The following is a 71,700-nucleotide window of genomic DNA, read 5'->3' on the forward strand; positions in this document are numbered from 1 at the left end:
TATAATTTCACATAGGAGGCAGGGCGATCTAGAGGACATCTACTGAGAATATGGATTTAAAAACATGTAATAAGCTTTCTGTTTTGCTCTGTTAGAAATATGATTTGAAAATAGTATTTTTATGCAGAAGTATAGGATTGAAGGTGAAACAAAATGCCCACTACTCTCCTCTTCCAAATGAGGATATTTGTCAGTTTAAAACTTACATTTGTGGGCCTCCCTGGTGGCTCAAGGGATTAAGTCGCAGCACTATGAAGCTATCCACAGCCTCTGCAGCACAAGTTCGATCCCTGGCCAGGGAGCTACCCACATGGTGCAGCAGACCTCTCCTGCCTCGCCCGCTGCTCCCTTCAGCAGTGTATTTCAGTCAGTCTGCCTGTCCTGTTCCCCACTCTGTCTCTGGTGAATCCTCCCACCCCCCTGCACCTCTGGCCTGTACCCCAGTTCTTGTATACTTAAATAAATAAATCTTTAAAAAATAAATAAAATCATTTGCCTTTTCAGTTGTCACTGGAAACATAGACTCACTTGTAAGTGGAAAGGCTCAGCTAGAACACAGCTGAGAAAAGAGGACTGACATTTCTTAATCAATGGTCAATTTCTTCTACAAGAAGACCAAGACACTTCCCTAGAAATGAGTGTCTCCCAGGCATCTCCCCATTCCACACACATCCTCTTACCCCTCAGGGCGGGATGAACACTGCCCTAGGACATCTGCCCTGTTTGTTAGGCTTTAACCAGGTATAAAAGTTCTTTGCAGTCAAATCCTATGAGGAAGTTTAATGGTTTAAGACTTAAAAAAAATACTGTTTTTACTCAAAGACCCCTTAGAGATGTTAGCTTAGAAACAAAGGCATCAGCCAAGTGGGAAATTGAACAATCTACCAACTCCACCCTTGGGTCATTAAATGGTGCCCAAAATGCTTTAAATTAGAACTGCCCTGCTCTTTAAGAAATATGCAAGTAACTCCACCCACCAAGGGTGATGGTCTTTGGCTCCCAGGGTGTTCCGCTCTCCTGCATCTTCTCCAGTTGATTAGTCCCTGTCAGTAAACAATATAAACCTCTCTCCCGGTGAAGGTCAAATTGCAAAAAGAAATGGACTTTTAGGGCTGTATAGAAAACCACATGGGGATTAATCTCTACCCACATGAAACAATAAACAAATTCCCCCAGGAACACAAAATGGTACCAATTTTTACATGAAAACAGGTGGCTAACTATGTGATTTCCAAGGAGGCACTTGGTTATCTTGGGACCTGGGAGAGGTTTCAGAGAAGGACACAGGACAGAGGTTTCAGAGAAGGAACCACACAGAGTGAGGTTCATGTTTTTGAGCCCCCAGAAAGGTGGTGATTGGGGGAAATGGTGGGGCAGGAAGGAACAGGAAGGGAGTTGAAAGAGCCCTTGTTTTCCCCAGCTGTTTGCAAAAGTCAGAACATATGACACCAGAGATTTTCAAAGATGACAAAGAATGGAAAGTAAATTTATTTTTTCCCCAAGGCAAGCCATCCCTCCAATAAAGATCTTCAGGTTGGAGACTTTTTCTCTTTCCAAAGGGAATGAGAAGGCCACTTTGAACCAATTCTCATCATTTAGTAAAAATAACACAGTGACTAGGGAAGTATCAGGGGGAGTCAAGGTGTTTGGGCTAAAAATAAAACAAAAACTACAAGATGGGGCCTGGACTGGAGTGGTAGTATTCAAACAGGTTCTTCATATTTCAGGTTTTTTATATAGATTTTTTCCCCCTAAAGGATATGCTTTCATGAGGTCATAAATGCACCAACAGCTGAGAGAGGGAAGAAGGGGTGTGTGTGTGTGTGTGTGTGTGTGTGTGTGTGTGTGTGTGTGTGCGCGTGCCAAGAAAGAACAGGGGGTTCGGCTCTGGGGTTTGTGATGGGAGTTGGAGTCCAGGGATGGAGATGGCTGCCACCACCCCCATGGGCAGAAGCCAGCGACAGAGATTTAAGGCCAGCTTTGGTGAGGCGACCTAAGGCTTCTGCTTCCCTTTCTTAGTTCTTTTGACTCCAGTGGATTCTACTGATGTTCCTAATGTCCAAAGTCCAAGCATTTACTTGCCTAAAGGCCAGACTGGAGGAACAAGAGATGGGAGAAGACACTTTTTTCCAAGTGAACTCGGGGAAGTTTATCCGTTGGGGCCTCAGTGGCTGAGCCCAGGTGGAACAGAAATGGGTTATTTGGCGACTTTCACTTCGCACTGGGCCCTGACTCCGGGGCTGGTGAGGTTTTCCTTCCCCAGCGCCCAAGAGCCGAGACATGGTGCCCTGGGAGGTGAAAGCTCGCCAAGCCCTGGTGCATTTTTCCAGACAGGAGCGCAGCGACTGGGGATCGCCGGTGCCCTAGCCTGGAGGGTTTCATGCAGCGCAGTTCTCAGAGCGAGCCTCAATTTTGCACCCAGCACCAGCCATCTGCATGGATCCCCGAAGAATGGCTCAACCCACAACTGATTTTCCATTTAGAAGTCGGGAGCCGTCTTCAAATTATTGCAAAACAGCCGGATGACATATCGTCTGTCTAGGCCAGATGAGCAAGACACGCGCTCAAACTCTATGCTCAACTCACACCCCGAACGCGGCACCGAGTCTCAGTGGGGAACAGGGAAAAACTGCAGCGAGAATTATTTCCCTCTCTTTTGATTTCCTGTTTCTAAAGAAAGTATTGGCACGGGGGACGAGCTAGGCAACGTGAACTAAAAGGCAGGCAGGTCGCTGTCCCTGCAGCCCGATCAGAGCAGTTCAGAGTTCGCGGTGCAAGGAAAACTGCCTCTAATTGCCCGGTGCCTGTTCCCGCCGCGCTCCGGCTGCCCTGCCAGGGACGCCCCAAGAGTATTTATTTCTAGGGCTGGAAAACAAAACAACTAACCGGGTCTGCCGTGCAGGCGAGCGCTCCGAGACGGACGGCCGGAGAGAGGCTTTCTGACCTCTGTGGACATCAGTCATGTTGACAGACGCCGGGGAAGGTAAATTACCCCGCGCGCTGACGTTACGCAGAAGCGCTCCCGGGTGCGCCTCCGCGGAGGCGCCCCGGGGGCCAGAGCTCCCAGCTCGTCCCCCCAGATCCCGACAAATCCCCACTTTGCTTTTCTGGGCCTGAGATTTCGACGTGAAGACGACCGAGAGGGCGGTAAAAAGGCGCTGGGGAGGAGAAGGGCCGGGACACCCCAAAGTGGAGGGGCGGACGGACGCCGCGCGCCCCGCGGGCTGGAGAACCGCGGAGAAAAGGCGCAAAGTCCCCCCGGGAGGGAGGGAGGGAGGGGGGGCTGGAGGGAGCCGGCCGCGCGGCTCCGGGCGCCGGGGTCCGCCACTTGGGAGGTCCAGGCCCCAGCGCTGGCCCCGCGGGCGTCCCCCCGGGGGGCGCGCGGCCGGGCGGGGTCACCATGACACCTCGGCTCCAGGCGAGGGCTTAAAACCCAGGGGTGGGGGCTGCAGTCTGGAAGCTGGGCCCTGCGGTCGTCAGAGGGGGGCCGAGCCCCGCCACAGGAACCTTTTACAAGGCGTGTGGGTATAAGAAAAAAAAAAAATCAAAATAAACCCCTTTGATCCAGCGTGGGCCGTGGAAATGAAAGCCGCCTTCGAGAGGGCGCGCGGGAGATTTGAAAGTCGCTGCAGGCTTTGCTTTTCCTGGACGAGTTTTGAGATATTTCCTAATAACCGAAGGCAGCATTTTGTGGGAATTCACTGCTAGGGTATTTGGGGTTTTTGTTTCCCCTTTTCTTTCGGGAGAGGACAGTGAGAGGGGCGCCGTCTCCTCCCCAGTGAACTGCCGCCACCAGTCGGGCTCCTTCTACAACCGGGAGAACAGAAAAGCCACCCAGCTCCAGCTGACCTCCACTAGGGTCTAGCGGCCCCACCTTTTTTAAGAAACGCGGTCAGCGGCGCAGGAGCAGAAGGGGAAAGTGAACCGTGGGGCGTCGGGGTTCACCGGAGCCTGGACGGCGAGGCTGCCCTAAAAGGCACCCGTTTGGCTACAGACCGGCTGGACCGAAGGCGCAAAGGCCGCTCGAAAATCTTCGGGCCGCGCAGAGGGGGCACCAGCTGCGCCCCGAGCTCCCCACTCTTGCCTAAGCCCCGAAGCCAGGGCCGGCCCAGCCCGCCCCGGCCCGGCCAGGCGAGCAGGGAGCAGCCCCCTCACTGGCAGGTGGGGGTCGGAGGAGGCCCCGAGCGCCTCGGGGGCTTTGGGCCTCGAGGCTGCGGTATTTTTAGCTCCTCTGAGTTCCCTGAAGGCTCTTTTGTAAGCAGAAAGGAGGCGGCTCTCCAAGCTGCCCTCGCGCAGAGGGGGTGTGGGAGTAGGTGGGGGGAGCTGCCCGGTATTTTGAGGGGCAAAGAGGACTTCTCTTTAAATTAAAATACAACAAAATTCGCCCCCCCTAGTCTCTGGCCTTCCTTTCTGTCCTCTCTTTCTGCGTCGCCCCGGCCCGCGGGAACACGGGTTCTGCAGCTGCGACCTGGCGAGGGAAGGCAGGGCTGGCGTCTAGAATGTGGGTGCCCCGGCCTCCAGCCCGCCTTTCTTCCTCTCGCTGGGGGTACTGCTCCGTGGGCGTCGGCCTGGACACCCTGGGAGGCGGGGGTGGGGGTAGGAGGGGGGGACTCTGCTGGCAACGATGAAGCCGGGACCAGAGCCTGCATTTATTTTTTACTAAACACTTAAAGGCAGTGAAAACGTTTCTGCCCCAGAGTCTCCAACCCGCAGTGTTTCTGGGCCCCAGGACAGTCCCTCTCCAGCGGGCGAGTGTTCTACGATGTTGGAACCGGGATCTCCCCGCGCCCCCTCTCAGCTACGAGATGCCGGGGTCCAGCTTCCCGGCGCGGGGTGCAGTCTGGGGATCCCCATATTGGACCACACCAGCGCCCCGCGGGCTCCTGTGTTTCGCCTTCACGCCGCTTTCCCAGCCCAGAGGCTCCCCGCCCCGCCCCCCTTGTCTGGAGCGGCCCCTTGAAATTGCCCGAGCTAGAGGGACCGGGCTCCGCGGGGGAAGCAAGCGGGAAAAGCAGCAGCCAGACCTGGAACTTTCCGCTTTGACCTTTTAGACCGCCCCCCCAAGCCCCCCCACCTCGCGGCGTGGGGAGAATTCTCCTACCCACCCCCACCCCGGCTTCCTGGGGTGCTCTAAGTTGCCCCCAAGTCCTGGACGCCTCGCCTTACCCATCGGATCGCCTTCCAGGCCAGGCCCCTCGGTGCGGTGTAGACGGCGCGGTGTAGACGGCGCGCGAACGGGAAGCAGCTCTCGGCTCGGGGCGGCCCTGCGGGTCTAAGATGCTGCGAGGAAAAAGAAGAGGCAGGGGGGAAAAAAGTCCTAACGGACACGCGCGCACGCAAGAGCAACTTTGGGGTTGGCCTTTTCCAGCTTCACACGAAGCGACCTGAAGTATCTGGAGAAGGTTTTGAAGACGTTTAGGAGGGAGGGTGAGTTTTCTGCTGAGAAACTCAATCTGCCATACAGTAGCGGCCCCATCTGGGATCTGTCACTGCTGACAGCACCACAGGGCACAGCCGTGATCTTCTGCACAGCCTGCACTCCCTGAAATACCCTCTTTAATCAAAGGATGTCTGCGCGCCCGCGCTCAGCTGAGCGCGCCGGGAGCAGAGAGGCCGGCGAGGTCCACCCCGACCCGCCCCTCCCCGCGGAGCCGGCCCGGCCCGCTCCTCTGCCCGGCACATTAATTAAAAGCGGAAAAGACACAGAGGCTGATGTCATTGCTCTCAGAAGATCATAAACGTAAAAGAATCATCCTGCGAGAATCCCTGAAAATGACTTTAATGAATAATTTCAGAGACAGTTATGGCTCGGGGTGATTACTGAGCCAGAATATGAAAACCAGATTTGCGGAGCCAAGGCGATGGCCAGGCGGCCCAGCCCGGCAGCCACTTTCTCCCATGAAAACTGCCTCCGCTCTCCTCCATGCCGGCCTTGCAGTTTCAGACCTGGGCTGCATTTTCTGCTTGAAAAAAAATAAAAGTTGCAACCTCACATTTTTTTCTTCTCCTGCATGTCTGCCTTATCCTAAAGACAAAAATGCCACCTCAAGGCGACACCAACCGGCCTTAAAATGGAAGACAACCATTTCCTGACCTCCGTGGCCACTGGCTTCCATCTCTGCAGAGGGGAGGGCTTTTCTGCCACCTTAATTTAGAATGATAGCTGGAGGGGGGGTTGGTCTCCTCTAGGTAATGCACCTCAGAAAGGTTGAAAATCTCTGCTGTGGAGGTTGTGCACTGTTTGTTCTCAATCCTTCCAGCCAGTGCAGCAGCAAAGTAGGGGACAGTGACCCACCCCTCTTGAGTTCTGATTCCCCAATGAAGGGAAACAATGACTTGGTGCTACAACAAGAAATAATATTTTGGAGCCGCTCATCTGTTCCCGGGGAGCATCGGATTGGGTCTGGTTGCTCAGATTAGTTGTGCTTTAAATGTGCTGAGAAAGCAACAGGGTGTAATCCATGAGGGGGCTGGTGAGCACCCCATAATCTTTTCTATAAAGGGGGTAGCTGTCTGCAAGCCTGTTCCCTCTGCTTGGGAATATAAACTGGGATTCTCTGCGTTCACTTGTGCAAGAAAGCAGCGTGGGCCAAAACAGTGTGTACTGTTGTGGTTAGTCTTGTTTGTTTTCGACAGCTCAGAAAACCGCCTATTGCCTAGGTAGACGCCACCATTAAGGCAGATCACAGAGACTTATCAGCTCTGTGGGAAACTACTTTGTGCAGCCATTACCGCCCCTCCCCCACCAAGGCAGTGCTGGGCCCTTCTGCAGTCATTAAGGATTCTGTTGTCTAAAAACCTCCTTCTCTCTTTCTAGCCCCTAGATCACCTACCCCACTATTTCCTTCGTCCTCTGCTAGGAAGAGGGGTGGACAGGAGGGGGAGCCAAAATTTCCATGGGATTTAGAAGGAAATGGTCCTCTCTGCTCTGTATCACGTGAAACAGTTGCCTCAAGGACTTGAGGAGGGTGAGCAGTTGGGATATTTTCTCTACTATATTCCTGTTTACTTTTAATGCCAGCCCCCCACCCCCCGTGCCCCCCCCAAAATCTTGTCACTATACTCAAATCATCATTCTAGCTAAAGTCACTGTATCCCGTGGCAAAACATCAGTTTGTCCTTTGCAGCCAGTGTGAATATTAGTAACATCTCTGGACTTGCTTTGAGTCCTTGCCTTGCCCGATTAAATGGAGTTGTAGGATTGCTCCATGGTTGGCCATTTCTCTCTTAGCTGAGATTTTTTAAGAAAGCAGCCTTCAGGGCCTCCCTGGTGGCCCAAGGGGTTAAGCACCGCACTATGAGGCAATCTGCAGCCTCTGCAGCACGAGTTGGATCCCCGGCCAGGGAGCAACCCACATGGCGCAGCAGACCTCTCCTGACTCTCCCACTGCTCCCCTCAGCAGTGTACTTCAGTCAATCTGCCTGTTCTGTTCCCCACTCTGTCTCTGGTGAATCCTCTCACCCCCTGCATATGGCCTGTACCCCAGCTCTTGTATGCATAAATAAATAAATCTTAAAAAAACAAAACAAAAAAAAGAAAGCAGGGCCTCCCTGGTGGGGCAAGGGTTAAGGCACAACCTATGAAGCTGTCCGCAGCCTCTGCAGCACGAGCTCGATTTCTGGCCAGTCAGGGAGCAACCCACATGGCGCAGCAGATCTCTCCTGACTCACCCGCTGCTCCCCTCAGCAGTGTATTTTGGTCAGTCTGCCTGTTCTGTTTCCCACTCAGTCTCTGGTGAATCCTCTCACCCACCCCCACACCTCTGGCCTGTACCCCAGCTCCTGTATGCATAATTTTTTTTTAAAAAAGAAAGCAGACTTCACCCCACCTTCCCCATCCTTGATAAAGCCATTCCCATCCGCATTGCCCAACCTTTCATAGCAGCCATGGAGTGTCAAAGGAGAGGGGGTGTGGTCTCAGGCAAACTTCCAGAACCCTCTGGGAAGTTTTTGAACTCTGCAGACTTTGGGTCTCCTTCCTGGCCTGCCCATCAGAATTTCAGGTTTAGATGCAGCGGGGTGGGGATTTGGGGCCCCTAAGTAGGTGTGGGAAGCTGGGCCCTGAAGGGTGCTGAAATTGGAGTCTCCTAGAGACCAGGCCAGCACCCCAAGGGGTCAGGGTGGGACGTCTTACTTGTCCCCTCATCCAGGAACCATCCAGCTGTAATATATCCAGTCTCTGCTCGGCGCTTTGAGACACAGCAAGGGACAAATCTCTGCCACCCGTGCTTGTGTCAGTGTTTGCGCGACGTGCCAGTGTTTGCGCCAGGGAAGACTTCTGCAGGGACAGGGTGTGGGAAGCCGAGGGGGAGCCTTAGCTCTGCTAGGCTTTAATAGCAGGTGCAAAGACGCAGGCTTGGAGAGACCTCCCATGCTGTAATCAGTGTCTGCCCCGCATCCCCGCTAGGCAGAAACTCCCACTATTTTGGCCCGAGGTCTGCAGGGGCCAAGCGGGTGTCAGTGCATGCAGGGCCGCCCTAAAAGCAGCCTGGGCCTCAAAGAGACGCTCCCTCCTCCCCCTGGGCTTGCACGGGCGCTGCTGCGCTCCACGCAGCACCCGGGCCCTGGATCGCAGAGGTGCGCCCGGGGGTCACGACCCCCAGGGAGGTGTCTCCAGGCCGAAGGCGCCGGAGGCAGCGATTAGGAACATGCAGAAAGGGGAAGGAGACAGCAGAAACTTTAACTCGCCCCGCTGCACCTCGAACACGGAAAATAAAAACATCTTCTGGGCTAAAAATACTTGCTCCGAGAGTCCCTGCGCGCTGGCGGGCGGCGCGGCGCAGCTGCCGGCCTGGCCCGGGGAAGACTTGGCCGCGCGGCCGCCGATTACACCCAGCTCGGCCGGGATGGCTCCGAGCCGTCTGCCCTGACGTCAGCGGGGTTCGGGGCCCCGCCGCGGCGAGATAGGCAGCGCGGCCGGGCGCGGGCGCGGCGCTAATCACTCCCAGATGTCCCTAATAGCGCAGATAAAGACCGACGGGGCGGCCGGGAATAAATTTGTAATCAGGGCTCTACCATCTGATCATCAAAGCGGCCCAAATGCCGGGAGAAAATGAAGGGAATGTGGGTGTGGACGGGGGACGCTTTTAGGGGAGAGCCTGGGGCACACTGCTCCGGAGGAGCCAAGCCCCGCGAGGTGGAGGGAGGCCCGGAGAGGCGTCCGGCTCCCGGGCGCGCGCAGGCGGACACCAGGGCGCTCTCCCCGGAGCCCGGCCGGCCGAGGGCGCGGGGCTGTTGCAGGCTCGTTAGGGCCCCGCCAGCCGCCGCGTGGGAAGCCCGCCTGGCGCAGGGGCGCGCTGGGCTGTGCGGGCCCCCAGAAACCTGGGATTCGTTTCCTTTGCTGGAGTAACTCCCTCTCCCTCCTCCCTTTTCTAAACAGTAAAAAGTACTTCCTCCCGCAAGACTATCTCTATGGCAACATTTCTCTGCGAGGATGATCTTCCTGGGGAGGGAGAGGCTGGGGCCTCCAGACTGGGGTCCTGAACCCCATTCCAGGGCATCTCCAGAGTCTTTCTCTCCGAGGGATCCACAGGCTCCGACCCACCAGACTCCTTAGAGCCCCTTCCTTGTTCCCGGACCTGGACCCAAGCAGTTGGGCCTGTTGGAGGAAGGGTTCCCTCTAGTCAACACATCCAGAAAAGACTGGACGTGCCCAGGGTCCAGATGCAGCGCTCTACACGGGCATAGCCAAGGCCTCCTTTCTGAAAGATCGTCTTGCTTGGCACCTACTGCAAGTCCCTTTTGCAAGTCCAGGCTGGTGGGTGACACTTTAGGGCAGGAAGAACGCAAGGCAGCTGTGGAAGAGAAAGCCACTAGCCTCACGCACAGTTAGACACGTTTCCTCAAAACTACAGGAAAAAGCAAGAGGTTCCCCATATTTTGTAAACCCACAGTGCGCATGAAGTCCCAGCTTCGGCTGCTTCCTTTGCCCAAGTTAGTCCTTTGGGCACACACTTGGTGCTCCCACAACTGGCCTGCATTCTCTGCACAGACGAAGTCTTGGAAGGGGCTGGCAGGCCTCCTTCCACTGCCTTTGGTTTTAGTGCATTTAAGCTCAATCACACCCTGGAACCTCTTCCAGCGAAATTGCAACCCACTTTCCCTTCTACCCCTTCACAACCAGGGTCAGATACCAGCCCTGCCATCCTGGCCACCCCAGGTGTCAACAATAGGGGGCAGAGGAGGGAGGGAGCTACTTTCTAGACCCTCCCCAGCTCACCCACTCCTGCTTTCTAAGGGGCAGGGGAGGCCACTGCTGCACCATCTCACCTCTGGGGAGACCTGGCCGCCTGGTCCTGCCACACTTGAGGCAGGAGGCCCTCATCCTAAGCCCAGAGCCTGCTCCCCACTTCTTAGGTGTTTGGCCCACCCAGAAGCTGGAGCTTCCTACTGAGTCCCCCAGACGACCCTTTGGGATTCAGAGAGCAAGAAGAACACCAAATGACCTTGCTGTCATCTCTGCATTTGGATCAGAAAAAGCCTTTAAGTTGCCATCAGTGCCCAGATGAGGGGTAATGTCCTGGAAAATTGTGATGGGAGTGGGGACTATCTACACACACACACACACACACACACACACACACACACAGCAGGCAGAGGCCTTGCCCCTCCTGGGCTCCAGGGTTATCAGGCGCTCGGCCTGCGCGGCGGTCTGGGGCCGGGCCCTGACAGCCAGATCTACCATCAATTTACCTTCCGCCGCCCCAGCTTCCCATTTAGCTTTTAACGTCAAATCCTGCATTTTTGTCGGCTCCGGCCTGTCTAGAGAGCTTGCGATTTCGCTGCAGGAGTGATTGCTTTTAACAAAATGGCAGCAACCACATTATCCGAGCAATTAAAACAGAGGCCTTTTAGTCGGTCCCGCAAGGCAGCAGCCTGGGAATTTTTTTAAGCAAAGAAGAAAGGGAGTTACAAGAAAAAGAAAAGTGTAGAAGGCCGTGAAAAAGCAGGATGCACCACTCACTTGCCTCGGATTTGACACCTTGGGGCAGGGCTATTGCAGGACTAGGCCCTGCGCTGGCTGGGCTTGGGGGGATGTCTTTCCAACTGGACTGTCAGGTTAGTTGGGTCGTGCATCCGCTTGGGGGTTCGGCTGGCCCCCTGGGGTGTCAGGTCTGCCGGATGTCTGGTCAGTTGGGGTTCCTGGCTGGTTGGAAAGCCCAGGCGTTTGGGGGTGTCGGGCCTGGTGCTGCTGGCCCGGAGGACTGGGCGCTGCAGGCAGGAGACGGGCAGCCCCTGGTCCAGGCCAGACAAAAGAGGACTGTGCTTGCAGCGCGGGTTTAAAAGCATGTGCAGTTGCAAGCAGCCCTGCGATCTCGGCGAACCAGGGTCTTCTGCTTCAACTCTGCCCGCATTTAGTAAACAAACAAACAAAAATAATAATAATACTAACAAGTGTTAAGCCAACAGAAATGCGTAAGGCCCAGGCCCAGGCAGGGAGGACCAGCGGCGCACAGCAAGCGCAGACACACACGCGTGGTGAGGGTCCCTGACTCCCCCTGTTTCTGTTTTGAAAACCTCACAGCCTCACCACCATTCACTCCACCACTTCTTCTACCCCGAGGATCCGGTGTCTCCCCAACCGGGGGTTCATGCAAAGCTGCAAAAGGCGGAGAAGACCGCCAGCCACTCGGTCAAGCGGACAGGGATCCCGGGAGCAATAGAAAATCAGGGCGCGCCTACCCCCCTCCCCGCCCCGTGCTATAAACAAAGGCAAGTGTCTGTAAACACCGCCCCGCGCCCACCGCGCCGGCCCAGCGCCGGCTGACCCGAGGGGAGAAAGTTCAGATCGCTTTGGCCGAGTTGTTCTAACCCCGCGCCCTCGCGTCTCGGGCGCCCGCAGCGGCGGCCCGCGCGCCCCCGGCCTGTCCAGCCCCGGCCACTTGCGCCTCGGCCGCGGCGGGCGCCTGCCCAGAGCGAGCGCCCTCGGGGCGTGGGAACCCTGGGATCTGCAGGGAGAGCCTGTGCCCCAAGTCCAGGTGCGAACATCACCCCAAGAAGTTCCAAGATGGAAACCCTCTGGCAAGCCTCCCTCGCACTAGATTTATATACATGGCGTCTCAGGAAACAAACCGCTTTTTAATATGTTTCACCTTTCTCTCCCCCCCCCCGCCCCCCCTCCAATTCTTCTCTGCTCCCCACCCCCACACCGAATCCTTTATGGCACTTCAGTTTCTCTGCTTCTTCCATAGAAGTTCCTTTTCCAGTGGAGCCCAAGGCTAAGAGGGCCGCAGGGACTTCCTTCCGGGACAACCCGGGCTCCAGGGGACCCCACTTCCGACGGGGCGGAGGCCGGGCCACCCCGGCCCGCGGAGGGCGCAGCTTGCTGGGCTGGCCTGGCCTGCGGCCCGCAAGACTCCAGACCCGGCACAGTTAATATTAAGTTCCCTGTAGCGCCTTGTAAATCTAGCCTCCCTCTCACCCCCCACCTTAAATCCATGGACTTGTTCGCGATTTCTTACTTGACGTAAAATTCCTTGTTACCTAATCAGGGAATTTTCCCGAAGGCCCACCTCCTCCCTGACCTGCTCAGCTGAAAATCGGCTGGATCGAGATTACAAGCAAACCCTCCTCTTGTGCTCCTTCCTCGCCCGGATGAAAGCCTCTTGTTTGGAACCACAAGCTCCAGACTAGCTCCTGCAGCTGCAGTCACGTCTGGGGTGCCTGGCCCCAGCACACAACACACAACACACCTCCTCCACGGAAAACAGCCTCCCAAACAAAAGTGGAAGCCCCCACTGAAGGGCATGTAGTGGATTTCAGCAAAGCAAGGCCAGTTCCCACCTTCTTCTGAGCAAACCGCAGAGGCCTGTGCCAGGCCAGTCCTTCCAGAGACCACTCAGCATTTCCCCCTGGGACTGGGGTGAGCGGGAGGGAGACAGGACCTTGGAGCAACCGACACCCTTCTGCAGAATTTTCTTCAAGGACACTTCTCTTTAAGGGGTCCTTCTCGCCCTGCCCGGTGGGGAGCTCACATTGATGCTGGAAGGTAGCCACTGACTGTTTCAAATAAAGTTAGAGGCAATCGTGATAATTTAGTTTACTTCTGAATACTTTAAATATTATGAAAACAAGCATAACAGTTTTGTTTTCAAACTCTTTTGAGGTATCCACCATGAAAAGATTGGGGTTTTTGTAAAAAAAAAACACACAGTGGTTTATTGAATACTTACAACGTTTACACCTTCAATATTAATTAAATTCCACTTAGTTTTAGAGGACGCAAGTGCACAAAACAAGTAGCTGTTGGTAACATTTTTGAACAGGGAAGGATCACAGAGGAAACAGCACTAGATACCGATCCCCACAGAAATGTTAGCGGCCCCATTTTCTGCTTTGAAATAAAACTTTATAATCCCCAGGAATATTTATATCCAAAGGCCAAGCATTAAGGATTCACTTCACATACACACTACTGTCCGCTGTCTTTATCTGGGAGGGGTTGGGGGGTGGGTTAGGGAGGAGGCCACGCTGGTGTCTACACAGCCAGGAGGGCACATTCACACACAGAATCTACGACACGACGGGATCCCTTACCACATGGGAGTGTCCTCTTCATATTAAAATATGGAATGCTTTTCTTCAAATATCCACTTTTTTTTTGGAGGGGGAGGTGGGGAGCGGATGCCTCGGAGGGGAGCAAAGAGAGGGGAGGCAAATTGCACATAAATAAACCGGATGATTCCCACTGCGAGAAGTCCTCGGAGCGCGCGCAGAGAGCTTTCCCGAGTCCTGGGTCTGCAGGCGGCCTCCAGGGTCCCAGCTCGCTCGCGGTCACTCCGCTTCCTCACTGCTTGAGCTCCAGGGCCCAGACGTGCTGCGGCCAGCCCGTTCGGCCTTTGCTTTTCTTGTCGTTGCTGCTCACTGTGCTTTTCAAGATTTCGTTCTGAGCAGAGGAGAGGCGAGGGGGAGACAAGCGCAAAGAGAAATTCAGAGGTGAGCCCTGGGTCTCCGCCACCCCAGCGCTCCCCAGGCCCGAGGAGTCGGCGAGAGGGAGGCTCGGCGGGCGGCGGGAGGGTGGCCCGGCCCAGCCCGGCCCAGCCCGGCCCAGCCCCTGCAAGGACGCTCCCGCGCAGGCCTCCGCGCGCCCGCCGCGCTCGGCCACCTACGGCATCGGCGCGTTTGGAAACCACCGCCCGTGTTCAAGTCGCTTATGGAGGAGCTGGGGGCCTTCCTCTGGCTCCAGGACCCGGGTGTGGGTCGGGGCTGAATCTGGTTTCCGAGTTTACAAGGGCACCCCTAGACCCGTGCTCTGGGCAAGATGGGCAAGTTGTTCCCCGGGGCCTGGGCCTCTCCGCCAGCTGCTCTGGGCCTCCGGCTCAGCTCGTGTCTCTCCTCCAAGGATCTGGAACCCCTGGTTATTTGGGGGAGTCACTCTCTTATGCAGTGAACACAGGGCCACGGGCCCCAACGAAGAAAAACTCGGCCAGTGGAATTATTTTCTAGGCCCTTTAGGGCTACAGCCCTGTTTTGAACAACCCCCAGCCCCCCACACACACCCCACGCTAGGGTGGTTGGCAAGAACCTGATAAAACTTTACTTTCCAATTGCAATTTCGTGTTATTGCTGACCACAACAGCAGAAGCTAGAGCATTCTGAAGATGTACATGCTCATGCAGCAAACCCAGAAACACCTAGGAAGTGTACCGGCCTGGGAAGCTACATTTTAAGCTCTTTGCCAAAAGGAAACTGGAGTTACTTTTGGAAGTTAAAGGAGCTTACTCTACTTGACCTTTCTTTGGGGCACAGTAAGGAGAGCCATAAACCTCTCTCCAAGTTGCCTCTAGTGAGGCAAATGCCAGCAGAAGTGAAATGATTGCCATCGAGCACGTAGGCACGGCTGGCTTTGGAAATATCTTGCAAACGAGGTCGGGTTGGAGCCCAAAGGAAGGCGCTAAGGGACTCAGAATGAGGGGTTCGGCCCAGCTCCATCTGCAGATCAGTCCCAACCACCAGCCCCTAGGCCACCCTCTGTGCCTGGGGGAGCAGTGATAACCTGGAGAGGAGATGGCCGGGGAAGCATCCCTCTTGACCTCTTCCTCCTGCTGACACCCTCCCAGATCTCCTCGGCTTCGGCGGGGAACCCCCCCTCACAAGCCGGTGCAAGCACCTTCCACCCAGCACACAGCCAAAGAATGCGGGGGGTGCCACTGCTCTACCCTACCAGAATGAGGCCAGGAGCACCGGCTCCCCCCGAACCCCACATGCGCATCGCCCGCGCCCCCGCGTACTGACCAGTTCCTTCTTCCGCTTCTCTTCTTTCACGTCTGTCTTCTTGATCTCCGCCTTGAAGGCCTCTGCCTCGCCGTTCTGGTCGTCCTTGGCCAGCAGGTCCATGAGGTAGGCGATGTAGCTGGTGGCCAGGCGCAGCGTCTTGATCTTGGAGAGCTTGGTGTCGGCGGGCACGTTGGGGATGCACTCTCGGAGCTCGGCAAAGGCGCTGTTGATGCTCTGAGTCCTGCGCCGCTCCTTGCGGTTGGCGGTGCCCCGGCGCTTCACCGGCCGCGGCCCCCCCAGGCCAGGGGGCCCGGCGCCCGGCGGCACCCCCCCGTAATGGGAGTGGTCCAGGCCCGCGGCGCCGCTGGCGTACTCGGGGCTGTAGGACAGGGCCATGCTGTAATCTGGGGGCGACATCTCCGGGTGGCCGATGAGCCAGCCGTGGAAGTAGGGGTTCTCCTCGTGGCTGCAGCGGCTGGCGGCGGCCGCAGCGGCCGCGGCCGCAGCGGCGGCGAAGGGGTAGCCCTCATGGTGCACCACCGGGTGGTGGGGGAAGCCCCCCACCAGACTCATGTCGCTCTCCGCGCCCCTCCACGCGCCCCAGCGCGCGCGCAGCCCCGCCGCGCCCTCGGCCCGGGCCCCTGCGTCGGCGCTCGGCGGCCGCCCCCACCCCCCGCCCCCCAGTGCGCGGGCGCCCGGGCCGGCCCGGCAGCCGCAGAGGGGGCTGCAGCAGCCCGGGCCCCGGCCCCGCGCCTGGCCCGCCGGGCCCGCCTCAGCAGCGCCGCGGCCGCCGGCTCCCCATGGGGCGCGGCGAGCTGGTCCCGGCACCGTGCGCCCCCGGCCGCCGCCGCCCGGCGCCCGGCTCCGCTGCGCGCGCGCCTGCTGCCGCCCGGGCCGCTGCGGGGCCGCGGGACCCTCGCGTGCTCATGCACGGGCGCCGGGGCTCCTCGGAGGCGCCGGGCCGCGCGCCCCAGCCGCGCCCTCGGCACCGACGCGGGCGGCGGGTCCCGGCGAGAGTCCGAGCCGTGGCTGGAGGCGCCGGCCCGGCTCCGCAGGGAGGCGGCGGGGCGGACGGCGCGCTCGGCGGCGGCCTCGGGGCGACCCTCCCCGCCCCGCCCCGCCCCTCCCCCACCGGCTCGTCGGGGTTCTCGGGCGCTTATTGTTTTAATGAAAATGTTGGAGGTGGTGGTTGTGGTCCTTAAATGTGATTTTGGCTGCGAGGAACGTGGCCTCGCTCCCGGCGCTCCCGCGGAGGCTTTTCAGAGCGGTCTCAGCGCATCCATGTCCGCGGATCCTCTCCGTCTTGCGGGGGACGGACCTGGGGCGCAGCGGGCGCCCCGGGGCGCGCAGGCGGCGGCTGGGGCTGGCGAGGGGCCCGGCGCGGCGGCGGCGAAGGGCGCTCCCGGGCGGCGGCGGTGCTCCGGAGCTGGTCGCCGGGAGGGGAGCGAGCGGGTTTTCCCGGCAAGATCTCCATGTACAGCTACATCTTTAGGGCCGCTCGGGTTAATATATGTCGTCAGAGGCGCCCCACGCCAATCCCGGGGCGGCGGGGGCGGTGCCTGGCGCTCTCCGCAATAAAACTTTTTGATGTTCTGGTTGCTAATTGCCGAGGTCCTCTTCCAGGATTGGCTGCCCCTTCAGAACCAGAAGATAATTAAAACGAAGGTGGGGGGGGGCAGGGTTAAAAAAACTTTTTTATCAGCCAGAGGTTAATGCAAGTGTTTAACAGATGCTTCACTATTAAAATATTCTGCCCCCACCCCCGAGACGCAAATATTGAAGAAGCTCAAACCAGGTACAGTACGACCCCGCTTTATTTTCTGGTTAAAAAAAACAAAAAGGAAAAAAGCTCTTGGTGCTTTGGGAAGTGCTTTGGGGGTAACTTTGGGGGTCAGTGCGCCCGGCGGGAGCTGGGGTGGCGGGCGCGGGGCGTCCCCACCAAGGGGTCGACTCCCGGCGGCTGCCGGCTGCAGGGTCCCGGGGCACCGGTGCGCGCCCCCCGCGGCTGCTGTTCCCCCACGTGCCCCCCGAGCCACCTCGGCCAGGCCCGTCCTGGGTCCTCGAGTCCCCGCGGCTGCCTTTGGAGCTCGCGCCCCAGACCCCGGGCGAGCGCTCGAGCCCATGGTCCATGCGCTTCTTTCCATGTCCTCCAGGGACCCCGGCCTCCACCCCAGCGATCGGCGATTTCAAAGCTCGGGCACCTCGATCCCCCGAATTTGTGGTGTGGCGGGGATCGGTGTTCCCCTGGTTTAACTAGCCTGTTTGGTAAGTAACTGAATATTTTTTACAGCGTGTTCAGAGCTTATTTTCCCGTTTTTATGAACAAACATATAAATATATCTCTGCATTCCTGCCTCGCCCATAAAAGCGGGCATCTGTGGAAAGCAGGTTTAGTTATCGGAGGGGAACCATTAAACACCAGTTTAAGAGGCAGGCCCGGAGGACGGCTCGTGCTTGTTTACACTGCGGGCCGCGGGGATCTTGAACGCATTAGAACGGAAAATGGATCTCCGCTTGCAGGTCGCCGGCCGCAGGGCACCGCGGCCGAGGCGCCCGCGCGGCGTGAGCGTCTGACAAGCCTCGCAAGAGATTGGGGGGGTGGGGGTGGACTTTGGCACGAGCTGAAAGTGCCCCCAGGGCTTGGCCGGGAGCCGCGAGGAGAGGCCTGAAGTGTAGATGAGGATTCGGTCGGTTGGAGTTCGGTCTGGAAACCGGTGTCAACAGCAGCCCGCGGGCCGTAAATTAGAGGGAGCCGCAGGCTGAGAGCTCAAAAGCCGTCTGGCCCCCCCGATCTGCCTGGGACTCGACGCTGGGCCTGGCCAAAGTCGCCCGAGGGAGCCCCGCGTCTCCACCGTGGGCGTCGTCCTTTGGAGGCAGTGTCAGGCCCCAGGCTGCGAAGGGAGCCTCCACCCAAGGACTCGGTGAGGACAGTCCTTTCCTTCCGTCTGGGCGCTTTGTGGGGGAGGGGGGTATGATTTGGGGGTGAAAGGCGAGGTCAGCTTCAATGGATGGTGCATTTGGAGGTGCCCAACTCCCTTGCCTCCAGCGATTGGGTCGGGTCCTGCCACCTCTATTCCCAAAACCTTGGGCAGCAGCTTGAGAAATCTTTTTTTGGGTTTGCAGCAGCCAGGCAGCTAGGAGGGAGGAAGGGCTCAAACAGGGTTATGGAGGTACAGGCATGGCCCCTGGCCTTCCCTGTGTCAGGGGTTGATTTCCCTGGACCTCCCCAGCAGAGAGTCTTAATGCAGAGAACCAGCGGCTGGGGAGTGGCTGAAGCCAGATGTCTTTGGAAGGTAAGTACCAGGATCTTGCATTTGGCTTAGCACAAAATAGCCACCTAGAGCTTCCAACCCTCAACTTGGGTGGGTCTGCAGTTTTGAGCACAAGGAGAGTCTTTTTAAGACCTTGTTCTTCAAAGAAAGAATATAGGTAGTGAGGTCGGTTGTGTTTACATTTGCACTGGGGAGGCAAACCCCGAATGTGTAAATACTGGTAGTTCAATCCTCTGACATTTGATACATTAAAAAAAAAGTCTGTTTACAAAATCACATCTAGGCCTTGGGAGCAGATAGACAAAGTAAGATGGTTGCACCCAGGCTGGGAACAGATAAAAACTCAGGGAATGTAGTTGGTAGGTTGCTTTCAGCTCCAGAGGCGGTTTTAGGAATTGGAAGGAGCAAGAGAGCAGAGGGCCGAGTTGGGGATGGTGATGGCTGGAGTCGACGGGCCTCAGTGGTGAAGCTTCAGAACTTGCGTTTTCCATGCTTTCTCGTGCCTTTTCCTCTGAAATAAGCAATCCCAAAATGGGTGCCTCCGTTCATGGCACCAGATCGCACCGGTGAGTGGTAAAAGAGGTGGACAAGATGGCACCAGAAAAGGCCAAAAAAGATGCTAGCCTGCACACCCGTTGCCACGGACAGTGTCATTATCAGTCGTTCACGCAGCTCAAGAGACTCAGGCTTCACGAATCTGGGAAAGTCCAACCCAGAGGCTCAGCCTCAGGGAGCTTGGAGACAGCCAAAGGGGGCTCAAAGGGGACTCTGGGCCCCTTCAATGCAGTTACTGCCTCCGAGAGGCCCTCGGGCTGAGCACCGCCAAAGGCCGCTACTCTTTTCTCAGCACCACCAAAGGCCGCTACTCTTTTCTCATCGTGTTCTCTTTGGCGCCTTTTGCTCCAGGTCTGGAGGGATGCTGGGCTAGCCTGCTGCCCTGGGAAGCTGGGAGGCCAAGATGCCTTGTCAAGTGTGCCTTCAGTTTAGGGGGCCTGTGTCTCCTGGGTGTGGTGATGGGGGTGATGGCAATGGTGGTGCTGGGGGTGGGGGGCATGCACAAGAAAGGGGCTAAGATGTTGGGACCCCACCCTGGGCTGTGCTCGCATGCATGGCCTCTGCTTCAGTCTTCCCAATGGGCACATGTTCCAGATACTCATAGTGCGAGTGGCTAAGAGTTTGGCCTTGGGAGCCTGAAGGAGGAATCTTGGTGAGGGCTTGCTTCCCACCTGTCCTTTTCTGAGCCAGGGGCCTAGCTGCACCCAGTCCTACCCTGGCTGGCCTGGGGAGCAGCGGGTTTGGGGGAATGTTTGTGATTCTGTCCCAGGTCTTTGTTAGAGAGATGTTGCACCTACCGTGAGGGGCATCACGCCTGCTTCCAGCTCAGCAGACAGAACTGGCTTCAAAGGATTATTTGGTGCCTGTGTCTCCGGTCTCTTTCCCTTCATGCCCACCTCTTCTTCCCCTTGAAAAGATTCAAAGAGCACAGGAGAGACGGAGCTCTCACTCCCTGGCAAACATTTTGGGCTTTTGGGGATATCATTTTAAAAATCAATCTGGATTAAATGAAATATATGTATGTATATTTAACCTTGTGTTTAGGGAAATACAGATCTTTTGGGGGAGCTATTTATTAGTACAAAGGCAAGGGCAGTTTGTATCTTGTATTTTGCTCATGAGAGCTCAAAGTAAACTGGACCTGAGAAGAAGCAGGCCAGAGGGCTGTAAACACATATTTTATGTTTACGGGAATTATGGCTCAGTTCCCTCCATGATTTTTTCAAATCCTGTTATACCTTATTTTCCTAACAAACACACTCAGATAGACTGTGAGCATTCCCTTACCTATCTATAATGCTCTTAATGTCATGTGAATCTGAGACTCTAATAAGAACCCCAGAAAGAATATTGAGCCCAGAAGGTAGTAGAGAAGGCATTGTCCTCCCAAGAATGGGACTCAGCTCCACCTGCTCCAGGGAAGGTGCTTCTGTGACATCCTGCTGGCTGTGCATTCCTATCTGTCTAGGGTGGGATTGAGTCACTTCACCTGCCAGCTCCTTGTCCCAGAACCCATAGGACACATTAGGAAAAAGCATATTGTCTGAGTGGCAGCGGCAAGGGTTTCCCTCTAGCTGGGATGCTGTGTCTCCTCCCTTTCTTGCTTCCCTTTTGGAGAATAATTGTCTACAGCCATGGCAAGGAACTGTGGCTCCAGAAAGGTGGTATTACTCACAGGACACATCTCCAAAGCAGAATCAAGTTGCATCGGACTTTTATGTCTGTTTCCAAAATGAAGGGGAGGAAATGCTGGCCTGGGAACTGATGAGGTTTTATTTCTTCTGTGCGTTTTCCTTTTGGATCTGGGGGAGGGGTGGGGTCTTTGATGAGAGAGTGCTCTAGTGCTCTTCCCTTCCCTTCCCTGCACAGAGCAGATCTGTGCGGATGGGGGCAGGGAGTGACCCAGCTGCAGCGATGACTGTGCAGGGGCTGGTTGTTCAGGACTCCGGCCCAGTTTGGATTAGGCAGCATTTAAGTCATGGAGAAAATCAGGACTTGCTGGTGCCTGAAAATAGAACCCCCCTCCAGAGAGTCTCCCTCCCTCAGAGTTTCTCCTTTTCTCTGCTCTTCCCCTCTCTGCCTCCTAACCTGCTTTTCTCTTCCCTCGCCTGCCTTCTAATTTGCCTTCCAGCAATGCTTGGACTTACAAAGTTTTTGATGTCATTGAACCTGAAACTGATGAAGAATAAGATACTCATTCATCCTTAAGTCCTTTGAGAAAAATCTCTAAGAAAATCAAGAGGTAATTGAGATATAATGTACAGTTTAAGATGTATAATGTTTAGGAAAGTCCTAATATTTAGTATCACAGACAGTGGGGATTGGTATATTTTCCCAATAATCAATGACCTGATCGCCATACTAACTGGCAGGTATGTTGCTTTTCTGACGCTAATTGATCAGGGAGCACTAGATACTTTGCCAGGTAGGAAAGTCTGTCTGTGAAGCTGAAATTAGTCATTTTCACAAAGGGGGGTGAAAGCGAAGACCTCACCAGAGCAGCACGATCTAGACACTGGAGGTGTTTTAATGTTTTTATTCTGGTACTAAGAACTATGGTAAGTCTGAGCTCTGTGCCTCTGTAGTAAAATGTAGATAGCGTTAATAGCAAAGGTGGCAGAAGAAAAAAACATCCCAGAGGATTTGTGTGCACTAATCATCCGCTTTCTTGTTTCAAGCAAATCACATACACGCTGAGCAGTGTGTTTTCTCCTAAACCGGGAGGAAAACATTCAACACTCAGATGAGGAAGTAATTGTAATGCTGCACATGCGCTCTGAGGACACAGCAGCAGCCTTCAACCAGTCTGCGATACAATCTGGGGCTCAGAATAAAATACAAAAGCAAAGGGCACCTTCAGATGTGGGGCTTGGGATATGCCATTTATGTGACAGAAGGGCTCTTTGGAACCTGAGGCTCCTGGCATTCCCACTTCGAAATGCTGAGTTGCTTGCATTCCTGGGAAATCCTGTTCCAGAACTGCCTTTGCAAATTCACATAGATGGATTTCTTTAGCCCTGGTGGTTTCTTCCAAACCTTTTCTATTTTCTTCTAGGGTCTTTGCTTCTAGACAAGGCACTTGAGCCAAGATGGTTAGGTTTCAGGTTAACAAAAAGAAACACTTTTATTGTCAATATTAATGGCAAACCTCGATTTTTACAAGGCTTGGGTTTAGCAGCATGAGCAGATCAAAAGCAGCTTGGCTTGATTTCTCAATATTCTCTGGAGCTTAGACAATTAACTGCAATTTTGCTCCTAACGAAACAACACAAAAAACTTCGTTACAGAAACCTTAAAGTTAGTCCTTTGGCAGAGGTTTTTATTTGTGCACAATAGGTCAGGATCTGAACGCTAGTTGAGTTTTGAAGGAAATATCCTTCAGCAAATGTTTGAGCAGGGTATCTCCCTTTGCAATGCCACGAGCCCCTTTCGGCGTGTGCATTCCATGCTGGCCTTTCTGGCCGGGTAAGGATCCGGCAGACTGAGGTCTCCCTGGTAATTTGGGTATACCGAGTCTCCAGTTAATGATAGATAATCAGCCTTTGGGTCATTCGGTCATTCTCTTATTACAAACCCCTCCTGCTCTCTCTGATCTCCTTTCAAACTAAATTTCACACAAACAAATAAAGCAAGACAGGGACAAGTTCTTTAAAAAAAAAAAAAAAAGAGGGAGAAATATTAGAAACTCCTGATACAGAACTCTAAACAAGGAAAGGCCAGCTAGAAGGAGATAGGAAAGAACATCTTATCAAAATGAACATGTTGTGTACAAAACATTAAAAGAAAAGGCTCTGGTTTCTGTTAAAGTGACAGAAAATTAAAATAAAAATAATTGCAGGCAGAAAAGTTATAATATAAACAGAGAAGGCAGGATGCTTGCTGGAAATGCGCAGCACGGGAGGCTAATTTGTTGTTACAGATTATGCATCTGTGCTATGATTGGAGAGACGCTACTTTGTTCTATTCTCCAGAAGAGAATGGTTTTCTTTTGAATACTTGTGTGAGTTCCCACTTAAGTCAACATAGGCCCAAACCTCGAGGAACAAAACGTGGGATTGCATTCTGCTTGCAAGGCATTCAACTTCAAACGGAGGATTTGGTTGCATACAAAAAAAAAAAAATAGGATTCCATTCAGAACACATTTGGAGTCTTCACTACATCGGTGTGACTGATGCTTTTTTGTTTTGCTCACAGAAGGCGCAGATCTTTCTTGCGGATGTAAAAAAAAAAAACAAAAAAAACAAAAAAAACGGCAACCAGTGCCCCCTCCCCCCTGGCAGATCTTCATTTCCCTGGTCTACATCTGCCTGTGATTCCAGAAAGACAAACTTCAGAATGGCTCAGGTACATCTCTAACCAGGAATGTGTGGCTGTGATAGTTAGGAGCTCTGGTGAGTGTGCCCCTCTGCCATTTTCCTACCCCCGCCCATGAAGTTCAGGGCTCCAGAAACAGTCCAAGTCTATCTGCGGGTGTTGTCCCAAAGCCCTGAGTTTTCAGTCCTAAGAGAGAATGAACTTTGCTTCAGGACATGATAGCTCATGGTTTCCTGAGTGAGGGGACAGTTCCGAGATGGGAGCAGGTGGTGGAAGTGTCCCCACCCCACATTGTTCCCTAATGTGGATCTGGCACCCCTTGCCTGCCAGTGTACCTGACAATCAACCCATCTCTGTCTCTCAAGGAATACACACTTTGATTTTTTTCTAGGTCCAGCTTAAGTGCCACCTCCTCCAGGCAGCCTTTCCAGGCATTGCTGCCTCTCTGCTTGTCCTCTAAGCCTCCATTATTCTGCATACCTTTCTGGGTCTCCTTCATACAGTTTCTGGTAGATGCCTGGAAGTCATCTGCTGTGATGGCCCCCTGAGAGCCCAGCATGCACTGCACCCAGTAGGTGCCTCCACAGCCCTGCAGAAGGGACTACCTAGCGAATGTGGATGAATTCCATTTATTCAGATCTCAATGCACTGATTTTCTTTATTTTGTTTATTTTTAAAGATTTATTTATTTATACATACAAGAGCTGGGGTACAGGCCAGAGGTGTGGGAAGCGGGAGGATTCACCAGAGACAGAGTGGGGAGCAGAACAGGCAGATTGACCAAAGTACACTGCTGAGAGGAGCAGTGGGCGAGCCAGGAGAGGTCTGCTGCGCCATGTGGGTATCTCCCTGGCCAGTGTGGGATCGAACTCCTGCCACAGTGGCTGCGAATTGCTTCATAGTGCGATTTAACCCCTTGCACCACCAGGGAGGAGCTGGACTTCATCTCCAATTCCTGTGACAACCCGAGAAGGCCCCGGCTGTGGGCCCCGGGGGAGACGCAGGCTGGGCCCGCCTCGCCGGTGTGTTCCCCGGAACTCCTGGGACCCTGAGGCAGAGCTGGTCAGGGCGAGTCTTGGCTTCGCACGGATTGGCTGCGTGACCTCTGGCAACCGTAGATTTGCCATCGAATCGGACCTCGAGGATGTGCAAGGAAGACGGAATGAAACCAAGGTCCACGCGGCCGCGAGGCGCCTTGGCACTCGGCCTGCGCTCGCGGATCTTTCTGTATTTTCCCTCCACGCCGCCGCGGGTCCGCTGACCACCCTTCCAGGCGCCCGCAGGCCCAGCCCGACGGCGGCGGGTGCCAGCTGGGCGGGGTGAGCCCCTCCGCGCCGCCGCCCCCCAGAGCTGCTCCCCCTGCGCCCGGGCCGCGTCCTGGAGCACCCCCAAACCCGCGCCCGGGCCGCGCCCCGCGGGCATCGCGAGGACCCAAGGTGCGGGAGTGAAATGCGGGACGGCGGCTGCCACAGGCCCGCTTGGGGACAGGGGGCGCGGCCAGAGCAGCCACCCCGGATTCCAGCTGCCCAATCCTGCCCCCCACCCTCCCAAGTTCCAACCTGGAATTAAATTGTTTTGCTCCCCCCCCCCTTTCCGTCCCTGCCGCCTTGGAGGCGACTTCGCTGCTCAGGCCGAAGGGGGCCACCGCTCCGCGCGGGAGGGACCCCCAGCCTGCCTCCGAGGACTTTTCGCCCGAGGCGGGCAGGAAGGGGTTAACCGCGCCCCGCCCCCGCCGCCCCCCACCCGCGCGCCCCCCCGGCGCGGGGCGAAGGCCGCTGCTTCCCTCCTGAGGTCTCATTAGGGAAACCCTCACCGCTATTTTCAACATTTCCTCAATCAAGTGCCTTTAAATAGAGCTGCACAAACAAATTGGCGGCAAAAGCGCAGATCTTGTCACGACGGAGACCAATCCAATATTTCAGCCTTGTTTGCTTTGCAATTACGGCTTGGCTTGTGGCTGCGGTGCCACCGGGGCCAATCTGCAGCCGCCCGCTGCTCCTCGGCACCCCCGGCGGGTGGAGGCAGCGACCCGCAGAACCACTGCGGAAAGAAGTGGGGGTGGCGCCTGGGAGGGGGCGCAGGGGGCGCGGGCGGCCCCCAACCCGCGTGCCAAGGGCGCGCGGAGCGGCGCTTGCAGACGCGGTCACTGCACAACAGTAAACCGGGTCTCCCTCCCGGGGCTGTCCACTGCACTGCCCTCCCCCGGGGTCCTTCACCCCAATTTCCCGGGCCGCTCGCTTCCACCCATCCCCTTCCCATTATTATTTTTTTTAAGTATTTGTGAGCGGTTGCTGAAGTCCACCTTCTCGCTCGCTGTTAAGCGGCCAGCACGGGTTGTTATGTTTTTCCAAAGCTGCTTATTCTCTTTTGACTTTTTGCAAAAGGCGCTTTAAATCCGTGCAGGGAGAATGCAGCCCCGAGGCCTTGCGGGGCGCTCCCCCGGCGCGCGCTGGCACCCCCAGCCCGGCCGCCTCCGGGCGCAGGCGCTCCCCGCGCAGGCCGCGCGCGCGTCCGCTCAACGGTAGTTAACTCGATTCAGGTCCTAAGCCTTGTATTTCACAGACAATTAAATCTTGGCTGCTGTTTAACAAAATTGTAATATTTTCTCTACTCTGCACTGAGGAGCACTTTTCAAGGAAAAAAACAAACACTCCATTTCAAAAGGAAAATATGATAATAAATCTCTTTTTATGGATTCTCTCTGCACAAGTGGAAACGCCGTGATTTAAACCCTCGACACCCCCACCCCCCTTTCGGGCACATTTGAAGTTACACAGATACTGTCTTTTCACATACAGTCTCCCTGTCTGGGGCTGGGGGAGGCACCTACGTTTATTACATTCAATTTAGTTTCCAAGATTTCACACCACATCCTGACCCGCAGAGCTCAATGGAACAAAGAGTTTTGAAATCATGAGATCTGGGATGTGAAGGCCACTTTTACATGGATTCAAGAAAGATTGGCATGATTTGGGGAATGATTTTAAGGCTTCATATTACTTTCTAATGAAGACATGACTTTCCTCGCATGTCAATTTCTGAATGAAGGAGCTGGGAAAGTGGAGGCAGAGAAATACTTTTTATGAGACTCTTGGGAACAAGTTTACCTGTGCTTCTCTATTATTTAAAAAAAAAATCCACTAGTGATGGGCCTACATTGGTTTGCTGGGGTCATAAAATCAATTCATAGCCATTTTGGCCAATTAGCAAACTCTTCCACACTTAAACATTTTTTAAAAAAATTTTTTTTTGGTTTATAATCCCACCTGGGTTTTATCTTCACTCTCCTGGGTCACTTTCCTATCATCATATTTTGGTTCTGAATTTTACTTAAAGCAATTCTTAGAAATGATAGTTTCTTAAAATTGTGTGATGATAAAGTCATTGAACAATATTTCAAGCCCATAAGTCATTTCTATCCATGAATCTCTCTCATGCAGTTTTTTTAGCTGATTGTTTTAGTGTTTCAAGAAATAAGAGCAGTAGCTAGAAGGGATTCCATTTCATAAGAATTCTCTCTTCACCAAAAAAAATTGGTCTGGCGTATTATTTAATGCACAAATCATAATATTACTTTCATGTGTGTTAATCTGTTTAGTATTAAAACTGCTAGAGAGTCTTAACCATTAACATGTTTTACCACATCACTTTCAAATGGGTGATCTCAGATAATTACGAAGATTTTGATGTTAATCCCATGTTAAGTGAACAACTATGGGAATAACCTTAAAAGCAGTTTTATTCTTATATAAATGCCAACAAACACAATTGTAGTGGGAACATGTTACTTTCTATCTGACATTATAGTATAAGGCTATGGCTACATTCATTTCTTTTAAAAATCAGAGCAGTTTTCAGTTACTTTTTAACAGAATTGTTTTTCCGTGTGGCATTTTGCAATGCCTGCAAACCACAGCAACTTTGTACTGACAGATACATATTTTTCTACATTGTTATTCATTAGTCTCTTTGCAAACTCACTAAAATAGAACAATATACAAACATACCAAAATTTGGAGAACAATTATTAGGGTCTACCCATTTATTTAGGTAAGCCAATGTTATTAAAATTAAAAACATGTGCCTGGCATATAAATGTTTCTTTAAGAATTCTGTTTTGGATGAACAGTTATTTTTTAAACCAACTCAGATTTTCAAGTACTGATTTCTCCCTTTAAACAGGCTGTGCATTGTTTTAAACAGTAGCTCCTGGAACAATACTGCCCTTAGTATTTTAGACTTCCAAACAACAATTGGAATTGGATAAATGCTTTCAGCTGGGAGCACTTTCCTAATACCTTTGTAGGTAATAGGATTCCCTATTTGTGTTGGGTGACTAATGGACAGTACACCAAACTACCCTGTGCAGAATCTACTAGAAAATGGAGATTTTCTATGAGATTGCTTATGGTCTGCCTAAAAAAAAAAAAAAAAAAAGCTAAAATATGAAATCATAGAAAATGAGTGAGTGCTAGCTGTAGTTATGAAATGCTGGTGTAAAGAGGGATGCAAACAAAAATAAGGTATGGAATGCGGAAACAAAATCTGAAAAAGGAAGTTTTCCTAGCCTGGGACCTGGCTTTTTGGAAACAGGAGCGTGATGAGGCGGAACCCCATAACCAAGTAGATTGTTAATAGATTGCTTTTTTTGTTTCCTTCAATTCAATGATTTTTAAAATAGATTTTTTTCCTGTGGCTGAAAAAGCCCAATCAAAGAAATGTATGTAAATTCTTAGAAATGACAAAATACTAGCTACTTTGATTTTTTAATATTGTGTTAAAATTTAAGGACTTTTAATCCACAATACCCTTGTTCTTTCTAAATTAAATGCATGTTGAAACAATTGGTGTCAAAAAGCATACATTTTTTTCAAGCTGGTGTTAAACCAGAATGATAAGGCTCACCCATGAGATGATTTCCATAAACTTTAACTTGCTGAGAAAAAAGTGAAATAAAACTTTTCAGGAAGAAATTAGGCAGCTTTCACTGATATTAATCTGAGATAAATAAAGCAAGAAACAGTCACTTTATATTCCTAGTAATTCTCCTTCTCCAAACATTGTTAAGTGAGACAAGTAAAGATGATGTCAGCAATAAAGTTACAGAATCTAATCAAGTAACTACTGCTTTATTATAAAATCTGAAGCATACGTGGATTGCGAAGTGCTTAGTTGTTTAAATGCTGATTTTTTATTTTTCAGATAGAGTGATATTTAATGAAGTGTTTATAAATAAATATGACGGGTTGTCAAAGATAACAGTCACGATAACAAAGTGGCATTTGAGTCTGTGTGGGGTGGGCTGTGCTTTGTAAATCATAATGCTCATAAAAATCACAACTTAGGTATTTGAAATGAGGACATCTGACCCTCGAAACTCAAGAGTCCTCAACGGACGGACGCAGGCAGGGACACATCATCGTGTAAGGGAACTTGCCCTTGAAGAATTTCTTTGTTGACATTGCTATTTCCCGGCGCCCTCTACTTCCCTTTGCTGTATTTTATTCAAAGGTCATAGAATTAATAGTGGCTGCAACTCACTCGACTTTTCTCTCCTTGAAACACTTGCTAGCACATGGGATTAAGATATCTGCATAAATGATTGAAAAATTCACCCACGTTCCTGTATTTTTGTTCTCATTGTTAACTGTCTGAATATGTGGAAATAAATATATCAAATACCACTGAATTTTTCTCATTGCCTCAGCTATTAGGAGTTTTAACTTACAACCTCAGATGTATGAGTCAACAATAAACCATGTACATTTTATTGTATTATCATTTATGCCCTGTTTCATGTCAGAAAGAACTTCAAGCAACTTTAAAGAATTGGTAAAATTTTCATGATCTTTTTGAGAAAACAATGCCTGTAAATATCAATTTTTTTTTGATGCTTATTATAAGATCAGTGATGTGTTCTGGTAAATAGTTGGTTCCAAGAAGAAACAAAATAGCATTTAGAATGAGATGCATTTTAAAAAATAATTTTGAACATGTAAAGACAATAATGATACATAGAAATAAAAGTGACATGTATTTAAAGCTCATAGCATATGATTTAATAAGCAAGGTCTCTGGAATCAGAGGCATAGTTTTAAATCTTGATCACAACACTTATCAACATGCAATCTTGGAAAATTATTTAATCATTCTCCACCCCAGTCACCACATCTACAAATGGTGGATAATAATGGTGTCATGGTGGACATTTGGGGATACGGTTCATACGAGGTCCTCAGTGGAGGCTCCGGTAGAGAGTAAGATAGCTCTTCTCTTGGCTTAGCTCTACAAGATAAAGTGTGGCATGCGACAGTTACCTTCCTGAGAGTCTCTGCGTAGGTGTGGGGATGTCCACAGCCCTGGTCCTCATGGAGATTTGTAGGAGGAGCCTGCATTGGCTTCCAGCCCTCAGGGTTGACCAGGTGAAGGCAGTGACTCTGGCTTATCCTTAGAGGCTCTAGAAAACTCAGAGAGAAGGTCCTACCGATAGCAATCCTTCAGACAGGAAATCCAGCTTCATGCCATCTTTCCTATGCACAATGTGATCTGTTTATCCCAGAGATCTAAACTGGGAGAAATGACGCTTTAAAGAAACACAATAGTTTGGGTCAAGGTCTCTCCATTGTTTTAACTGCAGGTCCTAACAGGAAACCATTTTAAGTAAATTTTGTTTCAAATATTATATCTGCACTGCTTTACCAATGTATTATGGACATTATAAATCTATGCAAAAAAAATTCAAAAAAGGTAAGATAAAGAAGTATTAAACAGTAAGTTTACATTTTTTCAAATGAGTTTCAGCATTTTCAGCAGTGGATACAAATCTACATTTTAAATAGTTTTGATAATTTAAAAAATTCCTGCTTGATTTACTTCTATTTATACTGTTGGTGTTTCTGCCTTATTTTGTGACTGAATAAAGCTCTTTGCTAGGAAGAGGAGTGCCAATTCTTTTATTTTTGTTCTTAGACTTTTTTAAAATTTCTTTTTATTTTTTACATCGTTGTTCATTTTTAAACAATATTTGCTTCCCCCCACCCCCTCAGGTGGAGTCCCCATAGAGTTTCCTTCCCCAAGGCACCCGTGCACCATCACTTCAGTCCCCTGTGCTGCTCCCTCCCTCCCTCTGATCCCTCTCCCTCCTCTGATTTATAATTGTCCATTTTTGCTTTGTTGTGTTTTGGACTGTTATTATTTTTTTGCACTGATGTCTTATTTGGCTCCCCTATATTCCTGTCATTTTCTTACTGATGGCTATATATTCTTTGGATTATCTTCAATCTAAAGTTCTTTGCAGAAGCCTTTGTAAGCTATTTGTCCATTTGGTGAAGGTTAGTTTAGTGAAAACTGGATTATATGATCTGTTTGCACCACACTGGGCCAGACAACCCATAACACATCTCAGCCCATGTAGGCCTGGGCAGGCCCCTCTGTTAATCCCTCTACAGTCAAGGTCTCCCCCTTCCCTGAGGACACACTGTGTGCTTGCCTAAGGCCAAGTGAATGTGTTGGTGAACTCATTTCTGAGTTTTGAACTCTTAGGAAGATAATTTCTAATGTGGCCTTGTACCCTATTCCTTGGGAGTGCACTGTCTGAACCTCAGAAGACTTTGTGCAGAATCGAGACCACCAGAAAGGATGAAGAGGTGGGGAGCAAGGAGTGGAGGGAGCCCAGGACTATGGTGGAAGATTATGCGTGCTTTGGTGATGAGTGCGGTAACAGCTGAGGAGGTGTGAACCTGTACTCTTAAATCATATGCAGTGTTGTAAACCAATGTTACCTCAATAAAAAATTAAATAATTTATTGAAAAAAACAAACAAACAACAAACAACTCAACAACAACAAAGAAAATAATCCAGTCAAAAAATGGGCAGAAGAGCTAAAAAGAAACTTCTCTGAAGAGGAAATGCAAATGGCCAACAGGCATATGGAAAAATGTTCAACATCACTTGTCATCAGGGAAATGCAAATCAAAACTACCATGAGATACCATCTTACACCAGTGAGAATGGCACATATTAAAAAAACTAGCAACAACAAATGTTGGCGAGGGTATGGAGAAAAAGGAACTCTCCTGCACTGTTGTTGGGAGTGCAAACTGGTCCAACCACTATGGAGAGCTGTGTGGAGATTTCTGGACCTACTAAACATAGAGCTTCCATATGATCCAGCAATTCCACTCCTAGGTATTTACCCAAAGGACACAGAAACATCAATTCCAAAGAACACCTGCACCCCTATGTTTATAGCAGCACTGTTTACAATAGCTAAGCTTTGGAAACAGCCCAAATGCCCAAAAATAGATGACTGGATCAAGAAGATGTGGTACATATATACCATGGAATATTACTCAGCATTCAAAAAAGATAAACACATGCAATTTGCAGCAACATGGATGGTGCTGGAAGGGATCATGCTCAGCGAAATAAGCCAGAAAGAAAAAGAAAAATACCAGATGGTCTCACTCATAGCAGGAATCTAGAAAACTTAAATAAGGGACCAGGAAAATGAATAACTATGAGAAAGTGAAAATCAAAATCAACAAAAACTATGAACCAGAGACACTTTTTTGGGGGTGGGGGCGGGAGGGGAGGGATTGGGGTCAGAATGGGGGGGTTGCAATTGTATGGGGAATATAAAAATAAAATTTATTTAAAAAAATAAATTAAACAAAAAAAAATCTATTACAATCCAAAAAAAAAAAAGCTCTAAAGACTGAAAAGTCATGGAGGAAACTTCTTTTTTTTTTTAATAATAATAAATTTTATTTTTATATTCCCCCATACAATTGCAAACCCCCCATTCTGACCCCAATCCCTCCCCTCCCAGGCCCCACCCCCCAAAAAGTGTCTCTGGTTCATAGTTTTTTGTTGATTTTGATTTTCACTTTCTTATAGTTATTCATTTTCCTGGTCCCTTATTTAAGTTTTCTAGATTCCTGCTATGAGTGAGACCATCCGGTATTTTTCTTTTTCTTTTTAGCTTATTTCGCTGAGCATGATCCCTTCCAGCGCCATCCATGTTGCTGCAAATTGCATGTGTTTATCTTTTTTGAATGCTGAGTAATATTCCATGGTATGTATGTACCACATCTTCTTGATCCAGTCATCTATTTTTGGGCATTTGGGCTGTTTCCAAAGCTTAGCTATTGTAAACAGTGCTGCTATAAACATAGGGGTGCAGGTGTTCTTTGGAATTGATGTTTCTGTGTCCTTTGGGTAAATACCTAGGAGTGGAATTGCTGGATCATATGGAAGCTCTATGTTTAGTAGGTCCAGAAATCTCCACACAGCTCTCCATAGTGGTTGGACCAGTTTGCACTCCCAACAACAGTGCAGGAGTGTTCCTTTTTCTCCACAACCTCGCCAAAATTTGCTGTTGCTAGTTTTTTTAATATGTGCCATTCTCACTGGTGTAAGATGGTATCTCATGGTAGTTTTGATTTGCATTTCCCTGATGACAAGTGATGTTGAGCATTTTTTCATATGTCTGTTGGCCATTTGCATTTCCATGGAGGAAACTTCTTACATATGACTAAGTGAAAGAAGCCAGTATTAAAAGGCTACATATCCTATGATTCTAACTCTATGACATTCTGGAAAAGACAAACATAGGAAGAAAGGAAAAAGATGAGCGAATGACAGGGCTTAGGGCGGCTGGGGAATGAATAGATGGAGTGCAGAGGACTGGTGGGGTTGTGAGATACCCTATGTGATACCACGAGGGAGGGCTGAACCTGCAGACTGTACAGCGCCGAGAACCTCGACCTGTGGGTGATTAAATGTGACAGTGTGGGTTCATCTGTCCTAACAAATGTACCCTCTGGTGGGGCTGTGGATAATGGGGAGGCTGTGCATGTGATTCCTATTATTTCTTTCCCAGGATGTCCCTTTGGTAGAATGAATGAGTCCCTTAGGTGTGCTAGATTTTGTTTCCTAAAATGTGCCACACAATTCTATAATTTTCCACTATTTACAAGTCACTTGTATGTGCTTCTTTCATTTGAATCAGCATCTCTGTAAGGAAGGGAAGGCATGTCTGAATCTGGCCATTCTAAAAATGAGAGCGGAAATCCCTGGTGGTACAAGGGGTAAAGCACAAACCTGGCTGGTTTGATTCCCAGCCAGGGAGCTACCCACATGGTGCAGCAGACCTCTCCTGTCTCTCCGCTGTTCCCCTCAGCAGTGTATTTTAGTCAATCTGCCTCCTCTGCTCCCACTCTGTCTCTGGAGAGTCCTCTTACTACCCACACCTCTGGCCTGTACCCCAGTTCTTGTATGCATAAATAAATAAAACTTAAAAAAAATAAAAATGAGAGAGAGCAATCAATGGCTTGGAGTGGAGATGTGAAATTATTGCTCAAGCTCACACAGTTGGTAGGTGGCAAAGCTGGCTTTGAACTTGTTTTCTGAAAGCTGTATCATTTTGTTTCTGCCCATCATCTTAATGGCCTTTAAAGCTATATTCATATTCATATGAACTGAAAGGAGACAGAACTATAAAACTGAACAGAAGCCACAGTTTCAGGTGGTGCTGGAAATGAATTAAGAGGAAGCATGTGTATTAAATATATGATGATCAAATGGGGTGATGTGCAGGAAAGGAATAGCATTTACTGAACACTTATTTTATCCTATGCTTTTCACACACATTGTAGTTAAATATAGTTCTTCACTTGGAGGGGAAGGCTTTGTCTGTAAGGAAATTGAAGTTCGGAGATGTTATTTGTCTAAAGTGCACAACTTTTGGGCCTCCCTAGTGGCACAGGGGGTTAAATCTCAGCACAACGAAGCTCTCCACAGTCACTGCAACATGAGTTTGATCCCCAGCCAGGGAGCTGACCCACATGGCACAGCAGACCTCTCCTGTCTCGCCCACTGCTCCCCTCAGCAGTGTATTCCAGTAGATCCATCTGTTCTGCTCCCCACTCTGATTCTGGTGAATCTTCTTACCCACCCCTCCACACCTCTGGCCTATACCCCAGTTCTTGGATGCATAAATAAAATAAATTTAAAAAAAAATAAAGTGCACAATGTTTAAGTTGTGGCATTTAAGCCAAATTGCCTTGACATCAAAAAAACATTTCTTGGGCCTTCCTGGTGGCATAGCGGTTTGAACGCTGCACTGTGAAGCTGTCCCCAGGCTTTGCAGTGCGGGTTTGATTCCCAGCTGGCCAGGGAGAAACCCACATGGCATGGCAGACCTCTCCTGCCTCTCCTGCTGCTCCCCTCAGCAGTGTCTTCGGTCTGCCTGCCTGTTCTGCTCTATGCTCTGTCTGGTGAATTCTCTTACACTCTGGCGCCTCTGAACTGTGCCCCAGTTCTTGTATAAATAAATAAATCTTAAAAAAATATTTTTTTAGTCTCCAAGTGATGTTGAAGAATATGGTATATTAAATTTGAAGCCTCACTGCCAGTTTTGTCTCAAATTAAAGTTTTGCTTTGAATTAAAATCAATCAAATGCTTTTGAGGAGGCAGAGAAACTAGATCACTTATATACTGCTGATGGGACTGTAAAATGGTGCAGTCAGTCTGGATGACAGTTTCTTTAAAAGTAAACATACAACTAGCACATGACTCAGCAATTGCACTCCTGAGCATTTATCCCAGAAATGCAAACACTTAACTTCATATAGAAACTTGTGCGTGAATGTTAACAGCAACTGAATTCACAATAGCCCAAATTGGAAACAACTCACGAGGTCCTTTAATAGAGAAACAGTTTGGGGCCTCCCTGGTGGCACAAGGGGTTAAGCACCACACTATGAAGCAATCCGCAGCCTCTGCAGCACAAGTTCGATGCCTGGACGGCCAGGGAGCTACCCACATGGCGCGGCAGAACTCTCCTGTCTCGCCCGCTGCTCCCCTCAGCAGTGTATTTCAGTCAGTCTGCCTGTTGTGTTCCCCACTCTGTCTCTGGTGGATCCTCTCACCCCTCCGCATAGCTGGCCTGTACCTCAACTCTTGTATGCATAAATAAATAAATCTTAAAAAAAATAGAGAAACAGTTTGTTAAGCACATACAATTAATCACAGCACATCTGTACTATGGAGTACTACTCAATTATAAAAAGGAATATACTGTTGATAACCACAACAACTTGAATGAATCTCCAAAGAATTATGCTGAGTCATGAAAGTCTACTCCAATTGGTTATATACTGTATGTTTCTATTTATAGAACCTTCTGAAATGATAAAGTTATAGAAATGGAGAAGAGATTAGTGGTTATTAAGATTTCAGGAGCAGGGCCTCCCCGGTAGCACAGCGGTTGAGCACTGGGTTGCAAAGCTGCCCGCAGCCTCTGCAGCGCCGGTTCGATCCCCGGCTGCTCTCCGGCGCGCAGACCTCTGCTGCCGCCTGCTGCTCCCCTCCGCAGTGTATTTCGGTCCTTCTGCCTGCTCTGCTCCCTACTCTGGCTCTGGTGAATTCTCTCACCCTCCCGCGCTTCTGACTGTACCCAGTGCTTGTATAAATAAATAAATGTTTAAAAATAAAATAAAATAAATAAACGGGCCTTCTTAAAAAAAAAAAAGATTTCAGGAGCAGTGGGGGTGGAAGGGAAGTGATTTGGGTTACAAAAGGCAACAAGAAGGATCCTGCTCATGGAGATGATCTGTACCTTTGCTGCGTCAACATCAATGTCCTAGCTGTGATATTGTCCTGTAAAATTTTGCAAAATGTTATCATTGGGAGACAAGGTGCATGGAAACTCTATTATTTCCCACCACTGCATGACAATTCTACAATTGCCTCCAAACAAAAGTTTAGTTAAAAAATTGGACTGATTCTCAGTTCCGTGCCTGCCTGAACTGATCTGGAAATAGAGGAAGGGATGGTATTAAGAATAGTAGTTGCAAATGTGACGACTGACTTTCAACATACCACTCAAATGCTTCTGAATTTTTTTCCTTTTTATTCTTTGTTAAGAATTGAAGTGCATTTTTATTGCCTTTTGGGAAAATAAAAAATATCACCTCTTCATCCTAAGACTTGAGCTTTGCAAACCATGGTGATTTTTCAATCCATCAGCTGATTGACGCACACATTAAAAGTTGAAACTAGATTACAGTGTATCTAATTGTCACAATCTATTTTTTTAAAGATTCATTTTATTTATTTATGTACATAAGAGCTGGGGTGCAGGCCAGAGGTGTAGAGGGTGAGAGGATTACCCAGAGACAGAATGGGGAGCAGAACTGGCAGGTGTACTGAGATATATTGCTGAGGGGAGCAGCGGGTGGGACAGGAGAGGTCTGCTGTGCCATGTGGGTCAGCTCCCCCTGGGGATTGAACTCGTGCTTCAGTGGCTGCCAACAGTTTCATAGCGCTGAGACTTAACCCCTTGTGCCACCAGGGAGGCCCCAATCACAATCTATTTTTAAAGTCAGAGCTTTTATTATCTTTTCCTCCTTTTTTATATATTTCCCCCCTTATTCTCCTTGAACCCACATTGTACTATTTAATCTAAAAATAATTGTGCACATTGTAGATGGATTTGGTAATGTCATCCTTTAAGTGAGAACTATGAAAAGTATACTGAGGCTGCACAGAGTATCTTAAAGCTTTTATTGTACTTGGATGTTCTTTTTTTTTAAGATTTATTTATTTATGCATACGAGAACTGGGGCACAGGCCAGAGGTAAGGGGTCGAGACTATTCACCAGAGACAGAGTGGGGACCAGAACAGATGGATTTACTGAAATACTCTGCGGGCGAGACAGGAGAGGTCTGCTGAGCCATGTGGGTAGCTCCCTGGTCAGGGATCCAACTCTGTGCTGCAGCAGCTGGTGATAGCTTCATAGTGCTGAGACTTAACCCCTGCGTCCAGCCCCCTGCTTGGATGTTCTCATTTCTGGAAAGGACTAGTGGAAATTATAAGTATAACTAAGAAAATCTGTTGATTTGTTGAGAAGATAATCTAAAGAGTGGTCTCCCAGAGGGCGGTTCTCACTCTGGCATGCCACCAGCACTGGTCCAGGGACTTGTGGAAAGAGCCCGAGATGCCGGGGTAGGGGGTGGGGAGGGTTTGGGGGGCCAAGTCTTTGCAGAGACACAGCCATTGTGACAAATAGGGGTTAAATTGTGAGAATTTCTGGACATATTTTGGGTTAGGATTAAATAAATCATAGGACTTGCTGACAGCAAATAGTATCTTTGAGTGGCTGATTTGAAACACAGAATCAGAACTGAGATGAATCCCAGGTGGTCTTTGGGAGCTGGAAAAATTGCCAGTGAGTTGTTGGCTCTCTGAAGTCTAGACTTCATTTCAGCATCATTAAATAGTCTTTAAGTGATGCCTTTTTTTTTTTTTTAAAGATTTACTTATTTATTTATACAAACACTGGGTACAGTTAGAAGCACGGGAGGGTGAGAGAATTCACCAGAGCCAGAGCAGAGAGCAGAACAGGCAGACTGACGAAATACAGTGCTGAGAGGAGCATTGGGCATGGCAGGAGATGTCCGCGCGCCATGTGGGACCCTCGCCGGTGGCCGGGGTTCGAACTGGAGCTGCAGAGGCTGTGCCAGGGAAGCCCTAAGTGATGCCTTTTTAATTCAAAAAGCTTATGCTACATACACTGGTGGAAGTGAGGTTTGTTAATGTAGAAAAGGTATTTGTAGTTCATTTTGATGATTTCCCTCACAATAGGGTAAAAAGACCTAGAACTGCCTTCTTTATATTCTATCTAGTTCTATCCCTATTTGAGTTACTAGAGCACATCTTTTTCATGGGGCTTAACGTGCATTAGATTCTTACCTGTCAGAATGAAACAGATTTTTTTTTTTTTTAAAGCAATGCATCTAAGCTCTTCTCTTCCAATAGTGAATAAGAAAGCTTATTCAAAGATGCCATGTGGGATGATGAAATGAAACCTTTTATGCACTTGTGCAGTGGAATGAGAGATGTCAAGAATGGGGACTGGTCCCACACACTGAAAAAAAATTTACAGCACCAGTTGGGTATTTCTACGGACGTGAGGACTGTGGGTCAGGTGAATACTGGGGATCAAAAATTCCAAGTTCCATGTCTATTTAGAAAAAAAATGTCATGCCTGGTCCACCTCATTTTATTGTTCCCCAGACCAAATAGATAAAGAGAAAACAAGGAACACACCAAAATCCCAAAACCCATGACAATACCTAGAAAAAGCTAATACAAACCAAAACAAAAATTGGGCTTTTATGAGGTTGATTTGAGGTCAGGAAAAGAATGATAAACTTTTGAGAGGAAGAAAGAAATCATCAAAGCCAAGAGAAGCTCAAAGTGGGGTTTAATAGCTATCATATTGCTATCATATTGCACCCAAGCCTTGACCATTCTGATGCAGCTGTTTTGTTTTAAGATGTCCCAGGTCCTGTTCTCCTCCCACAGCCTTCCACAGTGACCTGATTGCCTGCAGTCAGGCACTTGGGCCATTCCAGAAAACTGTAACCCCCTCAGGCATTTACTGCAGGGATGCATACATAGAAATGATGCAATCCTGGATAGCATTTAGCTGACTCATTGTTCTTGGAGGTTAAGCCCAGTGACAATTACGGAATATCAAAAGTCACCTCATACCTGTCAAAATTGCCCTGATGACATTTTCTACACCTTATGGATAGGTGGGAATTTATTTTTTATGTTTACAAGTAATGCACATTGGGTAGTAACCTGGATACAAGTTTTTCCCCACAATACTTAATGACAAGAGGGCCTCCCTGGTGGCGCAGGGGATTAAGTCTCAGAATTAGGAAGCTATCTGCAGCCAATGAAGCATGAGTTTGATCCCCAGCCAGAGAGCTGACCCACATGGTGCAGCAGACCTCTCCTGTCTCACCTGCTACTCCAGTCAGCAGTGTTTTTCAGTCAATCTGCCTGTTCTGCTCCCCACTCTGTCTCTGGTGAATCCTTTCACCCCCAGCATCTCTGTCCTGTACCCCACCTCTTGTATGCATAAATAAATAAATCTTTAAAAAAATAAAACTCAGAATTAAGTGAAAACAATTATATAAGGTTGGTATGAGACAAGTTTTCCAGACTTCTGTCTTGAATTCTATCTGGAATCTCCTCCGGGCATGCCCTTTATGATTGTCAGTTCCATTCTCAAGTTTAGGTAAAAGATCCATTCATTAATTTTTTAACAAATGTTTATTTAGTTTCTACTGTATGCAAGATCTAGAATAAATCCAACTTGAGACCCTAGAGTTCATCAATTTTCTTAAAAATCTTAAAAACAAAAATGCTGGCTTTAGATTCACGTGAGTACCTAGGCTAAAACGTATGTACGCCACAGATTGTTCAGGAAACAATGATTTATTTTGCTCTTGAGGAGAATATTCAATTGTAAAACATACTGATATGTATAAACACATTTGGTAATGGACAATATAATTTTTATGAGAACATATCCAGCCACAAAAGCTGAGATCCAACTTCTTCCAAATGTGTAAAATAAGTCAGAGTTTTACTCATACTAATGATAATGGGAGTGACATATGTGCATGGAGGGAGTCTGTGGTTGAAGGCCCAGCTGATTAGGAGCTGTGTTTTGTGGTTTTTGCCACTTGTGTGTGATTAAACCCTACAGAATAGAGTCTGTCTCCATGCATTTGGTTTATGAAGAAAACTAGTAACATGATACTGAATTAATGATCCAGTTTCTCAAAAGGGGAGACTATTAGCCTAACACCTTCCTAAGTTGTAGCTGTCAACATGTTTAGTTTGGTTCTAATGGGAGCTAGGCTGGAGAAAGGAAAAGTTTTGTAGGAAGGTTATGTGATATTTAATAAGAAACACATTCTGTTTGATGTTCTCTCAAATTATATGTGTTTTATCTTATTAGAAATTGAACTGTTCAAAAATAGTAAATCCTCCTTTTCTATAGCCCCCAAATAATCAACATTCTGGATGATCAAAAATTTTATACTAAAGATCTCCCCACATCTATCCTGCTATATTTGCGGGTGTTGATTTATAGCTGAAAGCACCACTTCATATTTTTTTCCAAGCATCAAAGTCATAATGTGTTTTACAAATACTCAAAAGTACTTAAAATCCATGAACCTCTGTATTCCTATTTTTTCTTGTTCTTTTATAAGTATGTATTCACATTGGTTAAACAGATGGTTTTCTATTTTTGGAAAAAAAACTGTTAAGAATATTCACCTCAAGATGGAGAACTCCTAGGTTAAATTTCATTCTGAAGTGCACTTTTACAACCAAGTAATTAACCTTTGAAAATGAGGGTATTTGAGAGAAACAAGGAAAATCTTAACAAGATGATTTCAATAACACCGGTGTGGTCGACTTCACCCAAGCAGAGATGCTCCAGAAGGGTAAACATTAAAAGGCTAGAAAATATTTTACAACCAGAGTTTAATTTACTAAGTTTTCCAGTGTTTCTCTTCATTACAATCACTACGGTGTGTTTTTTCATAATGACAGCAATTGGCACAAAAGATTCTGGCGGAAGCTGGAGGTGTGGCCATTCTTCAGCATATTTATTGGAATCTAGCACATGTGGACACCTCTGCCATGTTTGTGACTTGTAAAATCTTCCCTTTGAGTTTAATTAGGCTGAGAAGGAACGATTAATACAAAGGTAAAAGGAAAAACAGGAATCCAGATGGAGTGCTGAGGTGCTCGGTGATTCTCATGTGAGACGTTGAATTCACAACACTAAGTTAAAAGAGTGAGAGCATCTTAGGAAGGAGCAGATAGTGGTGTGTTCTCCTTCCAGTGAACCTGGGCAGACACATGAATTATATTTCTTTATATATATATATTTTTTTAAATCGAGGTGACATTGGCTTACAACACTGTGTGAGATTTAGGGCTGTGGGTTTCCATACCCATAAGCAAAGCACCTAGAATCCTCCATTGGAACCCCTTTCTCTTTTGTTCCCTGCTCATTACCACTTCCCTCTTGTAGCCTAAATTCTGCAGTCACATTTCTAGGATTTGTTTTGTTTTCGTTTTTCTGTACCTTTGTTTTATTTCTTTATATTCCAGGTATGCATGAAATCACCCTGTATTTGTCTTTCTCCTTCTGATTAATTTTGCTTCATGTTGTCAAAATAGCAAGATTCATTTCTTTTTTTTTTTTTTAAGATTTATTTATTTATACATACAAGAGCTGGGGTACAGGCCAGAGGTGCATGGGGTGAGAGGATTCACCAGAGGCAGAGCAGGGAACAGAACAGGCAGACTGACTGAAATACACTGCTGAGGGGAGCAGTGGGTGAGTCAGGAGAGGTCTGCCCAGCCATGTGGGTAGCTCCCTGGCCAGGGATCCAACTCGTGCTGCAGAGGCTGCAGTGGCTGCATATAGCTTCATAGGGCTGCGTTTTAACCCCTTGCGCCACCAGGGAGGCCACTGAATTCCTTTTCTGTGGGAAGTCCTCTGCTAGGCACAGGGATGCTAAGACAAAGAAGCCTGAAGCTTGAATTACTGTCAGATGTTAAGTCGAGGACTTGGAACTTTATGTGGCAGGAATTCTATCTTTCAAGAGGGAAGGCCCTTGAAAGTGTACCTTTAGGTGGTTAATCTGGAATATATTTCTTGTGACCCAAGATATGAGTTTGATCATTGTCTCCTAGCAGTTAGGGGTTGATGTTATACCTCTGATCCCGCGGACTTGTTGACTGGGATCCTGCTGGAGCTCCTTTATGATGGAGACTCATTCAGAAGAACAAGGAGGAAGGTTATTCCATCCCTTGAAATAAAAGGGCACTGAATTTTACTTTATTATAATTAGTCTTTTCCCTGGTCCCTTATTTAGGTTTTCAAAATTCCTGCTATGAGTGAGACCATTTGATATTTTTCTTTTTCTTTCTGGCTTATTTTGCTGAGCATGATCCCTTCTAGCTCCATCCATGTTGCTGCAAATTGCATGAGTTTATCAAAATCAACAAGCAACTATAAACCAGAGACACACGATGGGGCGGGGGGGGTTTGGGGGAGTTGGGAGTAGGGAGGAGGGTCAAAATAGGGGGGGTGGGAATTGTATGGGGACTATAACCAAGATGAAAATGCATACATTGTGCAAAAATGAAAAATGATGTAAAATATATATAAAATAAAATTAAAAAAAGGGCCCCAAAACTGCTCACAGTGCACTTCTGGTTACATTTCTCACCTAACGTGGGGATGTTCACACTCCATGAGTATGACATTGGGCCACAGTCAGGGTGGCCCTGAGCAGGTGACATGGAATATCTGAGTATTCAGGGACTAAGGAGAAACCTGCTGTTCCCCTGACTGGGCTCCCCTGACTCTCTCTACGACCGTGTGGTCTATGAGTGGAATGTCTCTCTCTCTTAGGAGATCTCTGAAACCAGACTCCCATGATACATGAAACACCCAGATACTCCTCCAAAGTTGACTAAGCACAGAGTTGTTTGGGAAACTTTGCTGGGATAAACAGCTCCTCTATCTTCAAGTCACAAATTTTGGCCCTTGTTCTTTCCTTTACCTCTAAACAACTGTTCTCCCAATCTTTAGTTCCTCTTTTAGCCCAAGGCTCAGTAGAACAAGGCCTCCCTGGTGGCGCAGTGGGTTGAGTGCAGCGCTGTGAAGCTGTCTGCAGCCTCTGCAGTGCTGGTTTGATCCCTGGCTGGCCAGGGGGCAGCCCACATGGCACGGCAGACCGCTCCTGTCTCGCCTGCTTCTCCCCTTGGCTTTTTGGTCTGTCTGCCTGTTCTGCTCCACGCTCTGTCTCTGGTGAATTCTCTCACCCTCCCGCACCTCTGGCCTGTACCCCAGCTCTTGTATAAATAAAATAAATCTTTAAAAAAAAAGACTCAGTAGAACATAGATTAAATGAGATGTGGAATCTATTGCTTTTGGGGATAGTGTCATACATTCTGGTTAAATAATAATTTCAAAGACCAATTTGTATATTTCAGGGTTGGCGCCATATTTGGACTGTGGCATGGAACTGAAGTAAAAATTTTTTTAAGGTGATCAGAGTTTGCTTTTCTGCTTGAAAAATGCCACAGGCGCATGGTGTATGAGATACTACCCTCCTTCAATACCTGAACTCCAGCTTTATGCTCTGTGCTAGCTTGGTTTTTATATCTGGTTTCCATACTCACACAGACATCTATCTACACAACGCTCAAGTATACTGTTTTGGTGGCTGTGTAGCTCAGGTGGTTAGGGTATTGAGCTAATGAGAACAAGGTCACAGGTTCAATCTTTGTGTGGGCCAGCAAGGCTTGCTTTGTTCAGTGGTCACAGACCTGGCCCAGCCAGCTGTCTAGCACATGTCTGCTCCAGGTCATAAGAGGACATGGCCGGATTGTGTGGATGGACAAGAGCAAATCCATCATGGCCATTAGAGCCAGCCAAGGCAAGCACGTGTCCTACTAATGGGGGTCAATAATGTCTCATTTAAATGAGGTTGACATTTTAATACCTTCTGCTGAGCAGGCCTTTTGAACACCAAATTTAAACATTTTTGGTTTTTTGGTGTGAATTTGTTTCTAATAAATGGAAGGCTGCGCAAGACCTCAGCTGATTACAGATTTCCAAATATAGATTAATGACTTAAATATTTTGAAAGCTGCTTTAGTAGTAAAAAAGAAGGTCAGTATGTCCACTCAGTCACCTTCCCCTTTTTCTTAAAATCTGTTTGGGCTCATGAGTTAAAAAATTCATTAGTTCTTTAAAGAATGGTTGATAATCATTACCCTCACTTAAGAATGAAAGTGTTTGTTAAACTCTATGATAATTAGGCCATTAAAATGTTAGCAAGAAGCAGGTACAATCAATTTTGTATTATTCAACTTTTTGGCTGTGACCCACAACACACATCCCATCTTTCATTTCCAGGCAAATGTATTCTCCAAATTACTTCATTATTTGGAAACATGTCTTGTTAGATTTTGAATTGGATCAAAGTCAACTCCATTCCAAAGTGCACTCCCTCGCTATTTCTCTCAACTGAGTCTTTGAGTGTTGATAGAGAAGAGGGGAGGGCAGAGAACAGAAGAGAAATTTGGCAAGAGACTGATGGAGAATGATATATTGGGATATTAAAAAAATTCATTTACTAAACAGAGAAACAATAATGGAAATATATATTAAATTTTTTGAATAGGTAATAATTCCCAAGCTTCTATTCCTTGTCAGATTCTACATTCATTTATTTGACTCCTACTGTGCCAGTCATCATGCTAAATTCTGGCAAATATAAAAATTTCAAAGCACAGATCATATCTTACAGTTTTAAAAGAGAACTAAGAAATGGACAGGATAAAATAAAAGAGTGTATTTGGAATACCAAAGAGTGATATAAAGTTCTGGGTTCATTCCAGGGAGGAAGATATCACTTTGACAGGAAAGAGACAGTGCATTTGAACTGAAGTACAGGACAACTGGAGTAAGAAAAGCACAACATAGGGCCTCCCCTGGTGGCGCAGCAGTTGAGCGCCGGGCTGCGAAGCTGCCCACAGCCTCTGCAGGGCGCTGGTTCAATCCCTGGCCACCAGCGAGGGTCCCACATGGCACGACAGACCTCTCCTGCCATGCCCGCTGCTCCCCTCAGCAGTGTATTTTGTCAGTCTGCTGCTCTGTTCCCCGCTCTGGCTCTGGTGAATTCTCTTACCCTCCCGCGCTTCTGACTGTACCCAGTGCTTCTATAAACAAACAAACAAACAAACAAACAAATAAATAAAATAAAGATTAAAAAAAAGAAAAGCACAACATTGTAGATTTTATTGATGGTGCAGTGATTTATTCAAAGTCTACACTGATTGGAGAAATTGTCAGAAGCTAATGAAGGGACTGTTATCCTGACAGCTGCCCTAAGAAGGGCAAAGGGCTGATGCCTCACTCTTGTTGACCTATTTCCATATTGTTCACAAAGCTGGTGGGCAGGTGGGCTGAGGATTTGAGGCATTTTTCCGTATTCACATGTGGGGTGGACTGTCTCAGTTGCTACTGCTGACACAAAGGCTCTTTCTTTCATGGTTGAGTTCTTCATTCTTAGCATGAATTTTGGCGAGCTTAGCTACCACCTTCTCAGGCTGCCCCAGCTTCAGCAAATTCACTCTATAACATATTTGATAGATACAACTTGAGGCAAGACAGCATGGTATCAGGTTGCCTATACAGTTCCCTTCTGCAACTTCTTTAAACTATTTATTCTGATCCCTATTTTTTTTTAAAGATTTATTTATTTTTTTATACAAGCACTGGGTACAGTCAGAAGCACGGGAGGGTGAGAGAATTCACCAGAGCCAGAGTGGGGAGCAGAACAGGCAGACAGACAGATGAAGTACACTGCTGAGGGGCGCAGCAGGCGGCAGGAGGGGTCTGCACACCATGTGGGACCCTCTCCCAGCGGCCGGGGATCGAATCCACGCTGCAGAGGCTGTGGGCAGCTTTGCAGCCCAGCGCTCAACCACTGTGCCACTGGGGAGGCCTTATTCTGACCCCTATTACTTAGCCATCATGGCTTCATCCAGGCCAGTTCTTCCAGCTTTGCCACAGAATAACCATGGAGGGGTCCTTTGATGACTCACGGGTCTATGGTGGGTATGGGGAGAAAGAGAATTCACTATTAGTGGAGGAAACAGGACAAGCAAGTTAGGTCTACAGGAATTTGCCATGTGTGAGGGGCGGGGAAACAATATTTGGCCCAGCTGGACTACGGATTTTGAGTAGGAGTGGTGAATCTCAGGCTTCTATTTTCCAACTTTCTGCTCTAATCATAATGCTTGTTGCTGTATTTTTCAAGAAGAAGGAAAATTTCTTAGTGATTATATTTATAAAAAGGTACACATGGCATTTGTATTATATAACTTATATATATTAAAACTTGAAATATGAGAGTAATATACCTAATTAAAATTAATTGAATTTGTTGGTACACCACTAGAAGAACAACTATGATATTTAAGATATCATTCTAGACCAGATTTGTCCAATTAATCTTTGGGTGATGTTGGAAATTTTCCATATCTGTGCTCTCTGATATACTAGCCACTAGTCACTAGTCACGTGAGCGGTTAATGGAGCACATGAGGAGCTGATTTATTTATTGTGTTTAATTTTAGTTAATTTAAACTTGAAGTTAAGGTCCTCCCTGGTGGCCTAGGGGTTAAGTCTCAGTGCTCCCACCTAGATGGCCTGAGTTTGATCCCTGGCCAGGTAGCTGAACCACACAGCAGACCTCTCCCATCTCACCTGCTGCTCCCCTCAGCATTGTGCTTCAGTAGGTCTTCAGTTCTGCTCCCCACTCTGTCTCTGGTGAATCCTCTAACCCCTGCCCCCACCTCTGGTCTACACCCCAGTTCTTCTACACACACACACAAAAAAAAACTTAAAAAAAAGTTTGAAGTTAAACAACAGCAAGTGAACTAGTGGTTACTGCATTATACAGCACAGCTCTAAATGATAATTGGATTCTGCTCCTGTAAGAGCTAGACTAGACCTTCAAGTTGATGTAGTCTGGTGTGTTGATCTTACAAATGAGGAGACTGAAGCCCAGAGGTGAAACACCTGCTTCAAGGACTAGCGGTGAGCTGCCTTAGAACTGGCCTGATGTGCTGGTCCCATTGGTCGGCTTTTGCTCTTATCGTGCTGCCTCCCACTTTATGACTCAGGCCCTTGTCCACACACACCCAGTTAGAGATGGTTGATCGGTAGATAGAGAAAGTGAACTCAAATTGTTGTGCAGCCAACAAAGAGATATATGCTGGACATGGGACCAGATACAGAGGTCAGCGGGGAGATTGTTGAGGGGGGAGGGAACACAATGCAATTAAGGCCAAAATAAATTTGGGAAAACAGGAAAGGTGTGTGTGTGTCTGCACATGCTTTTATCCCTGGTACAAGATGGTCCTCAGGGACCAGGGGCGAAGACCCAAGATTGCCATGGGCGATTGGTCAGGAAGAGTTTTGGGAGCAAGATAATACTTGACCTACATGAAGGGGAAAGATGGCATAAATGTCATTCAAACTGAACAGTGGTTGAGATGAAGTTAACTTCTGACCCACAGTTGATTTTGCATTCTGTATAACTTACACGTATTCATTTATCACCACAATCAGCTACACGTTTCTAGAGTTTTAAAATGTGAAAGGAAAGTAGTTTGTTTCAGGATTATATTCCTGTAGAATGGTAATTATATAGAGTTACTTAATACTAAGTCTGTCCTCTTAGGCCATAAAGAGGTAAGTGATCACAAAAGGCTGTATATTTAAATCAGGAGAGAAGTACTGGCTATTATTTCCTAGCAGATGAAGCTGGGAAACCCAACTCTCACTTGACTCAGTCAAGTCTTAGCCTAACATGCCATGAACTTTTTTTTCCATTGGTAGGCAAAACAAATGAGACCTAAGTGCTCTTAGAACATTCCAAAGAGTCAACAGAGAGAAATGGAAAGTATTAGAAACAAGATTGTGTTTGGAAAGAGAGATATAAGTGTAAGAAAAATGGGGAATGAAAAACCTTCTCTATAGTTGCATTCTTATTGTGGATGCTTCTTAATTTTTTTCTCTTTCTCATTTTACAGAGGTAATAGGTACTTATTGTATTCAGCTAGGAAATTACAGAAAAGGAAAAAGTCACGAAAACTGCTTTTACTCTCATTCAGAGATAACTGTCTCTGGTGTTTCTTTCGCCCACACGTGGGCATCAGAGGCTTCCACTGAAAACACACTGACAATCGTCAGTTGGCAGGAGCCAGAAATCCCCCATGGTCTCCCGGTTCCCCTTCGCCTATCCAGACCTCATTTGGCCTGGGAATGTGGGGACAGGCTTCTGAAATAGACTTCAAAAGTTATTTTGCCTTTCCAGTGACACAAATTCATGTAAGCGTGTTGTATTCATTACGTGTGCTCTTGCATGCCATATAAATGACTGAAAATAGCTTCATGTGCTGTTTTCTCGGGCCCCTAGAAGGATCCCTGTTTTGACAATTTGGTTATTTTTTAGTGTTTATTTTTGCTGTGAACAGTCTACAAGAATTATTGCTAAAAATGTTGCATCCTACTTGGGTAATCTAAAGTTATACTCAGTACTTGCTAATCTTGAACCTTATAAATCAGTTTCTCATCCTCTGAGGAATTTTTTTCAAAGATGTTGTTTCCTGCACAATTATTGCTTCCTTTGATCTCACACTACATTTGGTCTTTCAGATAAGGGAGACCAATAATTCCTCAGCTATAACTTCAGCGGCACAGATAACTATCATGCATTGTGTGACATGCAATTCATTACTCAGTTGTGAATAACCACTGTGGTCCTATATTAAATGTTTTACAGCTCCTCTATTCATGGTCCACCGGATTAATATAACACTTATAACTATTTTTGTGTCCAAAAGGGCTGGAACAACTCTTTATGAAATAGCATGTAATATGGAAATGAGAACATTTTAGGGCATTTAATAGAAGAAAATACTATGGTGAAATAAATCTCCATGTGCAGCATAGATATTTTCTTTTATTTTACCCAATAAGGGAGCCTTGTCTCTTCAATATGGCTAGCAGTTCTCCTTATTGCCTTGTGGGTAATCTAGATGGATTTGCAGAAGGAAGATTTAGTCTTCAAAAATCTCCTGATCAGTGTTTACTGAGGTTCCATCAAGCTCCTTTTTCTACTTTATAATGCACTGTTGAGTTGTTTGCCTCTTTGGAATGTAATAGAAAACAAAAGATGGGTTCAAGATCTGATCACATACTTAAGGACAATCTTCCTACAGTTTTCAGCTCACCAAATAAAGAGTTGGTAGTCTGGAGATGGCTGGAAGAGCAGTCTCCTAATTTTGAATCTTTGGCAAGCTGGAATTCCACCTGCTCAAATCGAACAGTGTAGAGATTGTTGTCCATTTGCAACTCTCTGTTTGGTGCTCAATAAAGCAGACTGTATTACTGTGCTGGAAAAATTTAAGTTGCTGCTCATTTGAGTATTAATCTATCAAAATATTTCCTGGACTTATTTTACAAACTAACAAAAGAGCTATTATACACTTACCATCAAAAAGTTCTTAGTTCATATTGATATTTTTAATTCCCTAATTGGATGGTTTTACTTCCTAGCTTAATGTAGACATTATTTTCAGATTATTAGTGAAGTAAGAAAAGGTTAATTTGTAAGTTGAATTGGATTTTTGTTACAAACTGAAAAGCCTTTTTGTAGCTCAAGAACATTTTTTTCCTGGACTCTGTTTGTCCCTACTGGTCCCCCTCCCCCTGCTCCCTTTACCCTCAAATGAGTGCCCCCCATTACTTAATTTCTACTTCTCTTCAGCAAAGCGACTACTCTGTAGGATAGTATAGATCTTCACCCTTTATGACCAGTTTGATCCCCGACCATTTAAGGAGGGATGCAGATATTTTATGTGGTAGCAAAAGACAAAAAGGGGTGACAGGGTCAAGCTTTCTGGCACTGATATGAGAACAAAGGTCTGGTCACTTCCCCACAAAAACTTGAGCTTCCCTCTTGAAAAGATTTCTATTTTATTTTTTTTTCCGAAAAATTATTTGAGAAAATACCATAGAGTAGATTCTTTTCTAATGTGGCATAAAACTTCAGAAGGAAAGCTTGAAGAGTGTTTTTCCCCAGTCATGACTAGGACTGAATTTTTTTCCTTCTTTCTGTGTAAAAGGTCTAGCAAAGGAGATTCAAAATTTGGTTCAGGCCTCCCTGGTGGTACAAGGGGTCGAGTGCAGTGCTGTGAAGCTGTCTGCAGCCTCTGGAACATGAGTTCGATCCCCAGCGAGGGAGCTAACTCACATGGCAGCAGACCCCTCCTGTCTCGCCCGCTGCTCCCCTCAGCAGTGTATTTCAGTCAATCTGCTTGTTCTGCTCCCCACTCTGTCTCTGGTGGATCCTCTCACCTCCCAAGCCTCTGGCCTGTACCCCAGCTCTCGTATGCATTTTAATAAATGAATCTTTAAAAACAAACAAATAAACAAAATTTGGTTCAACTTGGAAACTATTTTTACAAAAAAGGTAGACAATAAAAACAGGCATGGACTAATTCCTGCTTTCAAAACGTAAAAATGAAGATTTTGAATTCTGATTTCTCTCTTGTTCTTTTTCAAATCTGGGTCGTCTCTGTGTGGGTGGGGTTTGTGTGTAAGTGCCTGAACTATTAAAAACAAGAGAAGAAGGGGGCCTCCCTGGTGGTGCAGGGGTTAAGTCTCAGCACTATGAAGCTATTGGCAGCTACCGAAGCATGAGTTGGATCCCCGGGCAGGGAGCTACCCACATGGTGCAGCAGACCTCTCCCGACTTGCCCACTACTCCCCTCGGCAGTTTATTTCAGTAGATCTGCCTGTTCTGCTCCCGACTCTCTCTGGTGAATCCTCTCACGCCTCTCACCTCTGGCCTGCAACCCAGCTTTTGCATGCATTAAAAAAAAAAACCCAAAACAACGGCAAGAGAAGAAGAAACAAGGGAAATGCAAGAAATGACCACAGGGAATATGCCATTGTCTACAAAATAGAGAGTCATTACCAATTATTAGATGGACTTGAACTACAGAGAATGCCGTAAAGGTTGATCTTGGTTCTAAGCTCCAATTTCCTCAATGATAACGTTTAAAATATGAAGAGAAACCTTTACTTCATCCACGTAGACCCAACTGCAGTGTGTAGGTATTGATATCAACTACATTAGCAGCCACGCTCTATCTAGCCATGCTTTTGTCAGAATAAAATTCTATATTTAATAATGATCTCTTCATATGCCCCTTCTTTGCAACTGCCCACATGGACAGTTTGTTGAGCTGTCAGCATTGTGAAATAAAAAAAAGCAAGAATTTTTAGAATCAAAAGGTCCCAGTTCAGAGTCTTACAGCTATGGGTCTTCAGAAAAGTCATCTGGCTTCCCTGAGACATGATTATTTCTTCTATGAAAATGGTTAATAATACCTACCTTATAGGGCTGTTTACGAGGGAAAATGCAATGAAATATGCAAACGTGCCTAGTAATGCACCTAGCATATAGTAGGTCATCAATGCACTTTCATTTTACAGACTATGAAGGATTAGTTATTACTGATGACATATTTGGTTATTTTTTGCAATGTGGCATCAGTCTTGTAGTATGTTTGGGTTGCCTCCTAAATAGTCAATGGAATACTATGCAGCAGTCAAAAAAGACAAACTAATGCCATTTGCAGCAATGGATGGAGCTAGAAGGATTATGCTCAGTGAAATAAGCCAGAAGGAAAAAGAAAAATATCAGATGGCTTCACTTATAGGAGGAATATAGGGGAACCAAATGAGGAACCAAGCGTAAAAATAATAATAAAAATAAAATAAAAAACACAACAAAACCAAACAACAATAAAAAGACAACTACAAATCAGAGACATTCTGCAGGGGAGGAGGAGGGAAAGAGACCATGGTGGGTGAGGGCAGGAAGTACACAAGGGACTATGGTGATGGTGCACAGGTGAATTGGTGGTGGGAGAAGGGAGTAGGATCAAAACAAGTGTGGGAAGAGCACACAGGACCATGGTGATAGATCATGGGTGAATGGGGGTGGGAATTTCACAGGGACTATAACGGAGGTGAAAATGAAAAATGATGTAAAAAATATATAAAATGGGGGGCCTCCATTGGTGGCGCAGGCGGTTGAGCGCAGCGCTGTGAAGCTGTCCGCAGCCTCTGTAGCACAGGTTCGATCCCGGCCAGCCGGTGAGGGTCCCACATGGCGTGCAGACCTCTCCTGTCTCGCCCGCTGCTCCCCTCAGCAGTGATTTCATCAGTCTGCCTGTTCTGTTCCCCGCTCTGTCTCTGGTGAATCTTCTCACCTTCCCGTGCATCTGACCTGTACCCCGGTTCTTACATAAATAAATAAATCTTAAAAAAAAAAATATATATATATAAAATAAAATTAAAAAAAAAAAAACAAAGAAATGGTTGCCGTTTGTCCACCAGACCCACCTTTCCTCTCAGAGCTTTCAGAGTCTCACGGCGTAGTCGCTGTGACCGTCTCTGACACTCCCGGCGTCCAATTCATGGTATTAAAGGCTCCGTCTCCTATTTGAAAATCACTCCTGTGGTACATCCCACGCTCCACGAGCCCACATCCAGGACACACCATGTCCTCATTTGAAGGTTGCCCCACATCTCGAATGGCACAGCTCCCAACCCAGGCGTCCTAGAGGATCAGCCTGTGTCCCTGGCGGCCAGCACTTAAGGAGCAACGCTTGAGATTCTCTCTGACCTTTGCCCTCTCTGCGGCCACTCCACTCCTTACCTAATTGTAAGAGGAAGGGGCCTGGAGCCGGAATCCTTCACTGTGTTTTGTGAACTTTGGTCTTTTCTACCTTGCAATAACAATGGTGGCCTCCGGCAGCCCCACCAGCGCTGGGTGCTCATCTAGATAGCTATGTGTTACCTGTGTTATTTACCGGTGTTGTTGATTAATAACAAAACTCAGTTCTAACAGAATGAGAAGAGCTTTTGAATCATGCACCTTCTCCCAGTCAGGCGGACAAATGAGGCTGAGGGAGATGCAGGATGAGCTCCCCTGTCCTGCTCTGGGGCTCTGCCCCGGGTGTGCTGGGCCCTGTGCTGGTTTGGTGGATTTAAACTGCTGCTGTTCTGATAATTTCAGGGAGCCCTGGCTGGGGGAAAGTGGCTGAGAGTGGCAGAATTTTCTTCATTGGTTTCTCAACGAGCCATAACTCTTTCAGATTCACTGCTCACATATGGCCTCCAAGCGGACCTGGCAGTTTCCATCCATGATGCAGGCCGGGAAAGGTAGGGTCTGGAAAAGTCATAAAAGCTGACTGAGTGGTAAAGGAAAATCAATCTTCGCTTGCTTTGGACCAAGTTGATGAGAATCATTCTCCCTGATTCTCCATAAATTGGAACAAGGCTTAGGACACTAATCCTACTGTAATACCATTTGAAGACAAACACTGACATTCATGACATTTAAATAACAGTTCAGGTCTGCTATTAAACCAGGGCCTCCAACTGTTTAACCTTTGCCCTTGTGTACTATTACCCTGGGTCCTGGGTATGCAAATGTATTTATGAATGCAGTTCAGCTTACTTGATGGCACACACCTTGTTGGTTTTGTGCATACAGAGCTGCAGTGAACTGAACCAAAGACAAACAATTAAAAAATCCCTTTTAATTATGACACATGCCAAGGTTCTCTCTAACATGGTTTCTATATAGTTAAAGCTAAATAGAGTTGATTCAGCTATTCAGAAATCTATCCAGGGGTGGAGGGAAAAGTATTTCTTAAATTAAGATCATCTAGGGAATTTCAAAACCTTTCATTCATTCATCAATTTCTTAAGTGTGTTTTATTTATCACAGAGTGTTAGATCCCCTGCCCTAAAGTAGTTGGAGTTTTGTGATCTTTATGGTCTTGCTCACATACCTCTGCACCCTGCAGTATCTTACCTTACTCTTTTTTTAAAAAAGATATATTTATTTATGCATACAAGAACTGTAGGCCAGAGGTGTGGGGGGTGAGATGTTTCACCAGAGACAGAGTGGGGAGCAGAACAGACAGATCTATTGAATTACACTGCTGAGGGGGGGCCAGTGAGCGAAACAGGAGAGGTCTGCTGGGCCCTGTGGGTCAGCAACCTGGCCAGGGATGGAACTCAGGCCTTGGCATGCCCTTGTGGTAATAATTAGCGCTGAGACTTAACACCTAGGCCACCAGGATGGCCCATCTTACCTTAGTCTTTGCTTAATTGCACTGACAAAATCTTTACTGGTTTCAAACCAACAACTTCTCATTTAGTTAACTAATGGATTCAAAGTTGGAGATGTGGATCTTTTCCATTCAGATATGCTATTTTACAAAGGCACTGTTGGTATTAACATCAGGAATAACCTCTTCAGTTCTTGAATTTTTCTAAATAGGGAAGACACTTCCTCTCAAAGTCTTTATCATCACATAGCTTTTCCCGAGCATCAGCAAATCTGCTCCACATCTGATGGAGAATTGAATAGGGTGACGTTACTAAGAGGGTGGCGTGGAGGCTTGAGATTCTAGTTCACATTTACATAAAGTTCGTCCCAGCCTGGCTGGCAGCTGACAGACCCACACTTCATGGTGGTTTCTACTGGCTTCTAGATGTGTGAAATTCAGCAAGATGCTGACTTTCGCAAACCTTATCCATAAAATGGCTTAATAGTATTTACCTTGCTGGATGTGGAGAAGATCAGAGAAAATAATTTTGAGAAGACAGCCATATAGAGCCTGGCACATTCCGACCCTCCTCTCTTGTGACAGTCAAGTCTTTTTCTCCAAGGTCAGTCTTTTTCTCCAAAGTTTTAAACTGGGGTGGTTTTGGCAATGTCAGGAGATTGTTTCAGCTGTTGCAACTTGGGGCAGGGGATACTACTCGCATCTAGAAGGTAGGGGCCAGAGATAGCATTAAACATCCTGTAATACGCAGGAAAAACCTTTCCCCCTCTCTGAGAGCAGACATATCCAGTACAGAGTGTCAATTAACCTGAGGTTTGAGTTCTAGATTCTAGGTCCTGAAATTCTCTCCCCCAAAAGTCCATTGTTTGGCTCTGTATTTCTCATCACGTGGGCTGAGAGGTGGCTATTGGAGAAGGATGTGGGCAGATCTTGTTTGAATGGGATTGGGGTGTCCATATTTGTTTGTGTGAGGTCCTGCTCAGAGGCCCGGATGGAGGAGAAGGGAATGGATTCTTGACCAGCTCTCTCAGACTACCGTGGTCCAATGTGGAACTTCAAAGAATGGGAGAAAAGGAACCTGGTTTTCCAAGCCATTATGAAGGTATACTTGTCAAGTCAGAGAATTAAACCATATTTTATCAAATAGTTAAGAAGCTTGATTCATAACAAGTTTGTAGATAGTTGATATTGTTTCCATCATACTCTGGGGCCCACAAATGTTAGTGATGGGCATGCTGGTTAGATTTCCAAAGCTCTGCATTTTCCCCTTTGCATGGCTTGGATTTCCTTTTGCAGGGCTGGTTTCCATTTTTCAGGCTCAGTTCTAGGCTCACCTATACTAAAGGTGGATGATGCATGAATGGCTCTATTGCTGCATGCCCACCAGTTTGTATTGGTTGCTAGTTTGTTCCAAAATTGGTGATCTTTTTTGTAGTTGAAATGAATATGGCAACTGTCTTCACAATGGCTTCTTTCCCTGATAACGTCACCTCAGCTTCCACATGGGCCTCTGCAGATGTATTTTTTTTTTAAAGATTTATTTATTTATTTATACAAGCACTGGGTATAGTCAGAAGTGCGGGAGGGTGAGAGAATTCACCAGAGCCAGAGCGGGGAGCAGAGCAGGCAGAAGGACCGAAGTACATTGCTGAGGGGAGTAGCGGGCTGCAGGAGAGGTCTGCGCGCCATGTGGGACCCTCCTGCGGTGGCCGGGGAGCAGCCGGGGATCGAACTGGCGCCTCAGAGGCTGTGGGCAGCTTCACAACCTGGCGCTCAACCACTGGGCCACCAGGGAGGCCCCTGTGCAGATGTATTAATATCATCTGATCCAAAAGAAGGTTTTTAGAATCTCTTCTAGGGAGGCACTCTTTGCAAGTGGCTCTAACTAAGAGGACAGGAGTAAAGTTGTGGATTGTACATGGGCACAGGTGTGTGTATGTGTGTGTGTGTGTGTGTGTGAAGCTGCTCATTTCCAAAGATGTTATATGTGCTTTCACATTGAATTCTTATTATAAACACATACACGTTGGTAGTATTATTTCTACCCTTACAGGTAAGAAAACTGAAGCCAGGCCTCCCTGGTGGCGCAAGGCGTTAAGCGCAGCACTGTGAAGCCATCCGCAGCCACTGCAGCACGAGTTCGAGTCCCGCTGGCCAAGGAGAGGACCCACATGGTGCAGCAGACCTCTCCTGACTTGCCCAGTGCTCCCCTCAGCAGTGTATCACAGTCGATCTGCCTGTTCGGCTCCCCACTCTGTCTCTGGTGAATCCTCTCACTCCCTGCACGTCTGGCTTGTACCCCAGTTCTTAAAAAAAAAAAAAAAAAAAAAAAAAGAAAACTGAAGCCGCTGTCAGTGATGAAGGTAAAATGTGAATCGTAAAATACGAATTTGGGTATCTTCAATTCCAAAGGTCTGAAGGTAGGAGCAAGGAGCTCAGTTGGGAGATATCAAAGGCTTTCTTGTGGAAAAGAATGTTGGGAATAACTATTTTAAGAAAGCTGTGTCATACCAAAAACAAAAAAAAAGGGTTTTAGAAATTGTCTAGAAGTCTGTTATGTTACTTAACATCGTGGCCTGCAGGCTCATCTCAGATGCTGCTTTCCCTGTTCTCTCTGTGCACCCGAGCAGTTAGGCCAACTCCCCCGAGAGATCCTGTTGTTTATTAACACAGTTACATTTTTGTTAAAGTCGGAAAACTCAAAATGGTTTTTAGATGGAGGACGGTTGAGATGATTCACTGACTTGATCTCTCACTCTCCCTTCTGTCCTTGTTGGTTTTCTTTCCTCCCTGTTTGCTTTCTTTTGTCTTCTCATTTTTAAAAAAAGATTATTTATGCATACAAAAATTGGGGTGTAAGCCAAGAAGTGGGGAGGATGAGAGGATTCACCAGAAAGAGTGGGAAGTAGAACACGCAAATCTACTGAAATCCACTGCTGAGGGGAGCAGTGGGCGAGACAGGAGAAGTTTGCTGCACCAGGGGTGTCAGCTCCCTGGCTGGCTGGCCAGGGATCTCACATGAACAGGAGCTATCGTGGCTGGCAGTAGCTTGATAGCGCTGTCTTTAACCCCTGCACCACCAAGAGGCCTTCATTTTTTTTTTAAACTAACAAAATTATCATCTTCTCATCCACATCACCTTTGAGTGCTTTGAATGTAGTTGGCTTGTGCGATGTATGGGGACTCCAAAATACACACCCTACTTCAAAGGCCTTATATAAAAAAATGTAAAATACCTCATTAACATTTTATATTGATCATATGTTGAAATTAGATGCTTTTAGATGTATTTAAATTAAAAAATTATAATTAAAAAAGGGTGACATTGGTTTACAACACTGTCTATGTCTTCTCATTTTTATTTTTTTATTTTATTTTATTTTTTTAAAGATTTATTTATTTATTCATACAAGAACTGGGGTACAGGACAGAGTTGTAGGGGGTGAGAGGATTCACCAGAGACAGAGTGGGGAACAGAACAGGCCGATTGAGTGAAATACACTGCTGAGGGGAGCAGCGCGTGAGTCTGGAGAGGTCTGCTGCACCATGTGGGTAGCTCCCTGGCCGGGGATCGAACTCATGCTGCAGTGGCTGTGGATAGCTTCATAGGTTGCGTCTTAACCCCTTGAGCCACCAGAGAGGCCCTCCTCTCATTTTTAAACCCAGCCTGCTCAATCAATCTGTACCAGTTTGCTTGAATGGGTTTGTCTGAAGTTTTCCTGTGCAGACTCAGGATGGTTGTGGGGATAATCTGATCATCTCTGCAAATGCTATTGCTAAGATGACTAAAAATGGAGAACAAATTAAAAAAATCAATTCTTTGAGCTCCCAAACATCCCTTTTATGTTTCCAGGCTTAGCCTGGCCACAATCGTAAATTTAAGACAGAACCTAATTATAGTTCCATGTAGAAAAAAGATGTTTAAAATAAGTTTGTTATGACACAGAGAATTCTATGACATAAGTTTTATGACCTAATTTTGTTTATTCCTAAAATTCCCAGTCTAGTGGGGCATTTCCAGGATTACTTAAGTAGGGAGATCTTACCAGGCTTGTTGAATAATTAATTTTTAAAAATGACTTTGCCATGTGTTTTCATTAATAACGAGCCCCATTCAAACACTTCCAAATTCTACCAGCTATAGGAGAAAAATGAAGAACTAATTAAAGACCCATTTCCACAGTAGAAAAAAATGATGAATCTTTTCATCACTCAGCAGTGTGGGGATGCTCCAAATATATTGTGTTTCCCGCCCCCACCCCCGCCCCTCACCACCTTGGAGTTATTTATTGGCCGGAGGGGAGGGCAGCTAGAACTTCTTTTGAAGTTAAACATCTTGCCTGGATGAACAGATATGTTGTATCCAATCAAAGTAATAAAAAGACAAAATGCTTTATTAAATCTTCTTTATCACTATATTGTGCTCCAATAGGATGATCTAATTAAAGACACAGTTGAGTCTCTTTTCATCTGAAGAGCAAGCAGTTCAGAGGCTTTTCATTATTAAAAGGTTTGCACAGAAACAAATCCACTGCTGTATTGCTTCCAAGTTTCCCAGGGGTGCGCCCTTCCTGTTTTGCTCTAATTGTTATGGATGTCTTGGCCGCCACTTCATGGCTTGATACTAATTAGTCCTTTTCATCTTCAAAGTACCTGTAAGTTAATCACCAACATGATTAATATTCAAAATATCTTTCTGAGGTAAGCACGACCAGTGCCGTATTTTTTCCACAGATAGGGGAAGAACGGGCAAGATTGAAAAGCGGTATTAATTTGAATACTGCTAATGAACACTGCTTTCTGATTCCGAGCCCCCCATGTCTAAGCTGGGGCTTCACTTCTGTGCTTCCCCTCATATCTCTCCCAAGATGCCAGGTCAACCTGATGCTTCTTCAGGTGACTGAACTAGTGAGCACCATTATCAAAGCCCCTACTAAATTAGGGAGCACTCGAGGAGTGATGGCTCACCATTGGATTGTCTCCAGGACCTCTTAATTCAAAAGGCACTCGCCAGCCACTGGATAATACTTTTATTCCTGAGTAATATCATTCTTTTTTTTTTAAGATTTATTTATTTATGCATACAAGAACTGGGGTACAGGCCAAAGGTGCGGGGGGCGGGTGAGAGGATTCAACAGATACAGATTCGGGGAGCAGAATAGGCAGACTGACTGAGATACACTGCTGAGGGGAGCAGCGGGCAAGACAGGAGAGGTCTGTTGCACCATGTGGGTAGCTCCCTGGCTGGCCAGGGATCCAACTCGTGCTGCAGAGGCTGCAGATAACTTCATAGTGCTGTGCTTAACCCCTTGCACCACCAGGGAGGCTGATTCCTGAGTAATATCATTCTTACCTAGAACTTTGGACCAAGCCAAGGACCCTAAACTAATCCAATCTTAATTAGCCAGTTAAATTGTTGGACAACTTTTTTTTTTTTTTTTTTTGGTACCTGGTAAGGTTGGGGCTTGTTCTGTCATCACAGATCCTTTCACCCTCTGTTACGTTACACAGTTAATTTTGTATAGTTCATGTGACCTGCCCATTGCTGAAGGCATTGGGTTTCTAACTAAACTGAGAAGGGAAAAATTATCTTATATCCCCAAATGAAGGCAAGTTTGGTAAATAGGCAAAATTGCTAAATTTTTGACTTTCTTTACTGTGATCTCATCCTTGCCCCAATAGGCCCTCTTCCCCTCTCTCTGTCAAATTCTTATTCTTTCATTTCACTTAGCATTTTCAGAGGGAAAGCAACCTAATAAAGGGTTCTCCACTGAATTATAATTGACTGACACCACTTGGTATCTTACCCCTTTAGAGCAACTGGGGGTTTGAGAGACAGTGGTGACAGCTTTCTCTCTGGCTGTCTGCCAAGCTGATGGAAATTCTCCTTTTGTGGTAAAACTGCTTGGAATCTCCCAAGTCACATTAAATTGTCCTGATCACTGATTCTCACAGCGAGTGCATAATGGCAAGTCCCAGCCAAACTCCTATCTTCCCTAAACTGAAATTTCTATGTCAGATGCAAGAAAATAGAAATAAATCTAAAAGTAAATGTTAAAGGGCCTCCCTTGTGGCACAAGGGGTTAAGTCTCAGCACTATGAAGCTATCCACAGCTGACCCACATGGCGCAGCAGACCTCTCCTGTCTTACCCGCTGCTCCCCTCAGCAGTGTACTTTGTCAGTCTGCCTGCTCTGCTCCCTACTCTGTCTCTGGTGACTCCTCTCATTCCCTCTCCCTGGCATCCCACACCTCTGGCTTTTATCCCATTTTTGTATGCATAAATAAAATAAATCTAAAAGAAATTGAAAAAAATGATGCACACCTGAAATGCATATATAGTGTGATAATGCAGTGTTACTTTAATAAAAAAAAAAAATCTCTCAGGAAAAAACAAGGGGATGGAAGGGAATGTTTGGGGATGGTAGCACCAAGAAAGCCAGGTTTTCCATTCTGAATTTGATGCTGACCTGCCCAGCCCTGGAAATTTCAGATACAAGGGAGTGGAGATGTACAGTCTTGATAGAAGATCGGGGGTGACAGGTAACTGTGACTATTAGTGAGAAATGAGAAACATTCCAGTGGTGACCTGTACCAGAATGAATCTGCAGGCCAAGAGGTGAGGGAAAGTGTGGAGCACAGCCTCTACTGTCTGCCTGTCCACCCTCTACCACTCCACTTCCCATTATATCTTGACCTTTGTTGAGTTTACTCCACCTTGGTCCTCGAAGGCCCAGGCTGCAGAAAACAGCAAGTCACTTTCGGGGACACATGTCTCTCAGTCCTAATTTTTACAGGCTTTCAGCTTCAGCTTAACAATAATTTGTGATCAAGGTTAAATTAAAGTTTGATTTTTGGTGGCATTTTCACAACTAATTTGAACTTAGGTCTCTTTTTGGAAAAATATTTACAAAGAAATAACATCAAATTGCACAGTGTAAATGTCATGCTATGCACTACGTAAATAGTAGTCGAGCTGTTTAATTGAAAATCAAACACTGGTAAAATGTAAACATCATTTCTGTGCCAGTTACGCCAAAGGAGGCTTCAATGGCACCAGTGAATTCAGGATTGAGGTGGAAGGTGGAGTCTGTATCATGGATCAGTAACTTTAGTGCGTCTGGAAATATCTGCTGTAATTGTTGTATTCTCCAATGCTGTTCATCCTGATCACAAAAATCTACAAAGAGCTGATGAAACTCAACAAAAACAAAGAAAATAATCCAGTCAAAAAATGGGCAGAAGAGCTAAAAAGAAACTTCTCTGAAGAAGAAATGCAAATGGCCAACAGGCATATGAAAAAATGTTCAACATCACTTGTAATCAGGGAAATGCAAATCAAAACTACCATGAGATACCATCTTACACCAGTGAGAATGGCACATATTAAAAAACTAGCAACAACAAATGTTGGCGAGGTTGTGGAGAAAAAGGAACTCTCCTGCACTGCTGGTGGGAGTGCAAACTGGTCCAACCACTATGGAGAGCTGGGTGGAGATTTCTGGACCTACTAAACATAGAGCTTCCATATGATCCAGCAATTCCACTCCTAGGTATTTACCCAAATGACACAGAAACAGTAATTCCAAAGGGCACCTGCACCCCTATGTTTATAGCAGCACTGTTTACAACAGCTAAGCTATGGAAACAACCCAAATGCCCAAAAATAGATGACTAGATCAAGATGACTATGTATATGTGGTACATATACACAATGGAATATTACTCAGCAATCAAAAAAGATAAACACATGCAGTTTGCACCAACATGGATGGAGCTAGAAGGGATCATGCTCAGTGAAATAAGTCAGAAAGAAAAAGAAAAATACCAGATGGTCTCACTCATAGCAGGAATTTAGAAAACCTAAATAAGAGACCAGGAAAAAGACTAATCAATGCAAAGTAAAAATCAAAATCAACAAGCAACTATAAACCAGACACACTATGGGGGGGGGAAGAAGGGGTGGGGAAAGGAAGGACTAGAGTCAAAATAAGGGGGGGGGCAATTGTATGGGGAATATAACCAAAATGAAAATGCATACATTGTGCAAAGATAAGAAAAGATGCAAGAATTATATAAAATAAAGTATTTAAATAAAAAAAGATTTATTTATTCTCTCACCCTCCTGCACTTCTGATTGTACCCAGTGCTTGTATAAATAAATAAATAAATCTTTAAAAAGAGATTTATTTATTTAATAAATCTTAAAAAAAAGATTTATTTATTTATTCATATAAGAGCTGGGGTACAGGACAGAGGTGTGGGGTGGTGAGAGGATTCACCAGAGACAGAGTGGGGAACAGAACAGGCAGACTGACTGAAATACACTGCTGAGGGGAGCAGCGGGCAAGTCAGGAGAGGTCTGCTGCACCATGTAGGTAGCTCCCTGGCTGACGGGGATCGAACTCGTGCTGCAGAGGCTACAGATTGCTTCATAGGTTGCGTCTTAACCTCTTTCGCCACTAGGGAGGCCCTGTTCATTCTTCTTAAGACATACTCAGTTGTTGTCACCATCACTGACCAAGGGCCTACACTCATTTATTTTTAATTTTTGTACTATATTTATTTAATAATTTATTTTTAATTGAGATAATATCTGGATACCAGCATTGCCACTGTACTGTGTGTACCCACCACCAAATCACCATAGTCCCTCTGTGTTCTTATCCCTCCCTTGTTCCCTTTCCTCTCTGGATACTTCAGTTCAAGGATTAGTTTTTAAACTTGTCTTTATCTGACTCTTAGTAAGTTACTCTATATTCCACATATTAGTGACACCATCAAATATTTATCTTTCTCCTTCTGACTTGTTTCACTTAGTATTATTCCTTCTAGTTCCATATATATCACTGCAAATGACATGAGTTTATCTTTTTTGATAGCTGGGTAATATTCCATTGATCCACTCATCTGTTTTGGGGCACTTAGTTGTTTGCATAATTTGGCTATTGTACATAGTGCTACAATAAACATGGGAATGCAAGTTTCCTTTAGTGTTTTTGAATTTTCTGGGTTGATACCTGGGAGTGGAATTACTGGCTTGTATGGCAGATCCATTCTTAATTTTTTGAGACACTTCCATGTCACTTTCCATAAGGGCTGGACCAGTCTGCATTTCCATCAGTGGCCATACACGCTTTCATATACACTTCAATGTACGGGCCCATCAGGGACTTAGTTCCCCCACTCATTAAGTTCTTCTAGTGAACTTAGATCTCTGTCCAGATTGCTTCATCCTTGCAGGCCATGAGGAATATGCCTGGCACTCCAAAGCATCAAATTACTAGTGGTTTGACTATGCACCCTAAGGAAACCCCTCACAGATCATTTCTTGACAAGTGCAATATTGGAGGAAACATACGTGCTTGGTTATAAGGACAAGGAATGTGCAATACCTTGGAGACAGCTGTCTAAATATATCTGCCTTTGGAAAGTGATCTAGTTTAGATTTATAAGCTGCAATATGTGAGGATGAAATCATAATGCTTTTTGATCAAAAATTCATGGAGCTGGAGAATTATTTTAATGATCTCTATTGATTGCATATTTTATCTTTTAATTACATAATTGGGAAAGTTTCATTTCCTTTCTTAAAAAAAAAAAAAACTGTATCCAGAGAGGAATTAAAAAGGTAACTTTTTAAAAGATTAATTCGAGTGATTGTAATTTGTGCTAATAGAATGCCATTCATACTAAATCTTATCTTTTAAGAGCATAGATGCTAGAGGCTGACCTATTAGATTACCTACAAGAACTTGAACAAGCTACCTAATTGTCTACCCTCAGCTTTCCCATCTGTAAAATGGGTATAAAAACAATGTTGAGTTAACTGGACCATTGTAAGGGCTAAGTGAGATAGAATATGTAAAGAAATTAAAACTATGCCTGACTTAGCTAATGTGGTCTAAATGTAGCTCTTGTTCATTAAATTAGTAAATATTAAGAACATTTATAATTTCATATGTATTTATAGACATCAACTTTTTAGTTTTTTTTTTATATTTTATGGGAAATACTTTTTTACTGATTTATTTTAGAGAATTTTTTTAAAGATTTATTTATTTATGCATACAAGAATTGGGGTACAGACCAGAGGTATGTTGGAGGTGAGAGGATTCATCAGAGACAGAGTGAGTAACAGAATAGGCAGATTGACTGAAATACACTGCTGAGGGGAGCAGCGGGCAAGACAATAGAGGTCTGCTGCACCATGTGGATCCCAGGGATCGAACTCATGCTGCAGTGGCTGCCGATAACTTCATAGTGCTGCATCTTAACCCCTTGTGCCACCAGGGAGGCCCACTGATTTATTTTATTTTACAATTTTTCCAAGTATGATGATTGGCAAATAAAAGTTGTATGTATTTAGATTGTATGCTATATTTTTAAAAGGTGTATGATAAAGATGACTTAGCATGCATATATAGTATGAAATGATTATCACAATCAAGTTAATTCACATAGTTACTATTTTTTGTGTGTTTGTGGTCCAAAAACCTAAAAATCTCTTCTTACAGCAAATGTCAAGTATACAGCAGAATATTAACTATCACCACATGCTATGCAATATAGTCTCAGAACTTACTCATCTTATAACTGAAAGTTTGCTCTCTCTGACAAACAGCTCCCCAATTTCCCTGACTCCTAGAGAAATCAGTTTTTAAGGAAGTAAAGTTGATTACAAGTGCTCACTGCTCTTTCTCCCACAATGAGGGTGAGTTTTTGAAGAGTTAAAATCTGATGAAAATGTGCTCAAAACTGGCCAGATTCTTAGTAGGAACACTTTTTCATTTAAAGGGCAGCATCTGGACTTTAGTAAGCAAATATGCAATAAAGTATTATTTTGACCTTTTAAAAAGCTGATCTTTATTTTATTCAAATGGTAAAAATATTCCAAAGAGTAAAGTTCCACGTTGAGTTGCATTTTTGCCATCATTTAGTGAAATGTTTACATGCAAATAGTGCTTTCACATTTCACGGTTTGTGTAGAGATAATCCAACTACATACCAGCTGACAGGAATCATCTAGAGTAAAAAAAGAGAAATATCTGACGAGTTCATCAAACACTGCAATCCAATCTGGAAAGACTCCTTTTAAATTGAGAAATAGCCACATCTTGTTTTTTAATATAAGGGTCAATGATCTCAGGATAGAATTTTTTGATCTTTCTTATTATCATGTAATAATAGAAAAAAGTCAGGAAAACCCAGGAACAATTTTTGAACCTGATCTGTTGCAGCAAAGACATTGGTAAGAGAACATCAATTTTGTTTCCCAACAGAGACATTTACTTTTTAAAGCTCAAAACGGACTGCATCAGAAATAGAAAATTATCCCCCAAATCCAAAGGCTTTTAAAAAACAAATGAAGCCAGCATATTTATAGTAGGCTTGTGTGTGTGTGTGTGTGTGTGTGTGAGTAAATGAGTGAGTGTGTGTGATTCCATTATCCAACTTTATTTTATTAGTCCATTCTCCCCTTTTGCTGAAGCCTCTCTGTATGGAGTCCTCAGGAGTCTCGTAATTGGCTAAAGGGGCCCAGACGTAGTCTTGTGATTTAGATTTGGGCAATCAAACATTGTCTTCTGGAACTCTGAATCATGAGCAAGAGTGTCAGGAGGCCAGGGATGGATGGAGGGCATGTTCCTGGCAGCAGTGGTGGGATTACGACACCCTGCTCAGCCTATCTGCTGCTGGGTTTTTCACTGTCCTGTGTGTGTGTGTGTGTGTGCGTGTGCGTGTGCGTGTGTGTGTGTGTGTGTGTGTTTCCCCAGCCTGAGGCTCCAGCCTCCTACCTATTCTGTAAGCTTCCATGTCCTTCCATTCAATCCCCTCCCACACCTTTCTTTTTTTCTACTTATGCTCATCTGAGGAGGTTTCCGTGTTTTGAAAACAAGAACTTCAAATAATGCAACGATTTTCAAAGCCTGGGTAGAAAGAAATGCCCACATTCTGCACCAAATTCCCAGCGCAGCCAATAGGAACCGACGTGAGGGCAACTCTCCTGTAAATGATGTTTTATTTGAAGCTACTAGCAATTGTGAAGCTGCATCAATTATGTGCTTCTGTGGGGTTGCACAAATATTATTTTGCCCAAGCGACAACAGATTGGCGATCACCTCCAATCATACCCTGATGGGATACTTATCACTCGATTCTCTCCTTGAGCATTTTGCAGCTATTTTGGAATTAGATTCTTGACATTATTGGAATGAGCTATGCTAATGGGTTGAGAGGATGGAGGAAGGTAAGAAAACAGACAAGGAATGGCTTTCAATACTACTCTTTTCCAAAGTGCAATGTCTGCCATGGTGTTATTAGCTGAGATACCGCAGATAGTTTCACATGTCAGGAGCAATTAACACATGTCCTGTGGGTCTGATTACTAGCGTTAAGGAAGTTCTGCTTCACACGAACCCCAGAGCAAAACCTCCAGGAAAGTTAAAGGTCCCCATTCTGCCATTAAAACGAGAAAGTAACGTGCCTTTCTTTGATTGACTATAAACCCTGACTCCTGGGACTTTGTTCTTAAAGGTGACAACAAACATGAGTAGAAGACAAGTTATTTTCCTTAAAAGTTATTAAGCCTTTAGTTGAAATCATTTATCAGAGAATATCTTAAAATAAACTGAAAATGAAATCAATATTGCCTTAGGATTATCCCAGGAAAAAACAAGTTAAAAAGCAAAGTGGATATTTTCCTTAAAATGTAGCATAAAAGAAATTTCTTATGTTTATGAAATTATGTTGCCCAGAAGAGTAATATATTTGATATTTGATATGTGAAATTGATGTAGGAGTAGTATGAGGAGTTGTAATTATAAAAGATTTTATGAGTAATCAAATGATTGGAAGTGAATTTATGAGACATCCTGATTATTACATATTGCAGATACTTTGGATAGCAAAATAATTAGGTGAGATTCACACGCACACAGTAAAATTAAAGGTGTTTCTAGTAATAACCAATAACATCACAGTCTCAATTATATGTAAACTTGGCCTTTTGCTCCCAGCTTCCTTGTAGCCAAGTATCTAACCTGAAGCCAAGTTACCACAAACGTCAAGTTACTGCAAACGTGACCAACATGGACATCAAGAGTTCAAGTTTACTATCACCTCTGAAATTCTGTCTTCTTAAAATTATGTTTAATTTTTAAAAAAGTTTCTTGATTTTCTTTCTCTTCTCTTAGAATGAAGAAGAAAAGAAATAGTAAGAAAATGGAATGTGAGCGTGGACCATACATCCCACAATGCCCAGGTTCCGAGTGGAATTGGGGATGCAAAGACCCCCACTTCATCTCCTCCCAGCCTGACACCGAGTGGCCCAGCAGACACTGTTCAGGCAGTGACCATCTCCCAGGACAAAGAGTCAGTCTCTTCACACCACAGGGAAAGCCAGCGGGTGTGCCCCTGAGAGGCGGTTTCTGTCTGTCACAAGCAGCCCTACAGCTTTGGACAAATTGTGCAGCCTCTGTGGCATCTGATTTTTAAAAGAGGAGCGAGGATCTTGTTGCCAGCTCTTACATGCTTTGATTGAGAGGAAGCAATGTTTTGCCTATCCAGTATGATCTGATTTGTCTAGTAAATTGAGTTTATATTATCATGGCAAGTTATAAAATAAGGGAATTTTCCTTAAAGAAAGAAAATAAAATACTTTTGGAAAACTGTAAAGGTGTGGAAAGATAGAGACTGGATGTTTTTCTAAGAAAGGCAAGAAACTACTTGTAAGGGGGAGAGAGAGAGAAAGAGAGAAGTGGGGGAGGAAGGAGGAAATAGAGTAAGTGCAGCCCCTCTTGGGCTCTAAGGTCTTTGAAGTGACGCCAGAACTACAGCAAAGGACTGTGGGATATAAGGTCAAGAGAAAAAGTAGATGGAGACCCTTTGTTCAGAGGTTAATAGTTATGTGTCAGAAGTGCTTTATCAGAGTAAAATGCCCTGTGCATTTTTAGATACTTTTAGAGCAGTAAACCAAATCTGTGGAAGTTTCCCAGGGTCCTTGTGAAAGAAATTCAATGGTTTATAATCTAAAAAAAGATATTCTGCAATTAGAGGCTCTGTTTTAATTCGAAATAACGCACTATGGAGAAGGTCTGGTGTATCATATTGAAAATTACTCAAAACAAACTGGTTTTATTTTTATTTTGGGGCGAAGGGGATAGGTGAGTGAAGCAACTGATAGTGATCTTGAGAGTCTTTTAATTGCTTACCAGGATCTGAGCTGTTTCCCCAAGTTCAGTGCCATGAACACTGTCAATGATGAATGAGTGGAAGGGTCTTTTTTCTTTTTAGGCATTCTGATTCCTAAGTCATTCCAGCCAAAGGTCAAAACCGAGGTAAATTCCAGTTTGCTTTGGCAAAACTTCCTTCTTTAGAATGCTAAGTAGGTGATTGTGTGAAATCAGCAAAGATTCCTTGAGGCACGAAGAGGGCTCACAAGCCTGTGGGAGATAGTTGTGCAAGTGCTATTTCCTTGAATGAGGTGTTCAAAGGGTTTCAAATCAGTAAGTTCTAGAGAGAGTTGTTTTTTAATTGAAGTTTTTTTGTTTTTTGTTTTTTTGTTTTTTAAACTAAGAAAGCCAAACATTTTCCCTTACGTTTGGCAGGTTTCTTGTGAGAAGGTGACACGGTCAAATTTTTATTTGGATTGCTCTCCTCAAACGTGCTGTCTTGTGGCCCTAGGATGATTAAGAGGGCTCACAGGAAACCTCCACCTCTGAGTGTTTAACTTACCAGGACTTTAAAAAGCAAGGCTGATAAAATTCATAAATTTATCACAACTCTCGTGGTTGATGACACAGAGCAAGTCTGTTTCTGAAACTCTGGTCTTGTGCTTTTGTGAAGTCGGGTCACTGGTGACAGAGCTAATGCAGAGCGATCAAGTCATAACTAACCTTTAAGTATTTCCTTGAAGGTTAAGACCAGAGGATCTGAATAAAAGGTAGCAGGATCCTTGCTCTGATCTTTTTCTGACATTTCCCAAATCCACAAGGCAGAGGGCATGGTGTGGGGCTGCAGTGTAAATTGTTCTATACCCTTAACCTCACTGAGAACACAGGCAAATTGGTTTTTGCAGGAATAAACACACACACACACACACATCATGTGACTAATATTTCACTTGATTGTGGGCTTGTTTTTAATAAGCTTATTAAAATCAATTCCCTGCAAAAGAAGACTTAAAGGCACAAGTGTAGAAAATTGCAATATTTAGAAAATGCTGAGATGCAGATTTCATTCATTTGATGTGCTTTTGAAAATGTCTTCATTTTTCCAGGCTTTTGCAGTACGGTTATTATAGAACAACAGATTCAACACCATTTCAGGATTATGGAAATTGTTGAACTTTTGAAAATGGATTACATTTCCTCCTCTTTTAATTGTTGGTCATGATTTCAAATTGAATGTGTATTTTATATATCCGATGACAAGCAAACTGTATGTTTCTTACAGGACAGATAGGTAGTTGTCCTTGCATAACCAACTATCATTCTCCAAAAAAGCAGGTCAAGTAATGCTAGATGTAATAATAGCTGTGGGTACCTTAGATTGTCTCAAATCAATAATGACAGAGGTAGCCTGATAGCAATTTATGAACCACAGTCCTCTTGGGAAACATATTTCAAACCATAACTTCATCTAAACTGTTTATCGGCTAAGCTTGCTCAAATGTATGAAGTGTCAAAAAGTTTCTTTGACGTTTGGCTTGTTATTGTCCTTTGATTTATGTACCCAAGCAAAACGTAGTAAATAAAAAGATTGTTTGGTGGTTTGGTATTTTAAGGAAATGATTAGAAACATTTGCCAATGCTATTCGTTTTATACGTTTTTTTTCTTTCCAAATAAAAAAAGTGTTTCTGTCCTGTGAATGACTTCACAGTAACAGAACCTTAAATGATTGTTATAGTGAGCAGAAATGCCGATGAAGTTGCTATGAAATATTCGCAATATTCTGAGCTAGATGTGCAGTGTTCCTATAAAGGACTTGTCTCTCTCCTTGAATTTTGCCTGCCTAGCCACTCACAAAATGTTCCGTTTATAATCTGAGGCACATTTGTGGTGCTAAATCTGACTTATTAAAAATATGATCATCATATCTTACTTGGTTTTTGTGGAAACTTCCACATGGCAAATACAAAGGACTACTTTCTGGACAAGCATCTTTAAAGAAAATTCTTGGTCTACACAAAGCATTTTTATTTGCTTAGGAATGGAAATATTGACTTTTTAGATTTTTTGATGATAGAATATTATAGAGATATAAAATGCATCAAAAAGAAAACTATAAGACAAATCCTTTGAACACTATTTCATTTAAATATGTTAGTCCAGGTTTTTGCATTTTATTTCAACTTGAGAATTTTCATTCTTATAATTACTTAACCAGATTTTCATAGAAGGCAATTGCACAGGCAAAACGTATATAAAAACGTATGTATGAGATTATAAAGTTGACCAACGATTCCAATGATTGCATCATGAATTTTTAAAAGACTGATTAAAAAAGCTGGTATAAATGGAATTTATTCACACATTGAAGGGAATGGAGAAACCTAACGTTGATGGGCACATTTCAATGCAAATGTTGTTTCAGTGAGGGCTATTCTGTTCCTAATATATCCTTTTCTGAGTGCTTAACTACTCAGTGGATGGGCACCATAAAAAAGTCACAGACATAGGACACATGAGTACACAGATATCTATACCAGCATTGTTAACTTGTTAGCGAATCTGTTTCCTTGAAAACAGGATGCAGTGAATCTGTGTATATTTAATGGAAAGTGGCTGCATTTACTGGAGAATTAGGAGAAAACACTCCCTGATAGAGTCAAGAGTTCTGATCTGCTATCTTTCAAAGAACGACTGTTTCCTCGACTGGCCAATATTCCTATGGAGCAACCTATGCCTATTGATAAGTTATCACATTCCTCTCCGGAATCAGCTGGTCAGGAAGGATACAGAAGGGAGGGTGGGAGGGAGAAGGAGCTCTTGATAATGACTTTGTCTGATCGCCAAGGTAGGAAGGGGGTGGAGACTTGAGAAAGGAAGAATAAGAGAGGTAAGAGATAGGGAAGAGAGCTGGGGGGAAAAAAAGGGAAAAAAATCAAACAGAAACAAAGCAAAACAGAGTAGGATGAAGATAGTAGAAAAAAGCATCCTTGTAAATGGAGCCTTGTTCCAGATTTTAGAATGGGGCATTTTAGAATGGGGATTCCTATACTGGATTGAATGGATTCCCCCAAGTCTCCGAACACAATGAAATTGCAGGTGTTTCTGTGAGCATGTGTATGTGCATATTTTTTTTCCCTGGAGAAAGTGTCTTTTTCTTTGATCTGATTCTCTGGGGTTGGGAGGTGTTTGGGTTAGTGGCAGGCCAAGACTCAAAGAGACTTAAGAATTAGCTCTTTAGCGGGATCTTATGTTGTGAAGACTCTTGTTGTATAAGGAGGCTTTGTGTGCTTGGGATTGACTGCAGATAGTCAAGGAATGTACTTTCTAGTATTAAGTTGTGTAGCCTGGGAAGGTCAGTCTAGAGGAAGACCTCTAGATTGCTAGGAATTTGGTTAAACACTGCTGATTGACTACTTTGCATTACATTAAGTCATCATTTCTCAAGCTGGCTTTCTTGGGTGTGGAGAAACAGTGTGGCATAGAACAAGGGTATTCATTTGGAGCCGGATGTTTCAGGGACACAGAGACTATCTGG

General features: G+C 45.9%; 1 protein-coding gene and 1 long non-coding RNA gene across 2 annotated transcripts; one reads left to right on the forward strand and one right to left on the reverse strand.

The window, feature by feature from the left end:
* Positions 1 to 12,319: 12,319 nt before the first annotated feature.
* Positions 12,320 to 16,693, reverse strand: HAND2 (heart and neural crest derivatives expressed 2). The gene is made up of 2 exons (XM_037526447.2): positions 15,235 to 16,693; positions 12,320 to 13,885 (listed from the first exon to the last, which is right to left on the reverse strand). Exons 1-2 carry the CDS (start codon positions 15,787 to 15,789, stop codon positions 13,787 to 13,789), a joined length of 654 nt encoding a protein of 217 aa, XP_037382344.1. The 5' UTR covers positions 15,790 to 16,693; the 3' UTR covers positions 12,320 to 13,786.
* A 7-nt stretch (positions 16,694 to 16,700) lies between these two features.
* Positions 16,701 to 24,628, forward strand: LOC119257983 (uncharacterized). The gene is made up of 3 exons (XR_008554033.1): positions 16,701 to 17,011; positions 17,370 to 17,481; positions 23,239 to 24,628. It is a non-coding gene; the product is annotated as an uncharacterized LOC119257983 (long non-coding RNA).
* The last annotated feature ends 47,072 nt before the right edge of the window (positions 24,629 to 71,700 follow it).

This window comes from Talpa occidentalis, unplaced genomic scaffold (assembly GCF_014898055.3).
Source record: "Talpa occidentalis isolate TD23 unplaced genomic scaffold, MPIMG_talOcc4v2.1 talOcc4.4, whole genome shotgun sequence".
Taxonomy (NCBI): Eukaryota; Metazoa; Chordata; class Mammalia; order Eulipotyphla; family Talpidae; genus Talpa; species Talpa occidentalis.

What these genes read in the sequence shown, in the direction of transcription:
- HAND2 (XM_037526447.2), bottom strand. Translation starts at nt 15,789, where the DNA reads ATGAGTCTGGTGGGGGGCTTCCCCCACCACCCGGTGGTGCACCATGAG. An exon ending in AGAAGCGGAAGAAGGAACTG is followed by an intron (nt 13,886 to 15,234) that starts GTCAGTACGCGG and finishes TCCTCTGCTCAG; the next exon opens with AACGAAATCTTGAAAAGCAC.